Genomic DNA, 66,739 nt, shown 5'->3' with positions numbered 1-66,739 from the left:
ACTTACGATAGAGCATAGAAAAACAAACAGGGCAATATTCAGGCCAGTTCTCAATTTCGATTCATGCCGCAGTGAATGTTCCATCTAGACTCCGTGATTTAAACTTCAAAAAAGAGTTTACCGCCATCTCGATTTTGTTTATTGTCCCTCCGAGGTCGGAATGTTAGTACTGTATATCAGCTCTGTCTCATAATTTCCTGTTGGAAAATGTGCGTTAAATGGTGTTCTAGGGACTCATTGCTACTACGCGTCGACTCCTTGCTCTCATCTTTATAACAGCCTGGAAAGTTTCACTCATGGACAGGAATATTCTATGTCTTCACAGGAGTTGTTGTATGACATTTTCTTCGCTTTGCCTCGGCACTTGCAATCTTCGCATTCTACGAATTTTGCTAGCTTGAAAATACCACCTAACTGAATTCGAAGAACTTTCAGCTCTTCGCTCCACCTTTGGTTTGCCTGTAGATTTCTTCCGAGTTTGGCTTTATTATACGCATTTATTACTACCTTATTGCACTCTTCCAATTCACACCCAAAGGTGTGAGGAAGATAATCCAGTCAGTCTCTCCTTAAGATTTTGAAATTTTTGACCTTCTAAATATCCGGTATGTTCCGGTGACAAGCACCATTAAAGTAATAGATATCTAGGAAACGATAAAATATGATCACATTGAACCTTCTAGTGAAAACAAGTCGAAATCAAATCGATTTGAAAGCGATTGGAAAGTTAGGAAATCGGCTCGGAATAAGCCAAGTTTCACTTAAAGGATCTCAGAACAGGCCGAAAAATAAAACTCAATAAGGCATAGAGGAAGTCTTCGCAAGCGAGTTCGCAAAAGTGGTTGTCGACCGTTTAGAAGCTCTTTTCCGCACAAGGATAGCCAAAGCCGGCATAATACAACTAAGAACCGCTAGAGGGAATCCACAAGGTGAAAGTCCACAGTGTGGGAAGCCGCAAATCAACAAAACAAAATGAATCAATCACTTACCGGTAGAGGTGGAAAACTATCGACGATAGTATCGATATATCGATAGTTTTTACCTATCGATGGTACTATCGATGTTTTATGACTATCGATACTATCGTCTAAAGTATTGTAGTGGAGAAATTGTACGTTTATATATAATATAAAAACGCATTGGTAACTCATGTTATGTTGGCATGTTCGTAGCATTTATTTTGACTTTTTCAAATTAGCGAAAATTTCAGAAGCGATAGAAGTGTGTAAAACACGCGTATAAATTGGAACGAGTGTTCGCATTGTTATACTCTTTTAAATTTAATGTTATATAGAAGAAGTTCACGATTCTTTATATAAATCGTCAACTGTCGTACATTCTGAACAAAATGGATAGCGTGTCCCACAAAAAGAAAGTAAAGATGTCTGCTATTTGGAATAATTTTTCCAAATCGAATAAACATAAACCCACGGCGATTTGTTCCTATTGAAAAAAGGAGTTCAAAGCGGCAACACAAGCCATTTGTGAGATCATCTCCACGTTGCGCTTTGTACTCGACCTCAAAAGAGAAATATGATGGCGAAAAAGAAGCTTCTGCCTCAAAAGCTGGACTGGCTTCGTTAGCAAGTGTGATAATACACGTCCAAAAAAATTTAGTAAAAATCTAGAATAGCGGTCGACTGTTAATACGCGTCCGAAAATATCGGAATGTGTATCAAACGACGCGTCTTGACACCAAGATGAAAGCTCTGTGTGGAGATATTTTTATACTCAGCTGAGCAGAGCTCACAGAGTATATTAACTTTGTTCGCATAACGGCAATCCGTAACGCATAAACTAATCGAGATCGATGTAGACTTCTATATATCAAAATGATCTGGGCGAAAAAAGAAATTCATTTAACCATGTCCGTCCGCCCGTCCGTCCGTAAACACGATAACTTGAGTAAATTTTGAGGTATCTTGATAAAATTTGGTATGTGGGTTACTGGGCGCTCATTTCAGATCGCTATTTAAAATGAACGAAATCGGACTGCAACCACGCCCACTTTAGAGAAAAACAGAAAAAGTACGATAATTCATTACCAAAGACGGATAAAGCGATGAAACTTGGTAGGTGGGTTGACCTTATGACGCAGAATAGAAAATTAGTAAAATTGTGGACAATGGGCGTGGCACCGCCCACTTTTAATATAAGGTAATTTAAAAGTTTTGCAAGCTGTAATTTGGAAGTCGTTGAAGATATCATGATGAAATTTGGCAGAAACGTTACTCCTACTACTATTTGTGTGCTAAACAAAAATTAGCAAAATCGGATGACGAACACGCCCACTTTTAAAAAATAATTTTTTTTAAGTCAAATTTTAACAAAAAATTGAATATCTTTACAGTATATAAGTAAATTATGCCAACATTCAACTCCAGTAATGATATGGTGCAACAAAATACAAAAATAAAAGAAAATTTCAGAATGGGCTTGGCCTCGCCCTATTTTATTTTATTCGTCTAGAATACTTTTGATGCCATAAGTCGAAAAAGTCGGTGAAATTTGGTAGGGGCATAGATTCTATGACGGTAACTGTTTTCTGTGAAAATGGGCGAATTGGTTGAAGCCACGCCCAGTTTATATACACACTCGACCGTCTGTCCTTCCGCTCGGCCCTTAACATGACAACTTGAGCAAAAATCGATATATCTTTACTAAACTCAGTTCACGTACTTATCTGAACTCACTTCTTATTGGTATAAAAAATGGCCGAAATTGGACTATAACCACGCCCACTTTTTCGATATCGAAAATTACGAAAAATGAAAAAATGCTATAATTCTATATCAAATATGAAAAACGGAATGAAACATGGTAATTGGATTGGTTTATTGACGCAAAATATAACTTTAGAAAAAACTTTGTAAAATGGGCGTGACACCCACCATATTTAGTAGAAGAAAATGAAAAAGTTATGCAGGGCGAAATCAAAAGCTCTTGGAATCTTGGCAGGAATACTGTTCGTGGTATTACATATATAAATAAAGTAGCTGTACCCAACAGATTATGTTCTGGGTCACCCTGGTCCACATTTTGGTCGATATCTCGAAAACGCCTTCACATATATAACTAAGGGCCACTCCCTTTTAAAACCCTCATTAATACCTTTACTTTGATACCCATAACGTACAAACTGTAACAAGTATATATGTATGGTATAAACCGGCCTTTATACGTATAGTAATTTTACATATATTTGTGAACTAATTTAGTCATTACATACATTTAAGAACATATATACATATAGACATTTCCGGCTTAATAAAAAAGTTCTGCCGTACACGTGGACTATTGATATTACCAAATAAAATACTTACAAATCAGTAGGCCGATATAACAACAAAAATTATAACAACAAAAATTGTTAAAATACTTTTATATTATAATAAGTGTTGTACTTATTACATGGTGTCAGAAAAGTGGGATGGCAGAGAACAGACTAACTCCGGAGCTAGATTGCAGCAATTTGGCAAAAGATTGGCCTATATGGAAAGGCAACTTTTGCATGTATATGCATGCAAATGGCAAATTAAAAGAGGGAGACGATGTGCAAGTGGCTACGTTCCTATGGCTTGTTGGCTCGAAAGCGGTAGAAATCTGCAATACTTTATTTCCAAATGATTGTACAACCGGACAGTTACTTGGATTAGATGAAACTATTGTTGGTGCTGCCGACGAAACTGGCGATGGTGTTGATGAGAGTGGTCGCTCTAGGGCTGACGAGGGTGGTTCATCACGTAGTGTTCGTACACTTAAACAAGTTTTGAAAGCTTTTGACGATTATTGTATACCGAAGAAAAATTTAAACCGAATCGTTTAAATTTAACACAATATCTCAAAAGGAAAAACAACCATTTACTGAATACGAAACTGATTTGCGTACGCAAATCCGCTATTGTGACTTTGCTTGCACCTGTGGGAAATCGTACAACAACCCTGCAAAAATCGTTGGATCATGTGGTCCACTGGAGTACTTACCATTATACTCCACTGTAATGTAGCAATGGACCAACTCATGTTTCTACACGAACATATTGTAAGTCGACCATTGCTCGTTTTTAACGATTGTAATCACTACACGATGTTTATTGGACTGTGGGTACTCCATGGATTACTCTGATGTAATGCGGAACTGGAGTATATGGTCCCATCCTAGGACATCGCAATATTAATTGGACCATATTTTTTGTATGAATTGTGGTTAATTTTGGAGCACTCGGTTGGTCCATAGCGAGTACTCCATACATGCATGCATGGAGTACTCGCGATTTTTGCAGGGTGATAAAACGTTGCAGCTCAAATTGCTCGACGGTAAGGATGATCCATTACCAAAAATAATTGAAAAATGCAAGATATATGAAACGGCAAACGCGAACAAAGTTATTTTGGAACAAGGAGCTGTTAAAATGGTAAACACAACGTCAGCAGTACCGATTAGTCGTTTTTGCTACAATTGTGGTCAGCAACCATTCTCACTGGGACATCTGAACGTGTGCAAAGCAAAAGATGTTATTTGCCGAGGGTGCAATAAACAAGGACATTTTTTCAAAATGTGTCGCGGAAAAAGAGGTCAAGAAGCTGCTCAAAACAGGGAAAAGCAATCGAAAGTTCACGGACAGACTGGGAAAAACAAATCAAACAACAAACTTAAAGGACAGGTACACTCGGTACAAGGTTATTACTGCGACAACTGGAACATGGAAGGTAAATCTAAAATTAGACAACAGGCTAGTGAACTATTAGATAATAATTGTATTTATAGAATAAATGTGAATTGTAAGGACTCCAGTAGTGGCAGGTGGACTAAAGAGTTTTATATAGAGGATATCAAAGTTCGATTCAAAATAGACTCCGGCTCTGATGTTAATTGCATTCCAATCAAATATATTTCAAATCTCAATGTAAAATTTCAAAAACATTTAATTAATTGCGCCGTATATGATTATGGTGGTAATCAAATAAAAAGTTTTGGTACAGTATCTCTGAGGCGCATTGATCCTTATTTAAAAACCAGTCAGGTCGCCGATTTTGTTGTTGTTGAAGATACCCATGAGCTAATTTTAGGGTTAGAAACTTGTATCAAATTTCAAATAATAAAGCGAATAGATATTCACGATGTAAACTTAAGATGTAATATAATGCCAGCAAAGAAGGAAGACTTTGTCAAACAATATAATAGTGTTTTTAGCGTATTGGGTAAATTTCCTGGAAAAGCTTCGATTACATTGAAGAAAGGGGCAACTCCTTGCTTGAATTATAAAAAAAGGATACCTTTAAGTTTGTTATAACGATTCAGGACAAAAATTCAGGAAATGGTGAAAGACAAAATAATTACGCAATTTAATCATTCAACGGATTGAGTTCACAACGTACAATTAGTGGAAAAGAAAAATGATATTCGTGTTTGTCTTGACCCTAAGCCTCTTAACAAATGGATTAAAAGGGAACATTTTTTAATACCAACTATAGAAGATGCTACAAGTCAGTTAGCTAATAAGCGCGTTTTCATAGTTCTTGATCTAAGTAGTGGGTTTTGGCAAATGAAGCTTGATGAACCCAGCTCAAACGTAACGAATTGTCTTGACTCCCTTTGGTCGCTATAAATTCAACTGCGTACCTTTTGGGTTTAGTTCTGCTCCAGAAATGTTTCAAAAAGAAATGGTGAAACATTTTGGAGACATACCCGGCGTTATAATCTATTTTGATGACATTGCAATTGTAGCGGAAAATCATAGGAAGCATGATGGAATTCTTTGTACCGTTATGAAACGAGTTATAGAAAGGGGAATTAAATTCAATCCAGACAAAGTTCAATACCGGTCTACAGAAATGAAATTCATGGGCCGTGTAATATTGGAAGGAACAATTAAGCCACACAAAAAATATTGTGAAGCTATTCAAAATTTAAGAAAACCAGAGAATAACAGAGACGTCATGCGTTTTTGGGATTGCTCAAGTTTTTAGCTGTGTACATTCCAAATTTATCTCAAAATTCAACAAAGTTGCGTGAGTTAACGCATAACAATGTTTCGTTCCAGTGGATGGAAGCGCATGAGCATGAGTTTCGGAAACTTATTAATATCGTTACATCTGAGCCCGTTTTAGCCCTTTATGATAAGAAAAAACCTATTGTGCTGCAGACAGACGCTTCGAAAGATGGGTTAGGGTGTGTATTATTACAAGGGGGTCAACCTGTAGCGTTTGCGTCCCGAACACTGAGTAAATCCGAGCAGAATTGGGCCCAAATCGAGAAGGAACTCTTGGCCATAGTATTTTCGTGTATAAAGTTTCACTATTATCTTTACGGTTGTGACTTTGTGGTGCAAAGTGATCATAAGCCTCTGGAGTCGCTTGTGAAGGAACAAATTGACGATGTGACTCCAAGACTCCAGGCCATGTATATGTTCTTGCTCAAATACCCAAAAATGGAAATCGTTTACACCCCCGGTAAGCGGATGCTAGTCGCAGATTGTCTATCACGAGCTCCGTTGCCGGAAATCTCAGAAATTGAGGAACTTAGTGAAGTAATTCACTCGATTAGAAAACGAGTTTGCACATCAAAAGACAATTACATAGCATACTGCAAATTCTTGGACGAAGACAAAAGCTATCAGAAAATTTGTCACTATGCGCAACATGAGTGGCCCAATTACAACAGCTTGGATGAGCTTGGTAAACAATTTCATAAATATAAATCGGAAATACACTTTGAAAATGGCATGCTGTTAAAGAGTCATCGGTTGATAATTCCCTCAGCTTCAGCAAAAGTACCACATTTGGGCATTGAGAAAACCATTGAAAGAGCCAGAACTCTTTACTTTTGGCCAAATATGAATAAACAATTAAAAGAGCAAATTGCAGCGTGTGCAGTGTGTCAAACATTCAGGCGAAATCAAACAAAATAACCACTTAAACAAGGCGAAGAACCCTTGTACCCTTTTCAGACGGTAGGGACAGATATTTTTAAATTTGCGGGAAAGTACTACATCTCCATTATTGATTCATATTCGAACTTGGTGTTAGCAGAACACCTTAAAAATAAAACCATTGGGTTAGTTGTAAATGTCTTGAAGCAGCTATTTAATACCATTGGCTAACCCAGCAACAATACGTTGTGATAATAATCCATTTAATTCATTAGAAATGGAAAACTTTTCAAATGAAGCAAACATAGTACTTAAATTTTCAAGTCCCAAATGTCCACTAAGTAACGGGTTAGCTGAAAAAGGAGTGGCTATTGCTATTGTGGTGCTATGAAGCAAACGATAGGGACAGTTTTAAATACCATTTACTGGAATATAATAACACTCCAGTAGCTAGTTTGCAATTATCTCCCGCTCAGCTGTTTTTTGGAAGATTATTAAAATCCAAACTCCCAACAACGGAACACCTTTTGTTCAGAAATGCACATGAAGAATCAAAAGTTAAAAAGAAAATCAGCGATAAAAGACTAAGACAAAAACAAAACTTTTGTGGGGAGGCAAAAAAATCGCCCATTGCTCTGTGAAAATCATATTCTAGGGATCAAAATAAGAAACTTTGCCGAAGGAACCATACCTCTAAAACGAATTCTGATGTCCCCCTCTTTGGGTCGTAGGAGCAAATTTTGAAAAATCCCACTTTGAAATGCCTATGTTTTTTCTTTTTGGAGTTTATTTTTCTCTTTAGAAATTTATTTAGTCAGAACATATGTAAATGAAAAAATGAATTTAACTTAGTAATAGAAAAGAAATTTAAAAAAATTTTAGAGGTATGGTTCCTTCGGCAAAGTTTCTTATTTTGATCCCTAGAATACGATTTTTAAATCGACCCGCCCTAATATGTATATTTGTAAACTTATTTAGTCATTGCATACATTTAGACATTTCCGGCCTGAGGGCTTAATAAAAAAGTTCTGCCGTACACGTGGACTATTAATATTACCAAATAAAATACTTTTATATTATAATAAGTGTTGTACTTATTACACAAACGCATTCTAGTCACCCCTGGTCCACCTTTATGGCGATATCTCGAAAAGGCGTCCACCTATAGAACTGAGGCCCACTCCCTTTTAAAATACTCATTAACACCTTTCATCTGATACCCATGTCATACAAACACATGCCAGGGTTACCCTATGTTCTTTTTACAACATGGTGATTTTCCCTTACTTTGTCTCCACAGCTCTCAGCTGAGTATGCAATGTTTGGTTACACCCGAACTTAGCCTTCCTTACTTGTTATAGTTGAATTTAAGAGTTTTCATGTGGCTGTTGCACATAGGAAGAAAATTGGTTTAGAAAAAGGTTTTGCACGTATTTAATTTAAATCCCAAAAAGGTGTTGGACCGGCAAGTGTAATTTTTTATAATTGCGGCCGATGGCCTCCAATGCAGAAAGATGTTCTGCGCAAAAATACTATGGATCCGTTCCCCCGGTTCCGGGGTGGTCCGTGGTCATTTTCTGGTTTTTCGTTAACATTTTTTTGATAGACATACAATTTTTTTCCGCTTTCGGATTATTGATACTGAGGTATTTTGCTCAGATTCAATTTGAGTTTTTGATTTCTTTGTCCAACCCAGTGTAATTTTTTATAAGCTCGGACAGAAACCGCTAATGCAGAAAGTGATCTGGATCCCACCCCGGTTTCGGAGGGGTGCATGGTTATTTTTCGGTTCTGGGAAGATGATACTGCTTTCTCTGAAGGTATCGTCGACTAGAACAAGACCCTTAATTTTCCAAACTCCTCCAAAATCTTTACACACTTGCAACGACTTGCGTATCATATTTAAAAGAATTAATACGTATGTACAGTACTCTACGCCATTTTTTCAAGGTTTTTTTGCAACCGCAGCATTGCTTTGCGTCAATCTTTTTATACTCAGTTGAGCAGAGCTCACAGAGTATATTAACTTTGATTGGATAACGGTTGGTTGTACAGGTATAAAGGAATCGAGATAGATATAGACTTCCATATATCAAAATCATCAGTATCGAAAAAAATTTGATTGAGCCAAGTCCGTCCGTCCGTCTGTCCGTTAACACGATAACTTGAGTAAATTTTGAGGTATCTTGATGAAATTTGGTATGTAGCTTCCTGGGCACTTATCTCAGATAGGTATTTAAAATGAACGATATCGGGCTATAACCACGCCCACTTTTCGATATTGAAAATTTTGAAAAAACAGAAAAAGTGCGATAAATCATTAACAAAGGCGGATTAAGCGATGAAACTTGGTAGGTCAGTTGAACTTATGACGCAGAATTGAAAATTAGTAAAATTTTGGACAATGGGCGAGGCACCGCCCATTTTTAAAAGAACGTAATTTAAAAGTTTTGCAAGCTGTAATTTGGCAGTCATTGAAGATATCATGATGAAATTTGGCAGGAACATTACACCTATTACTATATGTATGCTTAATAAAATTTAGCTAAATAGGAGAACGACCACGCCCACTTAAAAAAAATAATTTTTTTAAAGTCAAATTTTAACAAAAAATGTAATATCTTTACAGTATATAAGTAAATTATGTCAACATTCAACTCCAGTAATGATATGGTGCAACAAAATACAAAAATAAAAGAAAATTTCAAAATGGGCGTGGCTCCGCCCTCTTTCATTTAATTTGTCTAGGATACTTTTAATGCCATAAGTCGAACAAAAATTTACCAATCCTTGTGAAATTTGGTAGAGGCTTAGATTTTAGGACGATAACTGTTCTCTGTGAAAAAGGGCGATATCGGTTGAAGCCACGCCCAGTTTTTATACACAGTCGACCGTCTGTCCTTTCGCTCGGCCGTTAACACGATAACTTGAGCAAAAATCGATATACTAATCGATCGACTAAACCCAGTTCACATATTTATCTGAACAAACTTTGTATTGGTGTAAAAAATGGCCGAAATCCGACCATGACCATGCCCACTTTTTCGATATCGAAAGTTACAAAACTGGAAAAAATTCCATTATTCTATACCAAATACGAAAAAAGGGATTAAATATGGTAATTGGATTAGTTTATAACGCAAAATATAACTTAAAAAAAAAACTTTGCAAAATTGGTGGACAACCACCATAATAAGTAGAAGAAAATGAAAAAGTTCTGCAGGGCGAAATCGAAAGCCCTTGGAATCATGACAGGAATACTGTTCGTGGTATTACATATATAAATAAATTAGCGGTACCCGACATATGATGTTCTGGGTCACCCTGGTCCACATTTTGGTCAATATCTCGAAAACGCCTTCACATATACAACTACCACCACTCCCTTTTAAAATACTCATTACCACCTTTCCATATCTTGCAAACAAATTCTAGAGTCGCCCCTGGTCCACCTTTATGCGATATCTCGAAAAGGCGTCCACCTATAGAACTATGGCGCACGCCCTTTTAAAATACTCATTGACACCTTTCATTTCATACACATATTGTACAAACGCATTCTAGAGTCAACCCTGCTCCACCTTTATGGCGATATCCCTAAATGGCTTCCACCCATAGAGCTATGGCCTACTCCCTCTTAAATACTCTTTAATACCTTCCATTTGATACCCATGTCATACAAACATATTCCAGGGTTACCCTAGGTTCATTTTCCTACATGGTGATTTTCCCTTATTTTGTCTCCATAGCTCTCAGCTGAGTATGTAATGTTCGGTTACACCCGAACTTAGCCTTCCTTACTTGTTGAATATAAAAACCTATTTTTACAGGTAACTCGAAACTTTATAATTGTTTGAAAATTAGAATTCTTGTTTTAGTCGACGATAACTACAAAAATAACAGCATCAATTCCCAAATATCTTCACTTTTGTTTTTTTGTAAAACTCAGGTGTGCTGCATAAGAGATTCTCTGCCGCTACGAAAATGTCTCGATAGTATCGATATATTGATAGTGCCCTTCGATACTATCGGCGTATATCGATAGTTCATACTATCGATAGTTTTCCACCTCTACTTACCAGCATTTATTTTTTTCACTTTAAGAATATCAACAAATTTAGTGTTCACTCACTTATCTTTATTAGTTAAATAATTATTTTTTTTTTTTTGTTATGATTTATTGTTATTGTCTTCAGTACATATTTTGGTATTTTTTATTATGTTTAAATATCTCTTTTTTCAATAATAAATACATTTTAGCTAAATTTTTTTCTTTTGTTGTAATTGCTTTCGTTCATTATCTATTATATATGTATGACTATGTACATATGTATGTTATATAGTGAAAATAAGTAGACAGGATTAAATATACACACAACGACATATTATTTTATATAAAATCTCAACAACAAAACAAATTTAACTAAGCTTAAGAATGTGTAAAATAATAGAATACCTAAGCTTAATAAACATATATAATATGTATTTTTTAATTAAATATGTATGTATGTATGTATATGTAAATATAAATTGCATTCAAATACTAACAATTTAATATTCTATATATATGCATAATAATTTTTGTATGTTTATGTTTAAAAGCAATTAACACTTTAACGCATCATAAATTCAATTAATAGCTACAATTATGCTATGTATGTTTCTATGCGTGTGTTTGCCTATGTGTGCCGGGTAATATAAATACTAAGTTTTAATTTCAACATCAATAAGAATTTATATTAATAATAAGTATACAAAGTAAGCAATTTCCTTTTTTAAATACAACACTAGTTTATTAAGTAAATATTTTTTTCTTAGGTATTTATGTGTGCGTGTATATTAGGCTGGGTCTATCTTTTTCCTATAAACGAGTTCAGAAAAACTTTGACTTATAAGCTATGTATCCCAAGTTAATATGTATTTCTACAAGTCTGTCACTAGGCATAAAAAAAATCTTATACCGGTTGTAGCAGGGCAACCTCAAGTATATGGGCATGTCATTGGAGATGACATCCTGCCACAAGCAATTAAGACACACTGCAGTAGAGTAAATAACTTGTAGACTAAATACCTTCAGAAAAATCCACCGAAAAGGTTTGGTAATGGGCATAGTAATTAGGCCATTGGAAAATGCTTGTCGCACCAGGTATCTTGCCGTTGCGAAAACCAAAGGGCTGCTATCAAATTTAGAATTCCAAAAATTTTGAAATAACAAAAATTTTGCAGTAACTGTAAAAATCTTTCATATTTTGCAACTAAATTCGTTTTTAGTCTTTAAAAATGTTTGGAATGAATACGATTGAGCTGAATCATGATACAAAAAAAGGTTATTTCACTTTGGCGTTGTTTGACATAAACTGTGTTAGTTGTGACCCTGTAGTTCTGCAGTTCTGCCACACACATCCGTTGCAGGTGCGGCAACCCTCGCCTATACATATTATTTGCCCTTTTAACATTGGCATGTCATTCGAGGCGGCGTACATACGTAGCAAACTAAAGACCTCTACAAATATCGCATCCTTGTGCTTGCAGCAATGTCGTCCGGCAACACAATACAGATTTTAGCATACACTTTTTCTCAAGACGATACACACTGGAAAGAATTTGGTTTATACTTTTTCATATACAACATCCACCGAAGAGGCTTGATAAAGGACCTTGAGAAAATGCTTATCGAATTGAGTATCTTGCCACAATTAGAACAACAGGGGAGTGATACAACACTCAAAAAGATTTGCCATCACTACAAAAATAATGTTTTGAAACTTCTAGATTTTGTTTTAGATATATTTATATTAAACCAACAATATTGGAAGAATAAAAATTAGCAGAGAATGTGAGTTTATTTAAATATAACTGAAATTCTGCATCAGAAAAATAAGCAAAATCTGGAGTATCCTTTAAGGAGAGTAGTGGGACTCTTATTGTTGTTGTTGTTGTAGCGATAAGGACACTCCTCGAAGGCCTTGGGGAGTGTTACCGATGTGGATGGTCCTTTGGCGGATGCAGATCCGGTGCGTTCCGGTAACGAGCACCATTTAGGTACTAGCCAGACAATCTCGGTAACGATTTGGTATGGCAACATGAAACCTTCTAGACCATACCATCCTCCCATCCCCTAGATCCATGAGGTCGCCAGAGCTTCGGCTGGTAAAGCAAAAGGATTCGCCACTGGTAGGTAAGGTTGACAATTGAGTTGGAGAAGCTATATATTGCGCTGGCAACCCCTTGAATCAATTTGGTATTATAGTCGCAGGGTGGCAAGTTACGAATGGAAACAGTTTTGTTTGAAAACTTATACCAATACGTTTTCAAAAATTTATATTAAAAAATAATAATAATAATTTATGGCACAACAACCTGCTAAGAGATTTTAAGCCGAACTTCTATTCAGATTTGCGTCGTGCTACTTTTAATTTTTCCTGCAAATTGCGACGGGACGGGACATATATATTTTATGCCGACCCCGACTTGCATCTGCAAGGTAAATTAGTTTTCACTGAGAAGTTTTGCATGGCAGAAATACACTCGGAGTGCTTGTCAAATTGCTGCCGAGGGGCGACACCGCTTCGAATAACTTTCTTTGCCCGGGGCGTGAACCCAGGATCATCGGTGTGGTAGGCGGAGCACGCTACCACCACACCACGGCGGCCGTCAAAGAGGTAAGCAAAATTGTTGCTTCTGTCAAAAGATATTTACATAAAAGCAAGAAAGACGGGCCAGTCGAAAATTGGTAGCAGCATCCATAGTATTTTTGTGCAGAATGCTCTGGTTAGGTCCAAGACCGGGTTGTGTGTTGTTTACAATAAAATTATGGAGCATACAGCGACTACATAGAAATTTCAAACTGGTTTTTGCGAACATCTTTTGACAGAAGTAAACTTTAAACTCCCGCTTTCAAATTATTGATACCGACGTCAAAACACATCCTTTGATACCTCTCCCGGCAACAATAAACAACAACTATAGTTCAGGGCCTAATTCTGAAAACGAATGAACTGGCAGTGGCCAAACAGCTGAACTGGCAGTGGCCAAACAGCAGGACCATATCTTGGATACGAATTGAGAGATAATGAATAATGGGCGCTTTCAGCAAACACAACTGTTTATCAGTCGTTGAGTGATTCACTTAACGGTTGGAATTTTACGTCAAATTACTGAGCAAAAATTTGCCCGCTACATTCACTCAATGTGTTGGTTATTCGGCTGTCTGGCAATTCTTTGACATTTTAAAGAATTGGATATGATTACAATTTTTCTCTTAATATTTTGGTAAAGTGTAAAAAGTAATTTAAGTAACCCGTTGCCTTAAAATTGAAGGATAATTATTTCATTTGGCAGATGGCTCAACTCCTAGAGCAAAATTTTTATCATTCAATTGACGGAAACATGTTTGCCACGTGACAACTGAAATTGTGTTCGCTGAAAGCGCCCAATGTTTCATATCTATTCATAATTGATTGCCTCGTTAACATCGTAATACGGGAAAACCTTTTACATTTATATGAAACAAATTATCATATATATTATTTCTAATTGCTGTTTTTATGTACGGGTCCCTTTTTCGCTCTTATTTGGAATCCAAATCTATAAATAAAGTTTTGGTTGTAAATATATATATTCGGCCTATTATCGAGCTTTTGGGCAATTTTGGTCGTAGAGCTTTTGTTTAGCTATATTTTATTAAAATAATTTGTTAAAAGTAAACGATTGTGAGCATACAAAGAATTCTATTTGTACTATGGCACTATTGTGAATTATTGCACTGCATTACTGGTAGTTGCTATCATACGCTAGATGGCAGCGCAAGCTGTAAGATTTAATTGGTTACCAGAACAGCTTATTTTTGTTAATATTTGATAAGAGACTTTTATATTGGTTGCGCAAGATGCGCTCGGGCCCGGCTCGTTTTATTTAAAAGGTTTCGATGTTGACTTGCTATTCGCCAAATTTTGTGTTATACTAACGCTTTGTCCCACCCTAATGGCCACGGTTACACTTTTTGCACCCTATTATTGTTTTATTCAATAACTTAGTTTTAATTATATTAATTATTGTTTCATATGTACAAACATCGAGATATATATATTTTTTTGTTATAAATTTAAAATGCAAGTGTGACAGGTTTCGAACACACAACATGAACACTTTACTACATGTCGATTAAGAGAATGGTGTAAATCGAAACATTATATATAGTGGGTGGTTGTCGTAGGATATAGTAATTATATAGTAGTTATTTTTTAGATAAGTTCAATTAAAACGAGCTAAAACTTGGCAGGTAGTTATATAAATATGTCGGATCTGTCAATAAGTTTAGAGTATTGGGACATACTTTGATGAAGTGACGCGCACTGTTTCATAAAACACTTGTTGTAAGTTTACATACTAAAAATTAGTAGGCGAGAAAAACATTAATGAAAATATTTGAGTAGTAAAAAAATATGAGGCAGAGTAAAATTATTATTGATTGGAAATGCGTGCGCGTCAATTCCTCTTAGACTTTTGATAATGACTTCGTATCCTGCGTCTAATATATGTATATGTATTTATACAACCTAAGGCATAACAAGTAAAGGTATCTAAGTTCGGGTGTAACCGAACATTATATACTCAGCGTGAGCTTTAATTGTACATTTCATTTCAGATAGATTACTTTTCTACATAACACGTGGCAGCGCCCATTTAAAAAAAAATGTCTCCCCATTTCCTCTTACAATAAAACTTGATAAGTGAAATATCATTGATTCAAAACTATTTTTTGCTAAGTTATAGCTTATTATTTTCGTCTACGACCCTCTTAAAAATCTTTTATATAAAAGTGGGCATGGCCTTTAACCGATCTCGTCCATTTTTTCTAAAAATATTTCCTGCTATAAGGAAAATATGTGTACCCAATTTTGTTACGATATGTAAATTTCTCTTCGAGTTATGGCTCCCGAAACATAGAAAATTGCTTAGACATAAAAGGGGCGGTGCCACGCTCATTTATTAAAATTTAAAGTGTTTCCTATTTATTGTTATAAACCCACTTGGAAAATGAAATACCATTGATATAAAGCTCTTTTTTGCAAAGATACAGGTTATTTTATTCGTCCACGACCCTTTTAAAAATCTTTTATATAAAAGTGGGCGTGGTCCTTAACCGATTTCGTTAAGTTTTTTTCAATGCATTTCTTATAGTAAAGGCAACCTCTCTGCCGAACTTTGTTACGATAGGTTTAACGGTTTTTCATTTATGATTAAAAATATTTGTAAAATTGATTTTATCACAAGTGGGCGGTGCCACGCCCATTTTAAAAACATTTTCCTAATTTTTCTCAAGAGTCAATATCAGTCCACATGTCAAATTTCAACATTCTATGTGTATTATTTACTAAATTATCAGGTTTTTTGTGTTTTCCAAAATTTTATATATATAAAAAGTGGGCGTGGTTATCATCCGATTTGGCTCATTTTCAATACCAATCTATTCTGTGTCCAGATAAGCTAGTGTACCAAATTTGGTGAAGATATCTCAATATTTACTCAAGTTATCGTGCTGACGGGCGGACAGACGGACGGACATGGCTCAATCAAATTTTTTTCGATACTCATGATTTTGATATATGGAAGTCTATATCTATCTCGATTCCTTTATACATGAACAACCAACCGTTATCCAATCAAAGTTAATATACTCTGTGTGCAAAGCACGCTGAGTATAAAAAGCGAGCATTTGTTAGGACAAAAGTTTCTGAGTGAAATTTGGTTTGTTTGTTCTTTACCACACAAACAAAATACACACATTTTAATCACAAACTCGAGTCTTAGCAAATGCTGTTTTTTATGTATAAGGCCCAAGCTTTTGCTTGAAGCTTTTCATGTTACGATTTCAACAAAAAAAAATTGAGATAGAACGTAACATATTTACAATGTCTATGTGATGTTTGTATGTACATATGTATGTATCAACACATGTATAACGGTTTCTGTTTTTTGTTTTTTTTTTTTTAATTAACACATTTTTCTGTACTCAAGTTGCTGCCTTATTAAATATATTTATTAAATATGCGAAAAAAGGAGATACTAAAATAAAAAAACTTCGAAAATGCTTATTTAATTGTTATAGCCAATAGTACCCGCTTTAACAGTGTTATAATTTTGTTGCTTTTTTTTCTTATTTTAATTTGCAAGTAATGCGATGATATGCATTTATAACGAGTATTTGTATTTATGAAAATGTGAATCTGTTATGAATTATGAAATAGGATATGTCACTTCCAGTGGTATCGGAGGAAATATGCGCGCAGTTTGCAATTATGTTTTTTATTAAATAAAAAAAAGAGCATATTTGCAAAAATTAAGATTTTTGATATTCATCAAAAGTATGACGTAAGTAATATACATATAAATAACATACTCTAAAGTTATTGCATTGGTATATATGTATATGTAAGTATGTACAGCATCGCACAGAAAAAGAGCAGAGATATACTTTTTTTTAAATTTCGTCAATTAAATTATTATTTCTTTTTTACTATCGATATTTTATGAAAAAACTTATATCAATATTGTAACTGAAACCATGCAAACTAATCTCAAAAACTTAAAAAAAATCCAAATCTTAAGAAAATTTTATAAAAATTTCGAACTTTTTATTTGGAGTTTTGTATTTTTTTTTTTTTTTTTTGAGTACACAGTTTTGAGGCTCGATCAATTTTAGCTGAACAAAGTACACGTTTAAGATCTCTCCAATTTCAAATTAATTTTTGACAATTCTTTTCTGGTAACCTTTAATTGTGGTTTAAGCTCACACTGGAAAACTGGACCGAAGAGTTTTATATATCGATTGCGTTTTTGAAAATATTTCTGCGAGCGTTGCACGGTTATGTTTTAGGTTTCCTAATGGAAAAAATTCTGATATAGTCGAAACGTCCTAGATTTTCATAGCTTGGAAGATTCTCCAAAACTAAGATTGGATTTTTCAGTGCGAGTTTAATCTCCATTTAAAGTTGACTAAACTTACCACTTTGTTCGATAACATAAAATTTTGCTACTTATCTCAACTTTAGCGGCCGAACTCGCACTGAAAAATCGGACCTAAGATGAATCCGATTAAAAACACTAAAACAGTTTCCTGAATAAATAAAAATGTGAAAACGTTCCTTATTTTTTTAAACATATTTAAATTTTTTCGAAAACGAGAAATATAAATAGCCAAGTTACAAACGATTTTGAGTTTTGAGTAAACAACAAGCTTAAAAACTAAAACTTTTTACATCCTTATTTAGACAATTTCTAAGTTCTCTCGAAAGTCTCATCTTGTCATAACATCCCACATGTAACGAAAAATCGCACTGAAGGTGGCCAGTCTAATGTACGTATGTACATATGTATTTATTAATTGCTTTATCAAAAAATAAAACCAAAAAAGTACTAAAACTATAATTGTAAGTAAAAACCAGCTATCATTACTGAGGGCCGTTTTCCCAATCATCAATTTGTCCTTTACTTATAAGTTATTGAAATTCTCGGATTCTCCATGCTTACTGAGGCGGCGACTGTCGGTTGACTGACGGCAAAGGGTCACCCTGTCTTAGTGAAAATAAAGACGTGAAATGAAGTTATCTGACTGCACAACCTGAAGACCTTCGTAAAGTTGACATAGTCGTAATGCCTTAGTCATAATCATATTTTTACTTAACCATAACTATTGGCATCGCATATTGCTGCCTTAACCTAAACAATTTTACAATTTCATAAAAACGAAGACAATGCAAAAAATTTATCTCAAATATCACAATTAATAAGCGACTGAGTCCAAATGTATCTAAAACAAAAAATTAAATATCCAAAAAGTTTATAAATTCAGCAACTCAAATATTTATGGGTTTTGGACATGGCGATAAACTAAAATCCATTTGCTTCTTTTAATTTTCTGACCAGTTTTTAAATTTGTGAATGTTTTTTATATAGGCTTTGCTGGTCTTTTCAATTTGAAATGAAAACATTAAAAAACTTTAGTTTTCCTCCATTTATACCAAACGTTTCGCCAAGCTCCTTGGCATCATCAGGCGTTAAATATAGAAAGAAATAATTTAACACATATAATATCACAAAAACAAAGTGATTATAAACTAATAAAGATTTATCGGTACCATCATCTTTAGGTACACTTGTCGAATTCTTTAATGTTTTCATTTCAAATTGAAAAGACCAGCAAAGCCTATACAAAAAACATTCATAAAATCCATTTGATTGGCTATGGTATGGTTATGGCTAGGCCGTTATGGTATGGCATCATTGACCAATTGCATTGATTTCCATAAGGTTGGTTGGATGAGCTGTTTTATATGGATATAACAAACACGAAAAGCTTTTCTGACAGAAATACCACCCGCGTAGAAAAACTTTTTTGTAATTATAAAAACTTGTTTCTAAATTTTTTAAGCTGCTTTGCCTGAGGTTTGAACCCAGGATCTTCGGTGTGCGTTGCGTCTCTCATACAACATGTGTGTAAACGTCCGAAAAGTCACGCAGAATTAAAACCGAGTTAAGTTTTCACGCAGTAAATTCAATTTAGATTACGATTTTACAGTTAAATTCTAACATACATATCCAGTGAAACGGCCATTAGTCATGAATGCAGGATTATATTCGGTGGCTGCTTTTTTAATATTTTTTCGTGGAATATCTACTTTATATTTTGAAGTTTTTACACATTAGAGCGCATCGAAAAAACAAAAGTTAACAGAATACCTCTCCGATTCCCGTCCTCCAAAAAAATTAGTACAATATTATTTTTTTTTTTTTAAATAATAAAAACAATTTTAGATATATTTCGAAACAAAACCCACACCCAAATCAAAACCCCCTTTAGTACTGTACTATCAATGCAACTCTTAGTTCAGCTTCTGGAAACCAAGTAAACTTTTGGATGAACGAAACTTTCTTGGGTTTTCGACACTTCTTTGCAAAACTTGAAGGTGTATGGCTAATATTCGTTTTTTCGATATGGTCTTGAGCAAATGTTGTTTTTTTTTTGTTATTCCTATTCTTCTAACACTAAAAATATGAATCAGTCGTAATATTGAATTACGTAACGTATTGTCATTGATATATATATATATATAGTTAGGCATTGTGTTTAAAGTTATAATCAAGAAATATTTACTATTTTTTAATTAATTTAAATTATTGTCTTTAAGTCTATGAAGTTAACTTATATAATACTACACCTTTACCAAACGTATTTCAGAAAAGAATAAACTTATTTCAGATGTAGGCAAATATACATACATACCCAGCAAGAAAATAAGCTCACTCCAACAACTACAAATCCAACAACCGGAGCCTTTTGTTCTAGATGCATGAAATCAGATCCGAACAAAGTAGACAAAACATTTTCAAATATCGTTAGCTTAATTTACAAAGGCCCTAACCAACAGATTTTTCGAAGCTGTGTTTTTTACAGATTTTTGTATGACACATTAAAATACACCCTAAAAATTTTAAAGTGTTACAACCAATAAAAACGGAGTTATGCGATTTGATTTTCTTGTAAAATTTTACATTTGTTGCTTATGTTCTTTGCGAATTAAGCTAACTTAAGGGGGACTCATTTAAACTTATAAATGCCTTATAAAGTGTGTAAACGTATAAATTTATGTAGTGCGTAAACGAACTGTCAAATTTTGTATGAAAAATCATTTACACAATTTGTATAAATTTACCCGCACATTTCATGCTTTCAACGCGGTAAACTCAAAGGAATGCAACCAACAAGTCACTTACAACAATATCTTAGTAAAGTCGTTTTAGTTTTGATTTTTAACACGCTTTTATTAGCTTGGCCTGTATGTAACGGAATATTTGAGCTTAATTTTCACCGGTTTCTAGAAGTCTGATTAATTTGAAACTTCGCACACATATCAAGGCTCGATGACAATGCATTAATGTGATGGTGTGGTGACATAAGGTCAACGGCCATAAAGTCAATTGGCCTTATTACCACTTTGAATGGCCATAAGTTTGATTGAAACTTTGCACACGTATAAAGGGTCGATGACAATGCATTAATGTGATGGTGTGGTGACATAAGTTCAACGGCCATAAAGTCAATTGGCCTTATTACCACTTTGAATGGCCATAAGTTTGATTGAAACTTTGCACACGTATCAAGGCTCGATGAAAATGCAATAATGTGATGGTTGGGTGACATAAGGTTAACGGACATAAGGTAATTGAACTTATGACCACCCCAAATGGCCATAGATTTGAAACCTTGCACATAATGCGAAAAACGCATTCCTTTATTAATGATAGAAGTGGATGCATGGCACATCTACGAAAGAGCATACTGGAGCCTTTTTAACACGCTTTTATTAGCTTGGCCTATATCTATGTAACGGAATCTTTGAGCTTAATTTTCACCGGTTTCTAGAAGTCTGATTAAATTGAAACTTTGCATACGTATCACGGACCGATGACAATGCATTAATGTGATGGTGTGGTGACATAAGGTCAACGGCCATAAGGTCAATTGGCCTTATTACCACTTTGAATGGCCATAAGTTTGATTGAAACTTTGCACACGTATCACGGTTCGATGACAATGCATTATTGTGATGGTGTGGAGACATAAGGTAAACGGCCATAAGGTCAATTGGCCTTATTACCACTTTTAATGGCCATAAGTTTGATTGAAACTTTGCACACGTATGTATCAAGGCTCGATGACGATGCATTATTGTGATGGTGTGGTGACATCAGGTCAACGGCCATAAGGTCAATTGGCCTTATAACCACTTTGAATGGCCATACGTTTGATTAAAACTTTGCACACGTATCAAGGCTCGATGACAATGAATTAATGTGATGGTGTGGTGACATAAGGTCAACGGCCATAAGGTCAATTGGCCTTATTACCACTTTGAATGGCCATAAGTTTGATTGAAACTTTGCACACGTATCAAAGCTCGATGCCAATGAAATAATGTGATGGTGGGGTCACATAAGGTTAACGGACATAAGGTCAATTGAACTTGTGACCACCTCAAATGGCCATAGATTTGAATCCTTGCACATAATGCGAAATATGCCTTCATTTATTAATGATAGAAGTGGATGCATGGCACATCTAAGAAACAGCATACTGAAGCCCTTTTTAACACGCTTTTATTAGCTTGGCCTGTATCTATGTATCTTTTTATCCATGTATGTATGTAACGGAATCTGGAGTGGAGCCGAGAGCCCCGGTAATGCAGAGCTCCGAACTCCGTTGCACCTTTTGAAGCATTTTAAGATACGTACTTTTAGCTGGAGACATTGGTGCTTTATCGGTAACCGTATCGGTAACCTTATAACAGCTGATTCGACCAACCTTATGAGAATCAATGCAATCGATTATTGCTGCCGCTAAGGTCGTAACCGTATCGTAGCCAACCAATTGGGTTTTGGTTTACCGTCGTAACGATAAACAGCTGATTACGTTAGGGATACGGATACAGCGATACGACATACGGCACCAATGACTCCGGCTTTTAGCTGGTGCAGGCCACCAGACCAAGGCACCATAAAGAAGAAACGGGCGCACAATGGCTGTGTAAATACAGTAGGTCACCTTAGGGGAGAATCCCCAGGTGCCAATTGCCCTCTTGCAGGTGAACAGCTATGCTGCTGCATTCTTGGATTGCTCCACTATAAGGTCACTCCATAATAGCTTCCTATCCAGAATGACTCCCAAATACTTTACTTGATCGCTAAACGCTAAGAACGTACCCCCAATTCTTGGCGATGTAAGATTTGGTACTTTGTACCTTCTCGTGAAGAGAACAAGCTCGGTTTTATCCGGGTTGACTTCCAAACCTGTGACGGGTTGTACTCCTGGAGCAGCCTCAGGATGTCAGCTGGGTCCGTTGGTGTCACTGGAACCCAGGCTCCCTGCCCTTGGTCGTGAGGGAATATCACGCGCCTCCACTACCTTGAGGCGCGCGCCCGGATATACCACCCCCATCAGCGTGACGGCGGCCCTATAGAGGTTGACCGACCTGGCGTCGTCACAGGCAATTAGCTTGACATTGCCCTGGAACCACCCTGCATCGGTGTAAGATGGCGGTGGACCAGGGTTGTCTTTTTAGCCTTAACGGCCACCGTAGCGAGCGCGGCCTCGATCCACTTCCACTGTTGTTTCGGGATCCTGCCATCTTCGCTGCTCTCGTCTATAATGCCAATGATCTGCCGACCCTTGGAAATTTCGGCGAAAGACCGCGTCCAGCCTCTCTGCGTCTTGAGCCTTTTCGGTGCCGTGGGGTTGGATTCATCCATGGACCGCTGGCGTTTCGAGGTTTCATCACTCTCGACTAAAACTTTTAAAATTACTTGAACTAAAAAATTAAAAATAAATAATAATTTAAAAAAACTAAAAAAACACGCTTTTATAGCTAACCGAACTAAAAAATAGAAATAATTTTCAATTAAAAAGAGTTTATATAGCAGTAGCAGAAGGTCAAATAATCGTTTATAGTTAATCACCTCAAAATAAAATTATATTAAAATTTAAGTTATTAACAGAATAATTTAATTCACAGTAAAAAGCGTGGGGTGCTTGATATTGAAATTTACAATCATTCTATTGGCAACTATCTGAGAGGAAAGATATCAAATGTAGTCAAATGCACCCCACGCTTTTTACTGTGAATTAAATTATTGTGTTAATAACTTAAATTTTATTATAATTTTATTTTGAGGTGATTAACTATAAACGATTTTTTGACCTTCTACTACTGTTATATAAACTCTTTTTAATTAAAAATTATTTCTATTTTTTAGTTCGGTTTGCTTTAAAAGCGTGTTTTTTTAGTTTTTTTAAACTATTATTTATTCACTTAATCTTGGCATTTTTCAATTTGTATAACAATCAAAAAATTTTGTTTGGCAATAATACAGCTGATCGACAATTAAGTTTATCAAAATATTACTAGGTGCTTTTGGTTTATTGAGTCCCCCTAATATCTGTGGCAATTTGAAAAATCAACCTATTTCGAGTTAGGATAAAAGTGATATTCTGGCTTCATAACAGAAATCCGTTACAGATCTCCCTACGTTACTTACTCACAGCCCTAGCGCCAAAAGGCTGCTACAAAATACAGGAAGTTACATAAGTGAATTGCGGCTAGCTTTTCAGATATAGGTCTATGTATAGCCATTATCCTAACTCGAAATAGTTTGTTTTTTCAAAATGCCACAGATATATTTTTCAGTAGTTTTTACAGAACATAGTCGCAATTGCAACGCTGCATGACTTTATAATAGCAGACTTTTTGTAGTGAACTTAAAGTCATTACTTTCATAAAAGGGTTATCGTTTTTCAGAATAGTTTATTTAAATCGTTGGCTGAATTGAAGATCAATACACCTTAGCTGGTGTTTAGAAAGCACATAGAAATATGTTTCAGAAAGAGCATATCTCAAATTTAAAAAAAACAAGTAAGGACGGCTAAGTTCGGGTGTAACCGAACATTACATACTCAGCTGAGAGCTTTGGAGACAAAGTAAGGGAAAATCACCACTTAGCAAAATGAACCTAGGGTAACCCTGGAATGTGTATTTATGACATGGGTATCAAATGAAAGGTGTTAATGAGTATTTTAAAAGGGAGTGGACCTTAGCTCTATAGGTGGACGCCTTTTCGAGATATCGCCATAAAGGTGGGCCAGGGGTGACTCTACAATGCGCGTGTACGATATGGGTATCAAATGAAAGGCATTAATGGGGGTTTTAAAAGGGAGTGGCCCTTAGTTGTATATGTGAAGGCGTTTTCGAGATATTGACCAAAATGTGGACCAGGGTGACCCAGAACATCATCTGTCGGGTACCGCTAATTTATTTAAATATGTTATACCACGAACAGTATTCCTGCCAAGATTCCAAGGGCTTTTGATTTCGCCCTCCAGAACTTTTTCATTTTCTTCTACTTAATATGGTCACTTACCACACACCCATTTTACAAAGTTTTTTCTAAAGTTATATTTTGCGTCAATAAACCAATCCAATTACCATGTTTCATCTCTTTTTTCATATTTGGTACAGAATTATGGCATTTTTTTAATTTTTCGTAATTTTCGCTATCGAAAAGTGGCGTGGTCATAGTCGGATTTCGGCCATTTTTTATACCAAGATAAAGTGAGTTGAGATAAGTACGTGAATTAAGTTTAGTAAAGATATATCGATTTTTGCTCAAGTTATCGTGTTAACAGCCGAGCGGAAGGACAGACGGTCGACTGTGTATAAAAACTGGGCGTGGCTTCAACCGATTTCGCCCGTTTTCACAGAAAACTTATCATCACAGAATCTACGCACCTACCAAATTTCACAAGGATTGGTAAATTTTTGTTCGACGTATGGCATTAAAAGTATTCTAGACGAATTAAATGAAATAGGGCGGAGCCACGCCCATTTTGAAATTTTCTTTTATTTTTGTATTTTGTTGCACCATATCATTACTAGAGTTGAATGTTGACCTAATCTACTTATATACTGTAAAGATATTAAATTTTTTGTAAAAATTTGACTATAAAAAAATGTTTTTTAAGTGGGCGTGTTTGTCACCCGATTTTGCTAATTTTTATGCAGCGCACGTATAGTAATAGGAGGAACGTGCCTGCCAAATTTCATCAATATATCTTCAACGACTGCGAAATTACAGCTTGCAAAACTTTTAAATTACCTTCTTTTAAAAGTGGACGGTTCCACGCCCACTGTCCAAAATTTTACTAATTTTCTATTTTTCGTAATAAGTTCAACGCACCTACCAAGTTTCATCGCTACATCCATTTTTGGTAATGAATTATCGTACTTTTTCTGTTTTTCGAAATTTTCGATATTGAAAAAGTTGGCGTGGTTGTAGTCCGATTTCGTTAATTTTAAATAGCGATCTGAGATGAGCGCCCAGGAACATACATACCAAATTTCATCAAGATACCTCAAAATTTACTCAAGTTATCGTGTTTACGGAGGGACGGACGGACATGGCTAAATGAATTTCCCTTTTCGCCCAGATCATTTTGATATATAGAAGTTTATATCTATCTCGATTAGTTTATGCCGTTACGGATTACCGTTATGCGAACAAAGTTAATATATTCTTTGAGCTCTGCTCAGCTGAGTATAAAAAACGCGCTACCTCAGAATAATTTAAGCTTCGGAGATAATCGCTCTCGGAAAAGTATTCTACTGACATTTACTAACCTAAATTTTTAAGATAGGGCTAGACAGCCGTACAAATATATTCCCCCAAATTTGTCACGGAAATACAATTATGCTTTGTGCGATTCGCCGATTCAGGGAGTCTGGTTTTTTAAGTATTTTTTTTTCTGTCATATAATCTGGAACAATTTGGTTGCTTTTCTGAAATGCTGCTGGAAAAGGTGTATTTTGTTTTTAGATATAACATATATATGTATAAGAATTTGTATATATGCATATAATACTTATTGTCTTTATTACTTAGCATATTATTCTATAGTTGAGTCACCACACACCACTTTGTGCATCAAAACACCGAAAAAGCATTATTAAATGTTAAAAGCTTTAAAATAATTTTTACAAATTTTTCGTAAGTATTTTCCATATTTATGGCATAAAATGCGTTTTGACATTGCAGTTCCATTTATAGAACCTATTCGTTTTACTTTACTTAATTTTTTACTTTTTTTCACGGTATACTGAATGAAGTCCTTTTTTATCTTATATGTTAATTTTTTTCTTTATTTTTTATGATTTAGCATTTACTACATGCTTTTTATCACTTTAAGTAGTTGTTCCCGTTTATTTTTTTATTTTTTGTTTTGTTGTTTTCTTTCTGCTATTCCATATTGCCTTTATTCTTCTTCTTCGAGCGACTTTTCTGGTAAACCATATTTCGGACAACACATACCCTCTGTGCCATCCATATTGAAACAGAATATGGTACGTTCGATTTCTGTTGGTTCGTGTGGTACAATGCCATGTACCTCTTTAAGCTCAGCCTCAGGGAACCAAGCTGGATCCGAATCTTCCACCACTTTTATGCCACAGAGCCTGTAAAAATGAAAAACAATTTTTTTATAAATATTTTTTTTTAAGGAATAGGGGAAACCATGATTTATATCTTGAAAAACCAATAATGTATACCTAAGTATCGCCACAATTGGTATCCATAATATCGACGAAAGTATCAGAAAGAATGCAATAACAATACACCAATGTGGCCATTCTAGTTGTTCGGTGAAACCTTTGGATGCTATCCATGCTGGATAACTGCTACCCTCCGTAAGTAATTGATAGAAAGAGGCAAATAATATTGTTAACATTGCAATGGGTGAAAGATACTTCCAGCATATCATCCAATATAAGCCGGGACGTGAACCAGTCATCATTTCAATGTCATCGGAAAATCTACAAGGAAGAGATATAGCAGTGAGTATATACTAACTTTAAGCCATTTAAATTTCTAAATCTTCTCAAAATTTACCTTCTCACTCCATAAATGTAACTGATCGATAAGCATTCGAACAGTGCAATAATCAGAAGTGGAAAGTTTCCAGCAAAACTATCCATTAACTGGAATATGTAGCTACCAGCACCATTAGCGAAAGACATCGATATCAAACAGCAGGAAAAACAAAGTCCCTGAAATCGTAAAACAAAAGTTGAAATCTTTTTGCATGAAAAAATACTCCATCGTATGATCAAGATGGATCAGAAATTTATAACGAAAACAAGTAGGGAAGAGGGAGAATAGGGCACATGCCAGGGAAATTGATATTTTGAAAAGCAATGAGTAAGCCGTGAATAACGAATGTATCAGAAAATGAGTTCAGGGATGCACCGGAAGGCGAGATAGAACAAAACAAAAGAGTTAGGAAGGGTACGAAGCAGGAAGAGTAAGAATGATCATTCACAGTGCCGGAGCACATAAGTAATTGTCCAGGCGAAAGACAGTTCGCGAGAAGCCCGCCGTACTGTAATCTGTTCGCGGGGGAAGAGGCTTCGGGTGGAATGGAAGGCAGCGACCGACTGAACACAATAAGCCCTCTTTTAAGACGCTGAAAGAACAGAGGGATCACAATAGCTGGAAAGCAACAGAGAGAATTAAAGTAGTTAGTGATAAGCCAAAGGGAGGTTACATCAACACTACAGTTTTCACGGAGAGGCCAAAGAGAGGTAAGGCTGTGAACCTGGAAATCCCAGAAAAATTGAATGACGCTCACTGATCTTCGAAATACCTTTGGGCGTATGTCTTCGGAAAGGTGAAGATCTGTAGAATGGTATCTTCTTAGCTTAATATTCCATGTGCTGCGGATAGAACCGAGTAGCGAGTTGATGGGTTGAGGCAATATCACCACCTTGAGATCGCTAAAGAAAGTTGTTCTCCTCCAAAGGCAAGGTATAAGCGTACGGTTTAACCTTCATGTGCCCGGGATATAAAACTTACGTACACGGTCGGAAGAGTACATTTGTAGCAAGCATGTAACTGCATATAAAACCACAATAATGTTTAGAAAAAAAGACTTGTAAGGTGATTATTTGACATTTACGTGTATACTAACGTTTTTATTTCAAAATATTGAACTCAAGTAATAATTTTAAGTAAAACAAGTAAGGAAGGTTAAGTTCGGGTGTAACCGAACATTACATACTCAGTTGAGAGCTATGGTGACAACATAAGGGAAAATAACCATGTAGGAAAATGAACCGAGGGAAACCCTGAAATGTGTTTGTATGACATGTGTATCAAATGAAAGGCATTAAAGAGTATTTTATGAGGAAGTGGCCATAGTTCTATAGATGGACGCCATTTAGGGATATCGCCATAAAGGTGGACCAGGGGTGACTCTAGAATGCGTTTGTACAATATGGGTATCAAATGAAAGGTGTTAGTGAGTATTTTAAAAGGGCGTGGGGCTTAGTTCTATAGGTGGAAGCCTTTTCGAGATATCGCCATAAAGGTGGACCAGGGGTGACTCTAGAATGTGTTTGTACGATATTGGTATCAAATTAAAGGTATTAATGAGAGTTTTAAAAGGGAGTGGTGGTAGTTGTATATGTGAAGGCGTTTTCCAGATATCGACCAAAATGTGGACCAGGGTGACCCAGAACATCATCTGTTGGATACCGCTAATTTATTTATATATGTAATACCTGCCAAGATTTCAAGGGTTTTTTTATTTCGCCCTGCAGAACTTTTTCATTTTCTTCTACTTAATATGGTAGGTGTCACAACCATTTTACACAGTTTTTTCTAAAGTTATATTTCGCGTCAATAAACCAATCCAATTACCATGTTTCATCCCTTTTTTCGTATTTGTTATAGAATTATGGAATTTTTTTCATTTTTCGTAGTTTTCGATATCGAAAAAGTGGGCGTGGTCATAGTCGGATTTCTTTAATTTTTACACCAAGATAAAGTACGTTCAGATAAGTACGTGAACTCAGTTCAGTACAGATATGTCGATTTTTGCTCAAGTTATCGTGTTAACGGCCATGCGGAAGGACAGACGGAGGACTGTGTATAAAAAGTGAGCGTGGCTTCAACCGATTTTTTGTTAAAATTTTACTTTAAAAAAAAAATTTTTTTAAAAGTGGGCGTGGTCTTTCTCCGATTTTGCTAAATTTTATTAAGCGTACATATAGTAATAGGAGTAACGTTCCTGCCAAATTTCATCATGATATCTTCAACGACTGCCAAATTACAGCTTGCAAAATTTTTAAATTACCTTCTTTTAAAAGTGGGCGGTGCCACGCCCATTATCCAAAATTTTACTAATTTTCTATTCTGCGTCATAAGTTCAACTCACCTACCAAATTTCATCACTTTATCTGTCTTTGGTAAGGAATTATTGCACTTTTTCTGTTTTTCGAAATATTCGATATCGAAAAAGTGGGCGTGGTTATAGTCCGATATCGTTCATTTTAAATAGCGATCTGAGATGAGTGCCCAGGAACATACGTACCAAGTTTCATCAAGATACCTCAAAATTTACTCAAGTTATCGTGTTAACGGACGGACGGACGGACGGACATGGCTCAATCAAATTTTTTTTCGATCCTGATGATTTTGATATATGGAAGTATATATCTATCTCGATTCCTTTATACCTGTACAACCAACCGTTATCCAATCAAACTTAATATACTCTGTGAGCTCTGCTCAACTGAGTATAAAAATGTATTAGTTTTCAGGAACTGAACAGCAGTTTCCCAAAGTATATGTTTCGGCATAAGCCGCGCACACTTCTTTTTTACACCAACTACAGGTTTTGCGTGTACTTTTACGATTTCCCATTTCAGAGTGTTGACAACGTACAGGATATGCTGGTTGTTTATCGGTGGAAATTTAAGTAAAAATGGATAAATCACCTTTAGAATTGGCAGCAAGGGATCCATCTAGTGCCATTTCAATAGGTTTACGTGTTTGGATGTACCCACCACCCGCTTTAGAGCGTTGTTCAATTGCTGGCATAAAAAGCTGCTTGGCCAAGATCCGCAAGAACTTTCTTCACGCGTCTATACGACGGTCATATGGGTTGTTTTCCAAGTACATGATGAATGATTCAAGTGCACTTATATCTAGCATGTTATAAAACATGGCCAAGGGCCAACGCAAAGTTTTGCGTTTCGTTGAATATGCAGAAAGCATTTTATCCATCGCGTCGACGCCTCCTTTGTTTGCATTGTAATCAAGGATATATTGTGGCTTTTTTTTGTTCTTTCAACTACAATTGAATCTGTAAAAGGTGTACTGGCAAGTATTATGACTGCTCTGCCTCTTTTTGGGACGTAAGATACCAAAGGAAAATTTCCGTCGAGAAACCCGAAAATGGTAGACTCTTCTGCTGGATAGCGGTCAGCCTTCATTTCATTTGGTACAAAATTCTTATTTTGGCGAACAGTATCAAGAAGAGCAAGACCTTTGGACATTAAATACTTGCCCAAGTTTAGCGGTGTGAGAAAATTGTCACAAATTATAGTCCTTCCAGTGTTCTCCCAACACCTTCTCCTACGTTGGTTGCTCGACTAGTATTTAAGTTCTTTCCGGTATATATCTCACTTTTGAGCGGATATAACGAGTTAGAATCGCACGCAAACCAAACCTTTATCCCAAACTTGGCAGGCTTAGAGAGTATGTAATGTATGTAAAACAAAACTGAAGCCAACATACAAAATATACTACGATTTTGCTATTTTATTTCGAAATCGCGTTAAAATTTTCCATGAATGTACACATGCGCACACACAAACGTACATGGGTGAGGCAAGCGTAGTGACAGTTGCAAAAAATCATGTTCCGACAAGCTGAAGTCAACAATATAATGATATTTTGCATAAATTTTATATGCTGACTACAAATGTAGACTACCGGCTGCAAGATGATGTTTTTTTCAAGTAGGGTCTGGGGGTCAGGGAAATAATAGTTCGAGTGATATTATGCTCTTAATCGACTTAGAATTGATAATTAGGAAGCTACTGAAAACCTCGGGCATTGTTGTTTCGGAACTTTTTGTTTTATTTGACTTTTTTTTCTCAAATTGCTACAAATGTAGACTACCGGGCACATGAAGGTTAAGGTGTTGGTTAAAGCGCAAGTGCACACGTTACCAAAGGCCTATGTGTAGATTACATGTATGGTGAAGCTGGATCATATGCTGCTCCTTCTTCAGCGTAAGAAACCAAATATACCAACACGGTCTGGGAAGACACTCGGATTGCGGTGAAGAGTCAGTAAAACATGCTCCAAATAAATAAGCGGTCGGAGAATGTGTCGCAGACAGGCCGTGGAAGGTTGTCCTCGGTCATAACGGTATTTATATGAACATTAGGAAGAGAAGTCTTGATAACTATAAATCAGATCTGTTCAGCTGTGGTTTGCTAGCTTAATTAACTCAATGGTGAAGCAGAACATTTGCAGCTAAGAGATGATATGGATTGCCCTTTTAAGGAAATATATACAGACATCGCTCAAGAATAATTCAGATCCTACTTCGACCAGATTTCCCATTTAGATAAGATCCAATTTTGATCAGATACCTAAGATTTGGTTTTGCTAATAAATTGAGATTACTTTGAGAATATCTCTGGATAATTTCGGTATTGTTTTCGAGGATAATTTCAAGACAGTCCCACGGCATTCAGGATTGCTGTCGAATAACTTTTTGACCACGACGGTCGCAATAACTTTTTGACCATCCGATTCACTACTATTTCGGGATCTTTTCGGGACTATGTTCGAATACTTCGGGTGTCTTTGTGGATGTTTTCTGGACATTTTCATGATTGTTTCAGAACTATCTCCCGACCCGTTCGGGGTCTTTTTTCCAGGATCTTATCGGCCTAGCTCTGTAATAATTTCCGGACTATTTCGGGATTTCTTTAAGTTGATTGGTTTAAGGTTTAAGTAATTTTGAAACCTATCCCGAGGTTGAGAGATAATTTCTAGACTAGGTACTTCGAGGCAGGGCCGTAGAGAGAAAATCCGGGCCCGGGACTAAACAATTTGCAGGCCCCCTATAAAAAATCAACTAATACATTTTATTAACTTGAATTAATGAAGTCTCATTCATGAATCATTATTGACGGATTATATCAAAAAAAAAAAATGTTTGCCACATCAACTAAATGATTTTTCGACTAAGAGCTGAAAATAAAATTAACACCGAATATTTACTATTTATACTATTTTATTGTAAAGAAGAAATAATATTCTCTTTTAACAACAACATATTGCTTCAAATAATCTTTTCTAGTAATTTAACATTTAATACATTTCTGATAAATTTAATGATGATTATAAATTTTAGATATGGTTCGGATATCAAAGCGTGGCTTTTCTGGCTTTTCTCGCTGCAAAATTTTTTATAATAATATCAAAATTTAACTGTCTTGTCAAAACGGATTCAACACAAAATGTGGCAAGTCCTGAAACTCGCTCTTGAGATGAACACGATCTATGAAAGTTTTTGATTCTTGAAAGGACGCTGAAGGAACGTTCTGCACTAGCTACAGTGACAGGTATATTGCAAAAGATACGTAAAGCAACACAATTGTTGGGGAAAATCGTATACAGATTTTGAACATATGTAGATGGCATTTAACAATTCCAATGGTGACAGACCTTTATCAAAATTTTCTTCGTAAATGTGTTTCAAGTGAATTATTTCGCATTCTAAGCTTTGAGAAATGTCTGACTTGGATTCTTCGACAAATTTTGCTGCGCTCGCCCGAACCGTAGTTTCATCCATGTCTTCAAATTGCCACAAAAGGGAAAACGTCTCGCTCAAATTTCTCATAGCTGCAAATCGTTCAGTAATGCCAATGGTTACCGAATCAATGATCACCAGGAATGTATTGTTTTTAAAATAAGACTCTGTATCATTCATAATCATCTCATTTAAATTATCTTCAGAACGTCTTTTGGGTTTTCTTTTTCGAATGTCCGGAAACTTTGGCGAGGGGTTCAATTGAATAGCAACTGTTTTGCATTCGTTTAAAATTGTTTCCCATTGGTTCTTGATCAACTTCAAATCAGCTAATAAGGCATCTAGATGTCGGAACTCAACATCTATAGTGGCGTCTCTAGCTTGGAGGACCACGTTTCTTTCATTAATAGTAGTCAGTATTTTGAACCAAATTGAGGACAGCAAGATGAATTCGAACTTGTTGATGTGTCCGTATGCTTGCGCAGTCAAATTTGGCTTTTGTCTGAAAGACTATGAACATAGCTCGGTAAATTTTTTTTTGAGGATGTCCCATCGTTGTGGAGTGCTGCTGAAAATAGTAAAACATTTTTGTACAACCCCGAAAAAAGTAATTGCAGCCATACAACATTCTGCAGCATCAACACCACATAAATTTAGACTGTGGGTTGCACAAGGCGAGTAATCAGCATTCGAGTTTTTGTCGAGAATGTGACGTAGTGCTCCATTCTAAGCTCATTTCATATTGGCGCCGTTATCGTACCTTTGTGCACGACAAACTTTTAATGGGATTTCATGTTTACCTAGAGTATGGCAAATTAGATCAGCTATTTTCTGACCAGTTTTTTGGTTACAGTTCACGAAAGCCAAAAACCGTTCTTGAATTGTAAAATTTGTTGCTTTCGAATTGAAATGGAGTTAGCGCAAAATGAACGTAGTCAACGTGACTAGCATCAGGCATAGCATCAACAATAAAAGCGAAATACTTGGCTTTCTTGCCTTGATCTAATACAGTTTCCCTCACGTGCTTTGCACAAATTTCTATGAACTCGTTCTGAATGTCTGGGGAAAGACAGTGAACTTGTAAACGTTTGTGCTGCTGTTGTGAAATCCTAACTTTCTCCAAATGATCTCTAACTATCGGATCATAATGGCTTATGAGATCTTAGATGCCCAAAATATGTCCATTGTTTCGTTCACCAAGATATATACTTTCGCGTTTGAAAGCTAGCCCCCTTTCACCCAAAAATAAAATAGTGTTCAAAATTCTATATAAAATTTCTTTCCACTTTTGTGTTTCAGTGATTAGCTGGTCATTGATAAGTGTATCAATTGTAGCCTCCTTTTGAATTAGATTCTGTAAAGATCGCCATTGAATATAACATTTAATGTGATCTTGAGTATTTTCGTGTGATGGCAGTTTATCGTATAGCTTCTTCCATACCTGGGATTTCGAATATCCGCAGAACAAATTTTAGGTCGATTTAAAGTATTGGTGCTTAACAGACCACATAGTAGGCAATACAAAGCATTGCTACTGGAACTCCACACTAACCAGTCACGCTCCACTTGCTCTCCATTTGGCAAGATTTTGTTTAACAACGAGGTAGGAAATGCTTCGTCATGACAATCACGTGGAAAAATAACAGGACACTTTTGATTACCTCGACGAATTATTTCGTTGACTTCTTCAGATCGCAAAAACTCATTATTCACGGTACCGATATCGAAGTCGTTTAAATAATCGGGCTTCGATACAGAGTTGGTGGTATTGTTGGAAGACTTTTTGAAGATGAACATTCATAAGTGTCACCACGAAAACTTTACGATTTCAGATTCGTGTAAACTTACATTTTTGTTTGATGTTTTTATTGTCTCCTCACTGTTCGAAGGTTCAGGCAAAAAATCATTATCAATATTCGTTGCTTTTGAAATTCGGCTTAAAATTTGCACATGGAACCACTAAAGACTCTCCTGAATTAAAAAAAAAAAATGCCTTAGTACCTCTAAATCGCGGGCCCCTGAGAAACCTCGGACCCGGGGGGAATCCCCCCATTCCCCCTCCCCTCTCGTCGGGCCTGCTTCGAGGGCTGTTTTGTTTTCATTATAATTTTTCGACTATTTTATGAGTGTTTTTTTTTTTCTTTTTGGGGATAGAGCCTCTAGAAGTGACTAGTTTTAAATCCAATAACGATTTTTAAGAAATGTTCTATTCCCAAAGACTACATAGGCTAAAAAGGCTTTATTTTATTCACTTAGATCGGTTAGGTTTAAAATTTCATCCAGTATCCGGGTTTTGAGTAGTTCAATATGAGCTTAAGGAAATGACTTACTCCCACAATATACTCCTTTGGTAGATTTGGAAACAATTTCATATCCACCAGCGACGTAACGACACCCTCCAAAGTACCAAACTGCGAATCAATGCCAAGTGTGAAAAGCATTAGAAAGAAGAGTACCGCCCATAGTTGTGCACCAGGAAATTGATTAATCGCTTCCGTGAATATGATGAATGCCAAGCCAGTACCAGAAGCGCTCTAAAGAACAAAAATTATTTAGAAAATTACCTTAATATTTGACAATAATCGCCTTTTATTTTACTACTCACATTCGCCAATTCCTTTTCAAGATCACAAACTGGCAAATTTGTCGTTTTATTGAGCGCCAATAAATTTGCTCGATCTTCATTGCAACGCTCAAATGTGGATGTGGCTTTGAAGCCGATCACTGAAAATACCACAACACCAGCAAACAGTGATGTGCCACAATTTGTAAGAGACACTAAAATGGCATCACGATAACAATTGTTGTTGGCTGGATTATATGAGCTGAATGCGATCAAACCCCCGAATGCTAGACCTAATGAAAAGAAGATTTGAGTACCAGCCTCTAGCCAGACCACCGGATCGAGCAGTGTCTCCCATCGTGGAGTAAAGAGATGAGCAACCCCATCAGCAGCGCCTGCAGAAGAGGAAAATAAATATTTTTAAATAACTGGGTTGGGTTAGTTAGAAATTAAGTATGATAAATCTGACTAAAATTGAGGCTCGATAAAATGTTTTGTTACAGAATTATTTTTTAAAGTGCAATACCACCTACATAAGGAGTACACAAATATTCTTTATACTCAGGGCCGAATTAACCCTCAACGGGGCCCGAGGCAACCATCAATTTGGTGGCCCTTTTTCTCGTCCGTTCATGTAACGGAATCTTTGAGCTTAATTTTCACCGGTTTCTAGAAGTCTGATTAATTTGAAAGTTTGCATACGTATCAAGGACCAATGACAATGCCTTACTGTGGTGGTGTGGTGACATAAGGTCAACGGCCATAAGGCCAAATGGCCTTATTATCACTTTGAATGGCCATAAGTTTGATTCAAACTTTGCACACGTATCAAGGCTCGATTACAATGCATTAATGTGATGGTGCGGTGACATAAGGTCAACGGCCATAAGGTCAATTGGCCTTATTACCACTTTGAATGGCCATAAGTTTGATTGAAACTTTTCACACGTATCACGACTCGACGACAATGCATTAATGTGATGGTATGGTGACATAAGGTCAACGGCCATAAGGTCAATTGGCATTATTATCACTTTGAATGGTCATAAGTTTGATTCAAACTTTGCACACGTATCAAGGCTCGATTAAAAAGCATTAATGTGACGGTGCGGTGACATCAGGTCAACGGCCATAAGGTCAATTGGCCTTATTACCACTTTCAATGGCCATAAGTTTTATCGAAACTTTGCGCACGTATCAAAGCTCGATGACAATGCATTAATGTGATGGTGCGCTTACATCAGGTCAACGGCCATAAGGTCAATTGGCCTTATTACCACTTTGAATGGCCATAAGTTTGATTGAAACTTTGCACACGTATCAGGACTCGATGAGAATGCATTAATGTGATGGTGTGGTGACAAGGTCAACGGCCACAAGGTCAATTGGCCTTATTATCACTTTGAATGGCCATAAGTTTGATTGAAACTTTGCACACGTATCAAGGCTCGATTACAATGCATTAATATGATGGTGCGGTGACATAAGGTCAACGGCCATAAGGTCAATTGGCCTTATTACCACTTTGAATGGCCATAAGTTTGATTGAAACTTTGCACACGTATCAGGAGAGGATGACAAAGCATTAATGTGATGGTGTGGTGACATAATGTCAACGACCATAAGGTCAATTGGCCCTATTATCACTTTGAATGTCCATAAGTTTGATTGAAACTTTGCACACGTATCAAGGCTCCATGGCAATGCATTAATGTGATGGTGCGGTGACATAAGGTCAACGGCCATAAGGTCAATTGGCCCTATTACCACTTTGAATGGCCATAAGTTTGATTGAAACTTTGCACACGTATCAAGGCTCGATGAAAATGCATTAATGTGATGGTGTGGTGACATAAGGTCAACGGCCATAAGGTCAATTGGCGTTATTACCACTTTGAATGGCCATAAGTTTGATTAAAACTTTGCACACGTATCAGGGCTTGATGACAATGCATTAATATGATGGTGTGGTAACATGAGGTCAACGGCCATAAGGTCAGTTGGCCTTATTACCACTTTGAATGGCCATAAGTCTGATTGAAACTTTGCACACGTATCAAGGCTCGATGTCAATGCAATAATGTGATGGTGGGGTGACATAAGGTTAACGGACATAAGGTCAATTGAACTTATGACCACCCCAAATGGCCATAGATTTGAAACCTTGCACATAATGCGAAGAACGCATTCCTTTACTAATGATAGAAGGGGATGCATGGCACATCTACGAAAGAGCATACTGGAGCCCTTTTTAACACGCTTTTATTATCTTGGCCTGTATCTATCTATGTATCTATATATCCCCAGGAGGTGCCAATTGCCCTCTTACAGGTGAACAGCTTTGCACTGCCTTCTTGGATCGCTCCACTATATGGTCACTCCATAATAGCTTCCTATCCAGAATGACTCCCAAATACTAGACTTGATCGCTAAACGTTAAGAACGTACCCCTAATTCTTGGCGGTGTAAGATTTGGTACTTTGTACCTCCTCGTGAAGAGGACAAGCTCGATTTTATCCGGGTTGACTTCCAAACCTGTGGCGGGTTGTACTCCTGCAGCAGCTCCAGGATGTCAGCTAGGTCCGTTGGCGTCACTGGAACCCAGGCTCTAGCCCTTGGTCGTGAGGGGATATCACGCGCCTCCACTACCTTGAGGCGCTCGCCGGTATATACCACCCCTATCAGCGTGACGGCGGCCCTATGGAGGTTTACCGACCTGGCGTCGTCACAGGCAATTAGCTTGACATTGCCCTGGAACCACCCTGCATCGGTGTAAGATGGCGGTAAACCAGGGTTGTCTTTCTTAATCTTAACGGCCATCGGAGCGAGCGCGGCCTCGATCCACTTCCACTGTTGTTTCGGGATCCTGCCATCCTCGCTGCTCTCGTCCATAATGCCAATGATCTGCTGACCCTTGGCAATTTCGGCGAAAGACCGCGTCCAGCCTCCCTGCGTCTTGGCCCTTTTCGGTGCCGTGGGGTTTGATTCATCCATGAACCGCTGGAGTTTCGAGGTTTCATCACTCTCGACTAAAACTTTTAAAATTACTTGAACTAAAAAATTAAAAATAAATAATAGTTTAAAAAACTAAAAAAACACGCTTTTATAGCTAACCGAACTAGAGATATATGCCGCCGATAAACGCCGCCGCCGCCGCCGCCGCCGAATGTCAAAAATATCGGCGCGGCGGCGCGGCGTCGGCGCGTTACTATATTTTTTACTCGTTTAAGACTGTTTAGGCCATTTATTGTTCATGTCGAAAATTGGTTGGATATGGTCGAAAGTGGTATCAACGGATGCGTATCACTGCCAGTTATAAGAAACTAATTGCCAAATTTAACCCTTTATAACTATTCAAAAGTTATTTAAAATAACAGGCGCTTTCGATGTCAGCTTAACACGGACTTTGCATCACCCAATTCAGCAAGTTATTAAAACAGAACAGTAAAAGATAAGTTATATAATAAATTTATATGCTCACTTTGCATTTTTGAAAAAATTAATAATGAACAATTAATTCAAATAAAATGACCCAAGGCGAACGTGTTTTTAAATTGTCCTCAAGAATAAGCGAAATCAGTGATGCAAAATCCTTTGGTAGGTTCTAGGAGCATAAACACTCCTTTGTAATTATTCTTACCTAATACTTAAGTTGAAGATAGAAGGGTTTGAAAAATCACTAAGTCTTGCGTCTGAAATGTTAATTTTGATTTTCACACTTCACCCTTAACACCCAAGTCTCCCGGTTTGACATTTCCTAAAGTTGGCGGCCCTATCCAAAACTAGTCCCTTGGAGTGAATCACATTGATTATAGCCTATCAACCAAGTTTAAATATCACCTACACGTTACGGCTGCTTTTACAAATGTGAATACGTAGGCACATATATCTACCAGGTGAGGCTTTGTCCTTCGCAAGAACACTCAAAGTGGTGAAGCAAAAGCTTTCCCAAGACGGTGGAACTAATGACCGTGTGTGATACTACCCTAACGTAGTGGACAGTCGAACTTGTCTGAAAACTGAAGCTACGCGGTCATCCATAATGAGCTCCTATATCGTAAGGCCGGAAAACAGTAGTTAACAACTTTCAACTTAAAATCCGTCGACATTCATTCTAAATTTAATTTAACGAAGACTATTGAAATTAATGTTGTGAACATAAACGTCTGCAATCTTTGGTCTACATTTTAAAAATTTTATCCAGGGTCCTTGTAAAATTTTAATTATGTAGATGCGCCGAGGATTATACGATTTTCACCCATGTCGCAATGACATCCACTTAGACTGCTTATGATTTCGAGGGCGGCATCCTTGGCCGAAAAGTCACTCCCAACGTTTCAAGGTGTTTTTTCTGGTGTAGCTCGGCAGCATAGCGCGACAAAAGCATCCGTTGGAAAGTCTTCGGAGCTACACCTAGAGCTTCTAGGAAAGTGACGTCGACGAAGGTATAAATTCGAAGTCGCAGTCCTATAGCTTCTGTACTGGCATATGGTGTGAGGCTCAGGAGGCGTGGTAGCGATTGGTGGTAGGGATTCCTACTGTTCGCATATCGGGAATTGTAGCTCTTAAAAACAGCCGAAAAAACTGGAGGCGCCCTGTGCCACGATAGTCATGAGTATTAATAGACCATTAATAGCAACCCTAAGTCGCCTTTATGCGTGACCGCCAAGGAGCGACAAATGATTTAAAGAAATTGTGTTCGCGACGATTATTAGGAGTTAACCCTAGGCGAAACTACGCTTTGCACGAGATATACAGGCAAAAGTGTGACTATTTTATGTATCCCTATTTCTTTTCAGCAGACGCAGCAGTACCAATTCCAAAGACCGGGGTTAGGTTCGAAGCCTCTCTGGAGCAAGCGAACGAGGGACAATCCCTTCGCAAGGAGCTACTCCTGAAAATGTTTGAATGGTCTGCGAGAATTTGATGCAAAACCTCCGGATATTTCCGAAATGGCCAACACGTTGATTTCCTTAAATACACATAAACAAAACATTTCCTAAATATTATTTTTTTAATTGATATTAGAGAAAAATTGTAAGAACAATTTTTGTTGTTATATCGGCCTACTGATTTGTAATATCGCGAGTTAATATCGAGCTCAAGGCCTAACAATAATTATTTTATCATTATTATTGTTATAATATATTTTTTCTTAATTAACAAATCAGTAGGCCGATATAACAACAAAAATTGTTAATACATCCCAGAGCACGGGGAAAAAGTGTCAATAAAATATGACACTATGGCATCACCGCCATAAACAAAGTCCAATTTTCACAACTATTCTGTAACAGATGTCGCAGTGCTGTGAATATCAATTGGCAAGAACCAGAATTGAAGTAGGAATAATGAAGACAAACAAAAAACCGCTGTGATGGCTGAATGGTTATAGCAGCGGCGCCTAAACGTTGCCGATGAAGGAATTTAGCAGTTCCCGAAATGGATCTATACAACGAGCTTTGACAGTTGTCTAACGCTTCCCAAGGCAGTCGGTTGTATGTACCGGAGCGACTCGGGATTTTTCCCGACCAAGGACTGTCATTTCAGTGTGACCCCATTTAATTTGTTTCGTCCCTCCCACAAATTGTCATCCTCCCAGCAGCTCCTTGCAGCAGGACTGCTACATATTCTCTTACTCCGGGAAGGTATCGAACCCAATCCGGGTCCGTCTCCTAACCCCGGTCATGAGAAATGGTTTTGCTGCATTTGCCAGAAAAGAATCTTTTTAGGACGGTCATACTCTGTTCAGTGTGTCTCGTGCAAGGGATGGTTGCATCGGACAGGTTGTTCTGGGCTTGATCCCAAAACCCGACGTCCACGTAACTTTTATAAATCTTTCGTGGCTCCTTGCTGCTCACGCCCAAGGGCGTCCCGTAGTCTACGCCTAAGCGTATCCCCACTACCTTCCAGCAGCTTCGCTGCTCAGCAAGCCACAACAAGTACCCGCTGCTGCTCGCGCCCCACGGCGCCAACAACTCAAACAGCTGATACCACTCATAACTACTACCTTCGTAGTAGAGCTGGTTGCAATGCTGAGCATCAGCCCCTGCCCCCGTCTTCTTCTCCCCCTTCTTTTCTGGCAGCAATCGTGCAGGTCAGGGAAACAGACTCTTAGTCCCTGCCTCCGTTTGCACCGTCTGCCAGCACAGAATATATAGGTTTGCGACATCCGCTCAATGCAGCTCCTGCCTTGGGTGGTGCCACTTTCCTAGATGTTCTGGTCTCCGCGACGGCAACCCCCCGACGGGTTTCATCGCGCCATGTTGCCAGGTCGCAAACCCAAATCATCCGGGTACCCCAATGCTTGCCCAAGGGCGCCCAGTCCCAAGGCCACAACAGCAATTGCGTCCTGGCCTTCCACAACCTAGGCGTAGTCACCCCTCACTTACCCCTAGAGTGGCGGCGTCACCCCTCATGCACTTCAGAATTCTGCAGTTCAACTGTAATGGACTAACTGGGAAGATTACGGAGATAGTCGATTTCATGAAGCGGCACAACATCCGCATTGCTGCGATTCAAGAGACTAAACTCACAGCAAGATCTGCATTGCAGACCTGCTCCGGTTATAATGTCCACAGGAAAGACCGCGAGAGCGGAAATGGAGGCGGCCTCGCGTTTATTATACACCACTCTGTGCAATATCATATATTTGATCCTGGCATCGACCGCAGTGACAATGTCTTAGAACGTCAAGGCCTATCTGTCCGGTCAGGCGATGCAAATCTAGAAATCATCAACATCTACATCCCTCCTGTCACCTGTTGCCCCAGTGGATACCGCCCTAATATCGAGGCCTTACTCACTGGCAACAATCGCATTATCTTAGGCGATTTCAATGCCCATCACGACCTATGGCATTCAAACTTGCGGGCGGACAGTAGGGGTGAGATGTTGGCGGATCAAATAGACGAAACGACGTTCTGCACAATAAACGGAGACGCCCCCACACGTATGGTAGGAAGCTGTCATAGCTCGCCAGATATCTCAATCGTGAGCGCAGAACTCGTAAACTGCGTCAACTGGCAGCCGATGGTAACATTGGCATCCGACCACCTGCCCATACTTATTTCGTTCGAGCGTACCGCCGACTTCATCGTCACCGAAAAACGCACTTTCATAAACTTCAAAAAAGGAAAGTGGGAAGAATATAAATCTGCAACAGACAGCAGCTTTGCTGCCCTCCCTATCCCGACTGATGCCCGCCAAGGGGAGCGAGCCTTCCGTAAGGTCATTGAATCCGCCTCGGCACATTTCATTCCCGCCGGGAGAATTCCCGAAATCCGGCCCCACTTCCCGGCGGAGGCCGCGAGCTTAGCGAGGGAACGCGACCTTATAAGACAGCATGATCCAGGCGACCCCCAAATAAGGGATATAAACCAACGCATCAGATTGCTTGTGGACGAACACAAGCGGGCGAAATGGGAAGAGCACCTAAGAGGTTGTAACCTCTCTACCGGTGTAGGTAAACTTTGGTCCACCGTAAAGTCCCTATCGAATCCGACTAAGCACAAAGACAAAGTTTCCATCGCCTTTGGCGATAAGGTGCTGTCGGATGCGAAAAAATGCGCGAGCGCTTTCTGCCGACAATATATAATGCAACCTACGGTCGACAAAGATAGACGGAGAGCCAATAGACACGCACATAAACACAAACTCAGCGCGTCACCAATTACCATCACCGCTAGAGAGGTTGAGGACGCCATTGGTCGCGCTAAACCATCCAAAGCAGTGGGCCCAGACGGCATGGCCATGCCGATGCTTAAAAACCTAGGGAAAGAGGGTTTCAAATATTTAGCGCATGTCTTCAACCTGTCTCTTTCCACCTTTGTCATACCCGAGAAATGGAAAATGGCCAAGGTGGTCCCGCTACTAAAGCCTGGGAAACCAGCTAACGTAGGTGAGTCATATCGTCCGATATCTCTCCTATCGCCAGTGGCAAAGACGCTTGAAGCCATTTTGCTCCCTTATTTCCAAGCACATTTGCAGCTAGCCCCTCATCAGCATGGCTTCAGAAAACTCCATAGCACTACCTCCGCGCTAAATGTCATTAGCACCCAGATAAATTGCGGTTTGAATCAATATCCCCACCATAGAACAGTACTCGTAGCGTTAGACCTATCAAAAGCTTTTGATACGGTCAACCATGGCTCGTTACTGCAAGACCTGGAAGGGTCCACCCTTCCCTCATGTCTTAAAAGGTGGACCGCAAATTATCTGGGTGGTCGGCAGGCATCGGTGCAATTCAGAAACGAAACATCAAAACAAAGGAGAATTAAACAAGGGGTGCCACAGGGTGGTGTCCTATCCCCGCTTTTGTTTAATTTCTACATATCTAAGCTACCTTCACCACCGGAAGGAGTCACAATCGTTTCCTACGCCGATGACTGCACAATAATGGCCACAGGCCCAGGCCCAAAGATCGATGAGCTATGCAATAAAACAAACGGCTACCTCCCTGATCTCTCCAGTTTTTTCGCCTCGCGAAACCTGGCATTGTCACCGACTAAATCTACCGCGACCTTATTTACAACATGGACGACCCAAATGTCGACCATATTGAACATCCACGTCGATGGCACTACGCTACCGACTGTCCTACACCCCAAAATCTTGGGTGTGACGTTTGATCAGGATCTACATTTTGGTGCGCACGCAACCGCAATTGTTCCAAGAATTCAGAGCCGTAATAAAATCCTCAAATCCCTTGCTGGCAGTACCTGGGGAAAAGATAAAGAAACGCTCTTGACCACATACAAAGCAATTAGCCAGCCGATTACGTGCTACGCGTCACCCATATGGTCGCCAAGCCTAAAAACCACCCACTGGAAGAAACTACAGGCCTGCCAAAATACTGCTCTCAGAATCGCCACGGGCTGTCTTCTTATGTCCCCAGAACACCATCTGCATAATGAGGCGAGAATACTCCCCATCAGGGAGAGAAATGAGATGCTGACCAAACAGTTCCTGTTGAATACCCAGAAACCTGGGCATCCCAACAGACATCTGATTGACGAACCAGCACCGCCTAGGGGCCTAAGGAGTCATCTCCGTAAGCATTTTGAGGAAATACGGCACCTGAGAACCCAGCCGTATGAAGCGGAAAAACACAAGCAGGTCCTTGGTGAACTCCATAGACAGGCGTCGGACCTTTATGTCGGGAATTGCCCGGTGAATCCAGTACTTGAAGAAAAATATCCAGAACTCGCAGAAGAGGAACGCATACTCCCCGGGAAACGCGTGTCACTCTTGCTCAACTTCGTTCTGGATACTGTAACAGGTTAAACTCTTACCTATCCAGAATCAACCCCGACATACAAAATGTATGCCCTGCTTGCAATGTGTCCCCACATGACACCAACCATCTCTTTAATTGTAATGTGGAACCAACGCCTCTAACACCCCTTTCCTTATGGTCCACCCCTGTTGAAACGGCAAGTTTCCTTGGACTCCCGTTAGAGGATATTGATGACAATTTGTGATCGGTCGCGGCTATTAGGTGGGGCGAGCATTGCTACAACAACAACAACAAAAACAACAACAGTTGTCTAAATTTTTTTTTCTTCTATTCTAATTTAAAAAAAAAATTTTTCAATTAAGAAAAAATATATTATAACAATAATAATGATAAAATAATTATTGTTAGGCCTTGAGCTCGATATTAACTCGCGATATTACAAATCAGTAGGCCGATATAACAACAAAAATTGTTAATACATCCCAGAGCACGGGGAAAAAGTGTCAATAAAATATAACACTATGGCATCACCGCCATAAACAAAGTCCAATTTTCACAACTGTTCTGTAACAGATGTCGCAGTGCTGTGAATATCAATTGGCAAGAACCAGAATTGAAGTAGGAATAATGAAGACAAACAAAAAACCGCTGTGATGGCTGAATGGTTATAGCAGCGGCGCCTAAACGTTGCCGATGAAGGAATTTAGCAGTTCCCGAAATGGATCTATACAACGAGCTTTGGCAGTTGTCTAAATTTTTTCTTTCTTCTATTCTAATTAAAAAAAAAAATTTTTTCAATTAAGAAAAAATATATTATAACAATAATAATGATAAAATAATTATTGTTAGGCCTTGAGCTCGATATTAACTCGCGATATTACAAATCAGTAGGCCGATATGACAACAAACATTGTTAATACATCCCAGAGCACGGGGAAAAAGTGTCAATAAAATATGACACTATGGCATCACCGCCATAAACAAAGTCCAATTTTCACAACTATTCTGTAACAGATGTCGCAGTGCTGTGAATATCAATTGGCAAGAACCAGAATTGAAGTAGGAATAATGAAGACAAACAAAAAACCGCTGTGATGGCTGAATGGTTATAGCAGCGGCGCCTAAACGTTGCCGATGAAGGAATTTAGCAGTTCCCGAAATGGATCTATACAACGAGCTTTGGCAGTTGTCTAAATTTTTTCTTTCTGCTATTCTAATTTAAAAAAAATTTTTTCAATTAAGAAAAAATATATTATAACAATAATAATGATAAAATAAAATTGTAAGTTTACAAACGGCGATGGTTTCTAGGACATGTTTCAGAATTTCACTTCTTCATCAGCTAGCTTTTCGGGAGCTGAGCGTTGAACTCGAATCTCCAACATTCATATCAGTGCAAGCCTTTAGCTGCTACGCCATATGAATGTTCCGTTGTTCGCTGTACAATTGGTCTCTAATCTAAGAGTTGCCTTTTTGTTTATATTCCTTTTGATCACCATGTAGGCACATACACTCTGTATGTACTTTATTCCTAATGGTGTGGATATGATTTTTAGGCGCCCTTTTGAAAGCTTAGTAATATTTGTAGAAGTGAAATTCAGAAACATGTCCTAGTAACCATCGCCGTTTGTAAACTTACAATTTTTCTCTAATATCAATTACAAAAACCATTGTATAAAGCAATATGAGCAAAGCTCGCTAATTAAATACATATGATCATGTTGATATAATAGTAACAGCGGAAGTATTAAAAACAAATACTGTAAAAATCCTTTAAGGCCTTTTCTGCCTATTCTGTCTACTTGTTAATGCGGCCCTGTTTATACCTGCCACAATCATGGGGCACTGGCCGCACGGCCTGCGTGCTGAGAGAATGAGGACCCTTTTTAACAGCATTTGTAGGAGCTGTGGTGAACGAGCAATTCTTGTATATTTGTATGTTTGTATAGCCGAACGATCTCGGGAACTCAACTCGGCTTAACCGATTTAAATGAAATTTGGCACAGAGATAGTGTATCACCTTCTAAGACTTTCTACCTAGGTGTTGCCACTCAAAATGTTTGACAAGGTTGCCACCTATTCAAAATAAAAATAAAAATTTCATGAGATATGCCGATATGGGTATCAAACGAAAGGTATTTCACTCCGCATTACAATAGGGATATTTTTGAATAGAATTGCCATTTACGGTTGCCACCTATTCGAAATTAAAAAAATTGCATGAGGTATGCCGATATGGGTATCAAACAAAAGGTAATTCACTCCGCCATTACAATGGGGACATTTCTGAGTAGGGTTGTCATTTGGGGTTGCCACCTATTCGAAAATAAAAAATAGGGACATTTTTGAGTAGGGATGCCATTTAGGGTTGCGGTAGTTTGACGAAATAATACTCTAGTTACACATATTCTAATAAAGGAGAACATTAAAGTTAAAAATCTTCGTAAAAATATCTTACACATGATTCGACTTAATTTTCTTAATTTCACACACGCTAATAAAATTGAAATGCAATATCAAGGCACCATGGCAAATTCTAGCAAAATATATTTAAATGCATATTTTTGGCAAATATGAAATGAATAATTGCAATTTCTCACAGATTACTATTAGAAAGATTTCTCACCATAGCAAAAATATATCTCACTATGTTAATTTGCTACCGTTGAATACTAGAGGCATATGTTGGATTTGAAACCAACAACTAACCATTTAACTACTTACCAAGAGATGGCGCTTAGGGAAGGAAGTTGACATTTAATTAAACTAACTGATAGTTGTCATTCGTGAAATTTACAAGTTTTTGGAATGTAATAAAATTGTGAGATTTTCATAGTATATAACTAAAAAAATGTTATAAATTAATAATTCGGTGCATGAAGATACTCGACCTAAATAACTTATTTCTCGATTTCACTAATTGTCATAACAATCCCTTATACTATAGGCTGGAATTGCCCATTTCAAATTTTTCATTCCAGTTCATTTTGCGGTTAGTATTTGATATGTTTTTGAAATATATTTTTAAGGAAATCAAATATTGGTAAGTAAAAATATATAATATATGTACATATTATTAATGATAACATTTAAAACATAGTATGTTATGCGGCATACTCGAAGATTGCCGAGCAAAGCTCGGTTGCCCAGGTACTAATGACTTTAATTTTCGTGAAAAATAAAAAACTTATAAAATAACTTTTATTTTCCGAGCGAAATAAAAAACTCAAAAAATAACTTTTATTTTCCAAACGAAGCAAAAAAATCAAAAAGCAACTTTTATTTACAGAATGAAATAAAAAAACCCACAAAAAAACTTTTATTTTCCGAGCGAAATAAAAAACTAAAAAAAAAAAACAAAAAACTCAAATAATGACAAGTGTATGTTTTCAATAACAAATGTGATATTTTAATTAATTTTAAGCATTTGTATGTATGTATTGCATCAATATATGGCGAAAAAAAGTTTAATATTCAAAAATTCATATTTCGAAAACAACAACGAGTTTTGGCTAATGGACATTTACCCAAGTTGAAATATAAACTGCTCACTCGATATAGAAAAAGTTAAAAAAAAAACAATAACCGTTTTTTCAAATATTAATCTTTGAAAAAAAGTCATAAATTTTTACTAAATATTAAAAAAATATTTTTTTTAACTATAAGCAATTGCTTATAAATTTATATAAAATTAAAAATAATAACGAACATTTCAAAGAAAAAATCATGAGAAGCGATTAATTTTTGACAAAATTATTGTATGCTGTAATGCATTGCATCAATAAATGGGGGAAAAATTTTAATATTCAAAAATTCATATATCAAAAACAACAAGTTTTGGCTAATAGGCATTTAGCCAAGTTGAAATATGAACTGTTCGCTCAATATAGAAAAAGTCTCAACAAAAAAAAATAACCTTTGAAGAGATTTACAAGGTATAATCGAAACAGCTGTCGCCCTGTCCGCCCTGATGTCATGTTGTTTAAATTTTTCCCAAATTATTAAATAAATTATAAAATTTAAAATTGCTTGAAATAAATGTTTTTATACATTTAAAAGCAATACGGGCAATCCCCGATTAACTCTTACAAACAGACAACATTTGGTTAATTCGTTGTAGTTCTATAAATAGAACAAAAACAACAACAATACCAGTTTCTCTGAAGCCGCCTTAAAAACATGCATAACTTCAACACATAATTACATACGAAGTATGTGATTTGTAGAAGATTAATATATGCAAAAGAAGGCAATTGGGAAAAACTTTACAACAACTAAGGCATGACGTAGCTGAATGCGTTTGTAACCATTTCAACTATCGTAGGAGTGAGGGTTCGAATTCCACTCCTGGGAGAAAAGGCTTGGAAGAGATTTACAAGGTATAATCGAAACAGCTGTCGCATTGTCCATCCTGATGACACGTTGTTTAAATTTTTCCCAAATTATTAAAAAAAAACTTTTTTTGAGAAATAAATTTTTGAAAAAAGTCATAAATTTTTACTAAATACTAAACAAACAAATTTTTTTAAACTATATGCTATTGTTTATAAAGTTATATAAAAGTAAATATAATAACGAACATTTCAAAGAAAAAATCATGAGAATCGGTTAATTTTTGACAAAGTTGAAAAAATAGGTGAATAAAATACCGAAATAAATCCGAAAAAAAAATTTTTTTGAGGGAAAAAAACACGTGTTTATTATTTTGACCCAAGAACACCATATTAAAATTTCATCGAAATCAAAAATCATGTCCTGCGCGGACCGGGTGTCTTGAAATGGAATGAGCCTAAAGTAACTTTTATTTTCCGAGCGAAATAAAAAAATCAAGATATAACTTTCATTTAAAAAAAATTTTTTTTTTGAATGAAGTAAAAAACTAAAAAAAATTACTTTTATTTTCGGTCGAAATAAAATACTCAAAAAATACTTTTAATTTCGAGCGAAATAAAAAATAGTTTTAAATTCCGAGCGAAAAAAAAATATTTTCCTAGTGAAATAAGAATTCAAGAAAAATATGACTTAAATTTTTAGATCGCCCTTATAATTACACAATATTTACTTATGAAAGATTTTGTTACAATATGCTTTTAACATTACATACTTTTGTATGTATATCTCACCAATTTTTTCTCAAATAGTTTATGCTTCGCTAAATATTTTAACTTACCTTTTAACGTAATTCCACGAAAGAAGAATATAATTAGTACCACATATGGAAATATGGCTGTAATATAGACAATTTTACCCGACGACGTTATGCCTTGGACCATACAAATGTAAACAAGAAACCATGAAACTATTAACGCTATAGCCATGTGATAATTAAATGTTTCCGGCTCATTGACGCTTTCCGAGCATTGAAGTGTTGTGCGATACCAATAAAATTGTGTTGGTGATGAGGCCTACGAGGAGAAAGAATACGCTAAAATATTTAAAATAAAATGTAACATAGGCAGTACTTCTGTTTTGATCGTCTGAACACAATAAAAATATCGTTTTTTAATTCAAATTACATATGAGGTTACTTCATTATGGATGAGTGACATAAGGTCAATGGCCGTAATGTCAATTGAAGTTATGCTCTTATGAAATGGGCAATTACAAATGGTTACAATGTTGGAATGTGAAGTGCCCTAGTAACAGTAAATTTACACACGCACTTTTAATTAAAATAAAATCGAATATCTCATTTTAGTTGATAAAACACAGCCCAGCGCCAAGGTTCGAAAATCCGCATTTAGAAGGAGAGACAATAAAATAAAAGGTCATCACAATAGCTTTTGAGGGGACAGTTCAGATTTAAGCTTCAGGTGCTAGTTATAAGGAATAATTCCCAAAAAATCTACCAGACTTTCCGGCAGATAACGGGTATTTTTAAGACTAGGCTAAAATTGCGACCTGATAACTGACGTATAGAGCAGGAAACGCAATGAAACCGGTATCTTAAAATCTAACAACGTAATGCATGTGCCGCCACCCGGCTATGGCGAAATGAGAATAATAATAGGTAAGTAGATATGTAGGTATAATGGCAGCGCCCTGGTCGCCCAAGTAGCTAATGAAAAGCCGGTTTTATGCCATAAAACTCGTCTGAACCTACTGAGTACTACATGGATATGTTTTACAACCAGCCCGAGTTCTTTATAAAATCAAAAATGTTTGCCATCCCTACTTCCGTTAATCTTCCTAGATCTTCCAAAAAAGGGCTCCCGAATGATCTTAAACGGGTTTATCTAGAGCCGGCCATTTACGCAGAACGTGCTCGACAGTCTCTTTTTCATCTATGTCCTTACAACTTCTGCAGTGTTCATTGTGCGGAATAACCATCTTTTCCGCAATCATGCCTAAAGCCCAGTGACCAGTGCAGACCACTATAAGTCTATGGGTGTCGGCCCTGGATCTCCCCAGCAGATACATACCTTGTTTTCCTTTCGTTGTTGTTGTTGTTGTATTAACGATAAAGACACTCCCCGAAGGCTTTGGGAATGTTATCGATGTTGATGTTCCTTGGGCTGATATAGATCCGGTACATTCCGGTAACACAGCACCATTAAGGTACTAGCCCGACCATCTCTAGAACGATTTATATGACCACATTACACCTTCTAGGCCATCCCGCCCTCGCCACCTCCTAGTTCCAAGAGGAACTTGGGGTCGCCAGAGCCTCGGCTGTTAATGAAACATGATTCGCCACGGGTAGGTGAGGTTGACAATTGGGTTGGAGAAGCTATATGTTGCGCTGGCAACCCTTGAGAGGGTTGCGCTACACAACCCCTTGAATCAATTTGGTATTTTAGTCGCCTCTGACGACAGGCATACCTACCACGGGTATATTCTAAACCTCCTAACCCGTTGTAGTCCGGCCAAATGGCTTTTGAAATCTCACAACCCGCGGTGCTTTTCCATTTTGGTTGGACTTTGTCCACATAAAAATGTATAACAATACCTCGTCTAAGAAAAACCGAGGCATCATGGCACCGCCCACATTTAAAAGAAGAAAATTTGGAAGCCCAACAAGCCGTAAATCAAAAGCCGTTGGAGATGGTACATTGAAATTTGGCTGAGACTTTATCCTTGCTAAATTTTATAGACTGAGAGAAAGTAATCAAAATCGGCGAATGGCCACGCGTACTTTAAAAAAAAATGTTAAAAGTCTAACCGTAACAAAGTTTGTAATATCTCTATGGTATGTAACTACATTTGGCTGATATTTTACCTCAGTAGTGGCATGGTTGTGCTAAGAAAAAAACTTTTAAAAATTTGGAAAATCGGCATGGGTCCGCCACTTTTTTAGTTACTCTTTCCAAACTACTTTTAATGCCATAAGTCGAACAAAAATCTTCCAATCCGAACGAAATTTCGCATAAACATTTTTATGCATAGCTACAACTTTTAAACTGCATTTTGTAACCACCCTCCAATCACCTGTTCCCCCGGCATAATTCTCATCACTTGTTTGGAAATTAGCCAGCTCAATCCATCCGACTTAGGACACAAAATCTCACTAGTTTTATAATAATTCATGCTACTGCAGTGATTCATTTTGTAAGCACAGACAAATTAAAAATTATTAAACTGGTACTGAATTGTAGAAGATTAGCGTAGTGTATGGTATGGTTCAGAAGGAGCTGTCGCTGAACGAAAGCCTTCGCTCTCAAAATTGCGTATGGAATTTGGCGTAGTTCGACACATAGTTTGAAGCCGAACGAAGAATGAGCCAGTGAATTACGAATGACAGCTTCAATGTGTACATCGTATAAGGGCTTCTAACACGTTACGTCTAATAAAAATCCAGGTCCAGTCGTATGTATTAAAAATTAAATGATAATAAGTCGTTTGTACATGTGTATGTAAATCTATAAAAATTTCGCTGAGGTGCACATAAGCATAAGTGTACTTACGCTTATAAAGCTTGAATGGTGTATGTTGACTGATGCACTGGGTTGTGTGTACGTATGGCTGTGTGTTTGTGTAAGATGTATTGCAAATATTGATGCATGGTGTTTGCAAATACATATTTATGATCACTTAGATAAAATTCATCTTACCACACATTCCGGTTCATGGTCATAAGTGTAATTGGCATAGAGGCGTGTAGGGCAATCGGCCCATGGCAATGGTGATTCAAAACTATGCAACAAGTATATGAGACACCAGGCAATTATGGTATTATAATACAAAGCAACAATGTAACTGACAACTGCAGATGAGATGCCGATGCCGCCTAAATATGGTGAGACCTGTTGTAAGGTGAAAAGGGGTGAAAGGAAATAATTTTGAATTAGGTTATTTAAGATTACAGCTTTTTATCATTTTTACCTGACTCCACACGCCAATCGCACCTTTGCGCAACCTTTGGCCTACAGCCAATTCTAAATAGAAAATCGGCAGCCCTTGTATACACAGCATTATGAAATAGGGCACCAGGAAGGCACCGCCACCATTCTTTTGTGCTAAGTAGGGAAAACGCCAGACGTTGCCTAAGCCAACAGCGTAGCTAAAAGAGAAAAAAAAAGAAAAATATTATTAACGAACTATTGCCGGTACTTTGCTCCTGCAAAAAAAAAAAAAACAATTTCATCCTTTCACTAATCCAATTTATTAATTTATTGCTCATGATTAATACCAGTGGAGAGACCTCCGAAGCACAACGCATAACGGCAGCCATACAAGATGGGAAAGGGCGTCCTCACCTACAGCAGCAAGTATTCTTTAGAAGCAACGCAGTCAAGAAAGCATTGACGGCATCTAACGTAGCCTAAAATATGGAACGGCATCTAATTGACAATACCAGGATTCGATCAGGGGCTAATCTCTTCCAGGTACAGAAAAATTCGCGAACCGTGCAAGAGAACGGTAGTCCTATACTCGAAGTGAGGTTTAAAAGCCCCGATAAGTGCATAAAGCATCTTCTCTTTCTGAAGAACCTTAACAGGAAAATAGCAAATGGACTCAAACCTGGAAAAGGGCTGTTACACTGATAGTACTCTGCAAAACCTTCGATGACAAGCAACAAATACGCCTCAATAGCTATCAAGAATCTTCTTAATAAAGAAAAGCATCTGCAAGGCAGATGCATTTTCATTAAGCAGCTTTTCATGGCAGATATAGATACACTCTTTTTTATTAATTTTTATTTTGCTTCGCCCTGGACTTGGTCCCAGGACCTTCGATGTGGTAGACGGAGCAAGCTAGTTTTTAAATAATACCGAAATTTTCCTGAATGATCCTGAAACAATCCCCGTAATTATCCAAAAATAGCCTCGAAACGATTCTAAAATTATAAGATCCTGACATTAAAGAATATACTACCAAAACTATTCTCCCCCGTTAATTCATAAAGGATCCAGGGTTAGTTCAAAATAAGTTGAAACTATCCCGAATTCCGTAATCGTCCCTAAGCGATCCTAAAGAGAAAGAAAGAGAGATAAAGTCCCTGCATGGTCCCAAAAGTACACGATCACGACCCGAAATAATACCTGACGGTGCCTCCGTAGGATGCGGGTGGTACAGCCCACTTTTCAAAAACTGATTAACCTATATCTATATGCTCCATATACACAGTAAAGGTGATCCAGATAAATATACTTAGAAATATAGCGGTTAAAAAAATTATTAGGTTAGGTTAGGTTGGGGTGGCTGCCCGAGGCCACACTTAGGCCAGTAGTACTAGGCCCGTTGTGATACCACGAAAAACACCGTTACCTCTCCTCTTCGAACCATTTTGAGGACCTGATGAAAGCTACCAGGTCCTTGACGTCATGCTCCACAACCTGACTCATACTATCAAGAAATGGAGCTCCCAGAAAGCGCTGCCGTGCTCCGCTTAGCGCTGGGCAGTTGCAAATGAGGTGAATCACCGTTTCCTCCTCCTCATCTTCTTTACAACTCCTACAGCAACGACGATAAGGCGCTCCTAGCCTTTCTGCATGCCTACCTATGAGGCAATGACCCGTTAGTGCCCCTACATGTGTGGAAATTGTATCCCTTCTTAGGTTGTAAACGTGACGGGACCTTTTAGGGTCCCATTTAGGCCAGGTTTCTTTCGACGTTCGACATCCCGGTGTTTGTAGCCATCTTTCGTCGGCTTGACGGTAGATGTGCTCTTTTAGCATTAGCTTGCATGTGGACAGGGGCATACCTAAGCGTTCTTGTCCAGGAAGAACCTGCTTGGTTGTACCCTGCCTAGCGAGTTCATCTGCAATGCAGTTTCCCTCGATATCCCTATGTCCAGGGACCCATGTGAGGTGTACACGGTTCTGTTGGGCCATCTCTTGAAGAGATCGGCGACAGTTTAGTGCTAGCTCAGAATTGAACGAGTGGGAGCCCAGAGATTTTATGGCAGCTTGGCTGTCGCTGAAGATAAAAATTTCTTTGCCGGCAATGTATGTCCCTATCCTAGCTGCGGCTTCCATTATGGCTGCAACTTCTGCCTGGAATACACTGCAGTGGTCGGGTAGTCTGAATGAGAGCTGGAGGTCAAGGTCCCTTGAGTATACTCCACCCCCAACTCTCCCGTTTAGCTTGGAGCCGTCCGTGTATATGGAAATGCTGTTGCCCATAGCAAGGCACTTGTCCGACTCCGTCCAGTCATCCCTGCTGGGTATGTTTATCTTAAAGTTGGTTTCCGCAACTGTTGTGGTCGCACAGCGATCCGTGCTAGGAGGGAGAAAACTGTATTTGTTTAGTATACTTGAGTGTCCTGTGGTCGTGTTGTTCCAGTAAAAAAGTAATATTTACGAGGGAGGCGTGTGACCTCTCCCCCATATTAAAAAATTTATAACCAGTATATCCTCTCAAAGAATTGGCAATCTGCATTCCACTGTTCCCAGAAGGCGTAGGACCCCTTCATCAAAAAATAAATTATAGTCAGTGGATCCTTGCAGAATATTAGCTATTTGAATGCCAAGTTTCATCCCAAACATTTTTGAATGTTATTTCATTACGATGTCAGTAGAAAGATCTCTGAATGATACAGTTTGTAATTTACAACTTAATCAACATTTCCCGCAGGATATAGGAGACGTCGATGTGCCAAAAATAACAATATGTAGCTATCTAAGATATCTAAGATATCCCCTTGTATTCCACCACTTAAGAATTATAATGCTAAGCTGACAATAACAGTTATGTTCTTTTTCTAGTTCCTATAGTACATCCATCCATGTGAAAGTGCACAATTACTTAAGAGATCCTTCACATCTTATGAGCACTTTAACCTTTTCTTTTCATTATGTTTACTTCACTTACCCAATTGTTGCTAGCAAAAACATAATTTTATTATCCCAACTTTCACGTTCTTCACCCTCCTTTTCACCCTCGATAATGTCTGGTTCTTGTGATGCCTCAACAGTAGCTGCTACTGCAGCAGCCAAATCTGCTTTTGATTTGCTTGTACTCGCCTCCGCCGCCCCAAACGCTTCTGGTTCCAATTCAGTCGATTCATCAAAAGCATCACCCAAAAATGCTCGATTGGTCGCGCCGAACATAGTCTGATGATGTTGGTGAGGTGGGTGATGATGATGATGTGTGCTGCTATTGCCGCCACTGCTGTGATGTTCTTTTGGTACCAGACGGCCACGCATTTCCTTTAAAGGAAACAAAAGAAAATACAAATTTATGTGAGGACGTTCAAAAAAAATTAAAATTATAAGATAAAAGGTAAACTAGTTTTAGGAAAAGACCCCTGAAGATGACACAACATCGAAATTAGTTTGCCTCTAAAACGAAATTAACAAGGAATGACGGGAAATCTTTAGCAAATAATTAATATTAAGGTTTGAACGAGAGCTCTCGAACAATGCTAACCGCAAAATCATTCGATCACTCTTGGAAATAATTTTCATATTCACGAAATATAAATTTCTTAATGGAATTTATTGAAAATTTTAATCTATTTCCATCCATAAATAACAGCTATTTATGAAGAGAAAGAGAGCTGAAAATGTTTAATCCCTGAAGGGAAAAACTCACTCCAATCTAGTTCATCCTCTTTCTTTTTTCATGCTTTCGTTTCAACAAGCGAATTTAAAATGGCGATGTCATAGGCGGTGGAAATTGTCCCCGCTGCATTACCTTCTATATAATTCCGAACGAGATAAAAATTTTTACTTCAGAACTAGTTCATTTATTAGCACTTTCGATAGTTACCAAATATTTAAAAAACCATTAGTATAGATGTTTTCAGTTTATTTGTACTACTTCCATAGTTCCGAACTAAAATTTACAGTTTTGATGTAGTTCTTTTGTTGGTATTATTTCGTTGGTTCCGTACCAGACCGAAATTCAACATGTTGCTTACAATCTGATTTTATTCCCTTATTCAATAGTTCCTAATCGGTATTGGAAATATTAACTCCCATTTTAAGATAATTCTGATTAAGGCGAAAATTTGAAATATTGTAGCTGGTACCCTTTTCCACAGGCTATATTACAAAACCCATTTCGAGGTTCGATGTAATGTTTCGGATTCCCCGAAAAGGACCTCTGAAGGACTTAGGCATTTTTAATATGGATTGACTCAAGTATAAGTTGTATGTGACTGTCTTAATGTATTATTTTATATACGAAACAATTCCCTTGGTCGAACACTTTTCCTGCCAATTTGTTTACTTATGTGGTATAGAGTTTACATAAGAAAAAAGTGTGTGGAAAGAAGGTATCAAAGTCGGAGCTCCTTCAAACTAATAGCAGTTTTTTTTGCAGATATCGTATTTATCAAATATATATTAAATATGGAAACCCTAACTGTCGATTTTTGGTAGTAGAGAAATTCTAGTTACTATCGAACTAATACTTATTTGGTACTTAAGGTATAGTTCGGAACCAGAAATTTATATCACTAATTACTGATGTCCTTGCAGGGCTAATAAAAATAAAATGTCATAGTTTCCACTGCCCACTGTAACTGGTTGGGTCTCTTCCCCTCTATAAGAGTTGAGAATAGTTAGATAGCTTAGATACTAAGCTTAACTGGCCGTCGTCCGACATATACTAACGTGTTGGGTGCTGGTATGGTGATTCATCTACATCTAGACAAACATTAAAAGATAAAACTAGTTACCTCTAGAGCTCTACTTCCATGAAACTGAAACCTGTACGCGGCTGAACATTCGTGGGTCTAAATACTGAAACACTTTAACAGTTTTGGCGCAGTGCTATATTCAGCAGGCAGACAGAGGTTTAAGAAGACGTACACCTCACGAAAGGTCTGTTTCTAAGGTTTTTCTTTTTGCAGTGTAAGGTATCTCTTCCACGCTTGGGAATTAATGTTTTCACCTTGCAGTGTAAGATCACTCTTCCAATACGTATTCCTGACTCAGCTAGTATTTCATAAGCGAATGCGTTGGATATAAAGGGAGCCTGTAACTCATGTCCAAGGTGACCCGTTTTGTGCATTTACTCAGATAGTCGACCAGCACCCATGACACTTAAATCCATCATCGCATAGGCCAAAGCCGTCCAGTACTGCAAAAAGACGTTTCGTGCTGCAGCAAATGTCTCAAACATCAATCTGATAGGAGCTATTGACCCACGAACATCAATAGAAATATATATACCAAGTTCTAGGAGAAAGCAGGCTGTACTCCAATAGGGTAACCAAATAAAAATGGACAACATATGATACGAAGAGAACTGAAGACCTGCTAAAACTAAGTCAATAAAATAAATCTTTGGATTACTGCCACAATCATGGGATACTGGACGCTGTTCCATGCTCCACCTGTGCGAATTCGCAGCTTTTATACAAATTAGGTTCCAAGCTCTTGATAGCTTTGTGTATACTGCGGGAACTTATGGAAATTGCAAAATGCTCAGCAAATACTTCGGACATACTTTTTAGTAATCTTACAGCAGACAACAACAAATGGTCCCAACAACCAACCAGCCCCAACACTGGCTGTCGTAAGAAGCGACTAAAATCCACAGACCCGAAGGGTTTAAGGGATCATAAAAAGTCGTTTTCGAGGGCATCGGGCTAGTTCCACAAGATTATAGTATTGGATTCAATCAGGGATTTAAGGGGTTGTAGAGATCAATCCTTTCAAGGGTATTTGTAGCTGCTACATCCCAATTTTCAGCCTCATCTACCCGCTGCGGATCCTGTTCTTGTAGCAGGTTAGGATACGGCAACAAGTTAAATGGGGTTACACTGAAATGACAGCCCTTGGCCGAGAAAAATCCCGAGTCAAAATCTCTTGCTGGCAGTACTTGGCGTAAAGATAAAGAAACGCTCATTACCACTTACAAAGCAATTGGCCAGCCGATTGCATGCAATGAACTGCTAACCAAACAGTTCCTGTTGAATACGGAGAAACCTTGGCATCCCAACAGACATCTGATTGATGAGCCAACACCGCCCAGGGGCTTAAGGAGTCATCTCCGTAAGCATTATGATGAAATATGGCACCTGAGAACACAGGCGTATGAAGCCAAAAAATACAAGTAGTTCCTCAGTGAACTCCACAAACAGGCGTCGGACCTCTATGCCAGGAATTTCCCGGTGAATCCTATACTCAAAGAACAATACCCAAAACTTGCAGAAGAGGAATGCCCACTCCCTAGGGAAATGCGAGTCACTCTAGCTTAACTTCGATCTGGATACTGTAACAGGTTAAACTCTTACCTATCCAGAATCAACCCCAGCATACAAAACATATGTCCTGCTTGTAACGTATCCCCACATTACACCAACCATCTCTTCAATTGTATTGTGGAACCACAGCCTCTAACATCCCTCTCTTTATGATCCACCCCTGTTGAAACAGCAAGTTTCCTTGGGCTCCCGTTAGAGGATATTGATTACAATTTGTGAGTCAGTCGACAGTCGCTTCTTCTCTCTGCCAACCGGCGCCAATTGATCATATCAAGGAAGTTTAAATCGTCTTTCACCTGGTCCTTCCAACGGAGTGCGGTCCGCTTTCTAGAACCTATATACTCCGGAAAGCACAGTTCTGAAAACATTCTGAAATCGCAACGATAAAGCGATCCCTAATTGATACACACAGTGTCGAAACATGACACCGGCCGCTTTTCGAAATTTGCTCGACCTCGATATACATATAGGTCGCCGAAACATAATGTCATTGGTCCAGGACAATTTACTCAGAGATAAAATGATTAAAAAGTAATTAAATAATAACTGTTCCCAGGGGGCTGCTATCGCCGATTTATATTAAAAGATATGAACAGCCTCTATGAAAGGCTCAGAAACGATAGAACCCCAAATCACATTCACCTAGTAAAATATTACTACCTGCTATGTTAAACTCATTCCATACTCACCCGCAGTTCCATTTGATCGATGCTCTTTTGGCTTTTCAAAATAATGTCGCGGGAACTTTGCCGCCGCAAAAGCTGTGCAGTATTCGCCATTTTGTTGGTTATTTTTATTTTTATTTTATTGTAGTTAAATTAGGTTTTCGTTATTTTTTAGTTATTTCTATGATTATTTATATGTTTTAATGTGTTTCTTTGAAATTTTTTAAATTTAGTTAGGATTTTGTTTCTTGTTACATTTGTTATATTCAGCAAATTTTAAGAAGATCGTTTATATTATTTATGATATACTTGATTAGATAAATTGTTTAATAAATAAATAAAATAAATTTATCTATGGTTAAAAATTTTTGGAATTGAATCTTCGTTTACGGCGTCGTGCTCCTAAGTCCAATTTCAAGTTTTTCCTTCTTTATTACTTAAGCTTTTGTTTTTTAGTTTATTCATTCTGTTGGATTGTCAATCCTTATATAATTCTGGGGACAATATATAAAGTTTAAATGAAAATATGTATTTGTATGAATGAAAATTCATTTGTATGAGCAAAACGTGCTATTTATCTATTTATTTATTTAGTCTAGTAACAAATGTTTAGTACAGACACTTATGACTAAATTACAGAGACCAGCTGATATTAAGCTATGGAGAACACTAGAAAAAAGAGTTTATATTACTACAGATTAAGTAATTTTTTAGTTTAAGTTGAAAAGCGTATTTTGAGTCGGAAAATCAATATCCAAAACACTTGAGAAGCAATAATTTTCTGATAGGGCTCTGTTAATAGGCGCTTTTGAGTTATAAACAGTTCTACTCAGCCCTATGAAAAAGATTTCAAAGTGGCGGAGGTTTCAACAGGGAGTATTTATGCATAGTCTTTCAAGAAGCAGCGCAGTCAATTTTGCCCGTGAAAAGATCGAAAATGAACAACGAGGTCAAAAGAATTCTGCGATTGTTTAGGGATAGTAAGGATATTAGTTGGCATCGAGACTCATAAGACGGGATCGGTTCAGAGAAACGTAATGAAATAAGCGCGAAGCGCATAAAGATTTTTTAGAATTATCTATTAATTTTTCTAAACAAGATAGCTCTACTTTTGTTTAAATCTTACATATCAAACCTCGCTTCGCCACCCGAAGAGGTTACCGTTAATTCCTACGCCGATGGCTGCAGTTTTCTAGTTTATTCGCCTCGCGTAACTTGGCACTATCACCGACCAAATCTTCAGCGACCTTATTTAAGCTGCAGACATTGGTGCTTTATCGGTAACCGTATCGGTAACCTTATAACAGCTGATTCGACCAACATTATGGGAATCAATGCAATCGATTACTGGTGCCGCTAAGGTCGTAACCGTATCGTAGCCAACCAATTGGTTTTTGGTCTACCGTCGTAAAGATAAACAGCTGATTACGTTAGGGATACGACTACAGCGATACGACATACGGCACCAATGACTCCCGCTGTACGCCGTGAACGTGGCAAATGTCGGCAATATTCGATATCTACGTCGCTGCATTACGCTATCGACTATCCGGCTGCGACGTTGCACCTAAAGTAGTAGAAAACACTCATATCAACTTTTAAACTAATCGGTCAGCCGTATGTGTGCGTGTCCAATATGGTTACAGAGCTTAAAAGAAACACGTTGGAGAAAGCTGCAGGTCTGTCAAAACACCGCACTCAGGACTGCCACGGCATGTTTTTTTTACCGCCAGTCCATCATCGGCACAGTGAGGCAGGAATACTTCCCATAAAGGAGAGAAACGAAATCTTCTACAAACAGTTTCTGTTGAAAACTCAGAATGGTGAAGCCACCCTGAGAGTCTCCAAAGCAAACAAGGAGTCTTCTCAGAATTCAATATCCAAAACCCGATGAAGAGGAAAGCAGGCTACCCAGAAAGCATGCTTTTGGGACAACCAGGCTCTTGATACTTTAATAGGTTAAACTCTTACGTATCCAGAATCAACCTCGACACACGCAATGTGTGTCCTGCATGTGATGTGTCTCCACATGACACCAATCATGTTGTTGTTGTTGTAGCATCTTTTCAATTTCTATGTGGAGCCAACACCTCTAACACCCATGTCTCTTTTGCCCAGCCCTATTGAAACTGCAAGTTTTTTCTGGACTTCCGGTAGAGAATATCGAAGACAGTTTGTGAGTGAGGCGAAGCAGTGCTACAAGTAAAAGAAAACACTCCGCAGCTCCTGATATAACCCCATAAATGTATGCTTCCGATTTCAAATGTGCCACTGAGTAAGCGCATTTCACTGGAAATTAATTTGAAGTTTTTTTTTTTTTTTTTTAGAAAAGGCCTCTTAAAAATTTAATTTTGAGTCTTCTAAAACAACATCTTAATTATTAATTTCTTTTAATATCCAAAGTAGTTTTCACGGTCAAGGCGTGCAACATGGAGTCCCATTGGACAGTGTCCTGTTACCACGCCAATAACCATGGATAGGTGAGCTTTTGTAAACGCTAAGAGCTCCGCTGATCACTTGGAGCCAACAACAAGGCCGAAAGACCTCGACACATAGCAATAGGTGATGTGAGCCAGTGTTTGCTACTCTGGCTCAAGGCCCTTCTGGCCAGAAGCAGAGGTCAAGTGGCCAGCGGCCCGATACGAACTCGCGACAGATCTGCGCACAAGAAATACAACCAAAGCGATACTAAATTAGTAAAGGGGTATAGATATATTTATATTTACAAGTAGGTGAGGTTAGGGGTATAGATATAATTATATTTACAAGTAAGTATGTAAATAAAATAATTTAAAAAAAAAGTTTTAATTATAACGGTTTTATTGAAAACAATACTTACATTAAGTAATAATAATACTAAAAGCTAGAAAATTATTAGGTGTGTAGGTCCTAGGTACTAGTAACCACACTCCTCATCAATCTAGGGCGTTGATCAGACAATTAAATAAAAGCATTGGACGGTTCAATTTTTTCTTATTATCGTCATCGGGTTCTGAACTATATTCCAAGTTTCAAACTTGTAGCTTATCGAGAAGTTACTTAAATTTTAATTACAAAATTCGTAAACAACGGCCGGCCGGCCAGCCGGCCTCTACACAGAGTCAAGCTAAATAAAACCGTTTTAAAAGATAAGTAGACAGGTAGGTATTTACAACAAATTAAGTTGGTTATGAAAGATTACCTGCAGGGCAAGATGATTGCTAGTTACGATGCTTCGGTTGGTTATCAAAAGACACATAGTTGCAGCCGATCATCATCTAATTCCACCATAGAATGCAAGTCTTCACCAGTGATATTCTCGTGACAGGGTCGAACGAAGCAGGAGAACGCAGCGGTTCCCAACCATTGCAAGCTTATTTGCTTCAACAGCAATACTAGTCAACCCATTTTCCGCTAAAACCATACCTTAACATAGCAGCCCAACAGGCACATGACAGCGCCAAGTAAAATAAAATAGTATGCTTCTCCACTGTCTCATGCGCTTTTTAACTAGACAGATTTGCCAAACTTATCACAGTATCTTGCTAAGATGAAGTCATCTTACATAATTACTCCACCTACTGGCCGGTTGGAAGGGATCGATGCTTCGCCTTAACTTATCCTCTACACTTGGGACTTATATTACCTATCCATACTACTCCCGTTACTCAACTGGTGTCGACCGTTGATATGCCACCACCCTACTGTTGCCGTCACTATGACCATTGGAAAACATCTACTTTACCACCGCTTGACAATTGCCGTTCAGCTACTCTTTGTTGCTTGCCCAACTGTTTCCAGCCAGATAATTATCGCAATGTAGGGGTAATCTCCAACACCATTCGCCCTTAACGACCGCCACATGTAATAAGCCGGGTGTCCCGCTCCCCAAGCTCTTGATACGAAATGCTGTCGTCCCTCTAACTCCGTGTATGTGTGCTCGATTTAAGCACATTGAATATTGGTTTTGTGGGACATCTACTTGACCCAGATTTGACTAGATGCTACCTCAGCCTTCTACAGACCCCAGTTCATAAGAGTTTAGGCGACTCTAGAGGAATAATTTTGAGGACTCTAACCATGCAGTATATGAGATAAGTATTCTATTAGAAGCTTGGAACACAGAAAATCTAAGAACTCAAAAAGTCAAAATGATTTCGTAAGTGAAGGCTGGGTAAACTTTTGTATATTAAGGCTGTGTGCGAGTTGACCTAAATTTATGAGCATACTTTTCAACCTAAATTCAAATGTCAAATTTCAAATACAAAAATGTTGATTTTTCAATATTGTATATGCAAATAATTTAAGGAAATCATAGATCATAGAGCGATGATCCCTACTGCGATTAAGGTCCGATCAATTGTATGTGATGGTGAGCTAAATTTCGTTCAAGCTGATGTTGGATCCTTCTCAAATATGGACCGCAGTCTGAACATATTTGGCAGCCAAGTGCACCAATTGACCTAAAGAAGTTATTGGAGGCGTACCAACATCACAGTATTGAATTCGGGATTGTAGAAAAGGCCATTGTGCACGTGCTCCACTATGTCCAAAAAAAAAACCTTATAAAACGGAGCCACTGCATTTTCTTGAACTGCTATCTTGGGGTAGATACTTATCGCGGACCCTAATTGACCTCTGTTCTTTATAAGCATGAAGGCGCATCAAAAATACCAAATTTCCCGTTTTTTATTTTTCACACTTCACTATAATATTCAAACGAAATGCAGATTTTCGTTGCTTTTGAAATTCGGCTTAAAAAAACAACTAAAGACTCTCCTGAATTAAAAAAAAATGGCATAGTACCTCTAAAATTGTGATTATAAACTGAGATGTAACCTATCCTATATTTCAAGTTGGATCAAACTACACACGTGGTGCAAAATAAATTCAAAATCGGTTCAGTAGTTTAGGAGTCCATCGCGGACAAACAATATCGCACGTGATTTTTATATATAAAGATTTTAAAGACACATTTTTAGATACTCAGCAAAAAATTTTTGAATAATGACAAAACCCTTTCCCACTCAAAGGCATTTTGATATAAAAGGTAAAAGTGTGTGTTCTAATATTAATGATCGTAAGTTCACTCTTGCACCTCAACCAAATCACGTGTATTTCATGTCTATCTTAACACTATTTTGTATGTATGTATATGCGTAAGTATATATCCACCCTCAAACAATTATTCATGAACATTAGCCGCACGCTAATTAAAGAGTTGTTGTTACAAAATCCATTAGCAGTTGAATATACAATAACCGTGGATAAATGAAGTTTTCCTTTAGTAGGAGGGTTAGCAATCTTACTAGGAGGACCCGCAGGAATAATTTTATTTTTGGTTAAAAACAAAAATGGTTTCTCATTGCAAGTGCTTTACTTTAATTGAAATAGCTCCTTTTGATATGTACATGATGAATGAAAAACAAAAACAACACCACGTAGTAAAGGCATAATAAAGTATGTAACTAAAGTATAAGTAATCCTCAAAGACTTAAAGGTCATTGATAAATCGCCGCAAGTGGTGCTGCGTGAAATACTGGCTCATAGCAAATCTCATGAAAAATTAACCATGCGCGAACAATTGTTCTGAGCCTAGTGAAATTAAGTATGTAGGCTGCACTTAATTGATAAACAGCACTAGAGATATATTTATTTAATCATCCAATTGAAAACGACGGAGAATGCACTCCACCATGAGGATATGATTGCCCAGTAGTGGAATTCACTAACTTTTTTAACGAAATTTGGCATAGATTATTTGCGAATCGATAACTATAACGATTTCGTTATTCAGTAACTATTTTGTATCGATATTCGTTTATCGACGATCAGCTGTGTCGTTAAATAAACGGCAAGTAAATTGGCCGCGTTAAAAATCACGATATTAATATTTCTGGCAATTTTAGTTAAAAAAGAAAATCGGAACTTTAATTAAATACTTTCAAACACGAAAAGCTGCTTTATTTATAAATCCAATGGCATTTGAGTACTTGGCGTACGTTTTATCACAAAATGAAGAATTACTAAGTCATCGCCAGTGGTTCATAGAGAAGTAGATGACCCATTCCACTTGAATGCAACGGAGTTTCTAAAGCTGTACCGACTAACCCTAGACTTGGCTCATGATATTATTTCTCAACTTGATGGTCAATTAAGGGGTACAAGAATAACTGCGATATGAACAGAGAAAAAAAAAAATTAATACCGCATTTACTTACCTTTTGCTAAAATATGTAAAAACTTTTAAAAGCAGTTAGTATGCGGAATTTATTTATTTTTGGCACTCCTTTTGTGCTTTTCGCATTTTTTAGGTTTCGTTAAGCTGTGCTGCCACCTTTATACTATTAAAACGAAATTTAAATGTAATTTATTTCGATTCGTTAAAACAAAGTTAGTGAATAGCACAATCGATAAGGCCAGCGACAAAATCGTTAATTAAAATCTCGACAAATCACATCGTTATAAGTTAGTGAATTCCGCTACAGATGTGTTCAATTTTTTTGTAGGGAGAAAATATGATGAATACACAAGTTACAGAAAATACCTATCGACAAGGAAAAAACTGCGCTTTTCAACGCATTGATTTTTAATGAAAAATATAC

The 66,739-nt window shown here is 37.5% G+C and overlaps 1 protein-coding gene across 1 annotated transcript; it reads right to left on the bottom strand.

Moving 5' to 3' along the window:
- Nucleotides 1-23,718: 23,718 nt before the first annotated feature.
- Nucleotides 23,719-60,607, bottom strand: LOC137249415 (sodium-dependent neutral amino acid transporter B(0)AT3). Its single transcript, XM_067780869.1, has 10 exons — nucleotides 60,180-60,607; nucleotides 56,145-56,482; nucleotides 53,214-53,391; nucleotides 52,943-53,134; nucleotides 50,062-50,296; nucleotides 35,696-36,048; nucleotides 35,421-35,624; nucleotides 27,366-27,523; nucleotides 27,026-27,289; nucleotides 23,719-26,932 (listed from the first exon to the last, which is right to left on the bottom strand). The coding sequence occupies exons 1-10, from the start codon at nucleotides 60,267-60,269 to the stop codon at nucleotides 26,734-26,736; spliced, it is 2,211 nt and encodes a 736-aa protein (XP_067636970.1). The 5' UTR covers nucleotides 60,270-60,607; the 3' UTR covers nucleotides 23,719-26,733.
- Nucleotides 60,608-66,739: the final 6,132 nt, after the last annotated feature.

Source organism: Eurosta solidaginis, chromosome 4, assembly GCF_040869045.1.
Source record: "Eurosta solidaginis isolate ZX-2024a chromosome 4, ASM4086904v1, whole genome shotgun sequence".
NCBI classification, from domain to species: Eukaryota; Metazoa; Arthropoda; class Insecta; order Diptera; family Tephritidae; genus Eurosta; species Eurosta solidaginis.
Note: the sequence above shows the minus strand (reverse complement) of the source record. Positions and strands in the feature narration are given on the sequence as shown.

Excerpts from the sequence above, each read along its gene's own strand:
- LOC137249415 (XM_067780869.1), bottom strand. The coding sequence starts at position 60,269 with ATGGCGAATACTGCACAGCTTTTGCGGCGGCAAAGTTCCCGCGACATT. Across the intron at positions 50,297-52,942 it reads ACCATGAACCGGAATGTGTG|GCCTCATCACCAACACAATT; the intron begins GTAAGATGAATT and ends TTCTCCTCGTAG. Across the intron at positions 27,290-27,365 it reads TACATTTATGGAGTGAGAAG|ATTTTCCGATGACATTGAAA; the intron begins GTAAATTTTGAG and ends TCTTCCTTGTAG.